General features: G+C 55.1%; 3 protein-coding genes across 3 annotated transcripts; all 3 read right to left on the minus strand.

The window, feature by feature from the left end:
• Positions 1–573: 573 nt before the first annotated feature.
• Positions 574–3,482, minus strand: DPM2 (dolichyl-phosphate mannosyltransferase subunit 2, regulatory). Its single transcript, XM_037036712.1, has 4 exons — positions 3,403–3,482; positions 3,087–3,176; positions 2,190–2,292; positions 574–1,258 (listed from the first exon to the last, which is right to left on the minus strand). The coding sequence occupies exons 1-4, from the start codon at positions 3,403–3,405 to the stop codon at positions 1,200–1,202; spliced, it is 255 nt and encodes an 84-aa protein (XP_036892607.1). The 5' UTR covers positions 3,406–3,482; the 3' UTR covers positions 574–1,199.
• A 1,960-nt stretch (positions 3,483–5,442) lies between these two features.
• EEIG1 (estrogen-induced osteoclastogenesis regulator 1) lies at positions 5,443–39,619 on the minus strand. The gene is made up of 11 exons (XM_037036386.1): positions 39,005–39,619; positions 17,357–17,477; positions 17,113–17,142; positions 14,868–14,984; positions 13,062–13,108; positions 12,806–12,963; positions 10,551–10,655; positions 10,275–10,470; positions 9,703–9,824; positions 9,544–9,613; positions 5,443–8,202 (listed from the first exon to the last, which is right to left on the minus strand). The coding sequence occupies exons 1-11, from the start codon at positions 39,148–39,150 to the stop codon at positions 8,157–8,159; spliced, it is 1,158 nt and encodes a 385-aa protein (XP_036892281.1). The 5' UTR covers positions 39,151–39,619; the 3' UTR covers positions 5,443–8,156.
• LOC118980318 (nascent polypeptide-associated complex subunit alpha, muscle-specific form-like) lies at positions 39,234–43,706 on the minus strand. Its single transcript, XM_037036889.1, has 3 exons — positions 43,651–43,706; positions 40,096–40,426; positions 39,234–39,782 (listed from the first exon to the last, which is right to left on the minus strand). The coding sequence occupies exons 1-3, from the start codon at positions 43,704–43,706 to the stop codon at positions 39,243–39,245; spliced, it is 927 nt and encodes a 308-aa protein (XP_036892784.1). The 3' UTR covers positions 39,234–39,242.
• Between the last annotated feature and the right edge of the window lie 25,484 nt (positions 43,707–69,190).

Here is a 69,190-nt window from a genome sequence, read left to right on the forward strand (position 1 = left end):
GGGGCAGTGCAGGTATGTCTGCACTCAGTCTGAGAATTGACACCTCCGCTAAACGTGGGGAGTGAACATCCCAGGTGTGATAGGATGGAGGCTTACATTAGGCACTGTGCACAGGACAGCTGGCTGCCCAGAGGAGTATGCAGGGATTGCTGCAGGGCTAGGGCCAGGCCTGTGCCAGGTCAGTCAACCTGAACACGGCAGAACCAGTCCTGCTCTGGCTCGGTAGCAGCCCTCACTGCTCAGAGACACACCAAGTCGAGCTGCTGGTGTAAAAGATGGACAGCAGGCTTAGGCTTTTAGGAGACCAGCCTGAGGACCCCTAAACACCAGTGCATGCTGGCTGGGCCAACAGAGGCAGCATGGTGAAGGCTGCCAGGGGGTCTGGCAGATTGTCAGGAGTCCCCAGCGTGTGCTGCCCCAAGTCAGTGCTGCAGTTGCCCTGGGTTCCAGCTTTGTCTTGTGTCCAGTGCAGGCATGACCCAGGAGGCACCTGAGACCAATGCAGTGACCACCTGCCAGCCCCTCTCCGGCCCCCAAAGCCTAGCACCCCTGGTCAGGGATGGCACAGAGACAAACACACCATCAAGGTTTATTGTCCAGCTCCCCAACGGGCTGGTGCTAGGGCTGAGGGGCTGGGCCTCCATGAGAAGTAGGTCTGTGACCATCTTAATGTGCCCTGAAGCCTGGTCCTGGTCCGGAGGCATGTCAGTCCCCCCGACACCACTAGGATTTCCAGGACCAGAAGTCCTATGGGGTCCCAGGCTACATCAGACCTGGGAAAGCTATCTTCAGGAAGGAAAAGGACACGGGGGAGAGGCCACATGATGTCTCAGAACCTGCCAATTCCAACATCAGCAAGTGACAGGAGGGAAACTGAGGCAAGAGGGTAGAACCCAGAGGAAAACGTGGCAGGGGGCCTGAAGGTGAGATAGGGAGGACGAGCGTCTTTCAGACCGTGAGCCCGAACAGGGAGAGGAGACTTCCAGGTTCTCCCTCCTGATCTGGAGGGGTGAGCAGGGAGGAGTGGGGTTCTGGTCAGTCAGGGGCCAGTCCTGAACGGCTCCATCCCTGGGGGCGTCTGCAGGGCAGCCATGCTTGAGGGGGCTGCAGTGTGCGGACCAGTACTGTGGGCCCCCACCCTCGGTATGCCCAAAGGGAGAGGCAGAGGAGGGGCTGGCAGCCTCATCCCTGCAGAGCCCTCACTGAGGCTTCTTGGTCACCTTCTGGTTCTTCAGCATCACGTAGGTGATGAACACTCCTGGAATATGCAGATGAAAAAGGCGGGGTGAGGTCGGGGCTTGGACTGCTGGAAGGCCAGCGCAAGGCACGGCGGGGCAGAGCCACCCATACATACATGTGGCCAAGCACCTCCCAACCCCGCTCCAGGCCACCTGGTCATCTCCCTAGTCATCATTTGCTGCATTTAGTGTTTCGGGTTCTACAGGACTCAAGATCCACTGCACTATCACGCCCACCAGCAATGCCCTATCCACCCGCCTGCCCACCCACCTGCCCACTCAACCACTCAACACCCAGCATCCACCCACCCCATCATTTGACTGTTGACTCATTCAAACCATTTTATTTATTTATTTACTTTTAATCCTCCCCTGAGAACATTTTTTTCATTGCTTTTAGAAAGAAAAGAGAGCAAAAACCAACAATGCTAGAGAGAAGCACTGATTGCTTGCCTCCCATACACCTGGATCGGTGATTCGGGTATGTGACTTGACCGGGAATCGAGCCCACAACCCTTCGGTTGTGGGATGGTGCTCCAACCAACTGAGCCCCACCAGCCAGGGCCCAAACCACTTTCTGGAGCCTTGGCCTGCATAGGTGCTGAGAACACAGTAATGACGAAGACACAGTCCAAGGGCATGCACACACTAAACCATGGGAGATGAGAAAGGTGCAGGAATCCCGAGCCAGCGTGACAAGAGGGTGAGAGGTGACTGAGGTATGAGCAGAGCAAAGGGAGACTTCCCGTTACAGCCCAGTGGGCCCCAAGCATCTGGAAGACTGATGGTGGCCCTGAAGGGTCAGCAGACAACTCCCCAGGTGAGTTCAGGGCAAGGGGCCTCAAGCAGAAGTCCAGCAAGTGCCCAGATGCAGCCACAAATTCAGGGGTGAGAGAGGGTCACCGCCCTGGCCCCCACCCTGACACCCCGCCCAGGGGCGTGGTGACTTACCCACACACAGGAGCAGCAGGAGGCCAGCAGCCAGGGGGATGGCCACAGCGTAGGCTCGAGGCAGGAAGTATTTGTGGATAACATGCTGGCTGTCGATGAATGGCTGGTATCCAGGGCAGAGCTCTGGTGAGCACTCCTGGCCTCGCTCAGCACCCCCAACCAAACCCCACCTTCCACCTCCTCCATCTCGGGGGTTGCCCCAGCTCAAACCACTGGGACAGCATTTGCTTTTCTTTAAGATCATGGCATTTTGTGTGCCTTGGTTTGTTTCCTTCCTTCACTTAAGTAGTTGTTTACAGGGCACTTGCCCTAAGTTGGTAGTGCTGGGGATCTGGCAGGGTACAGAATACAAAGGACCTGCCGCAAGGCCCTCACAGCCTAACAGGGGAAAAGGGTACATGAGGAAGCCTGGAGTGATGCCCAGCCTGGGCCCCAACCTCTTATTTTCCTCACCCTTTTCTCCAAGTTACCAAGTCCTGCAAGACTTTGCCGTCCAAACACACTGCACTTCTTAAGCAGTAACCAACCACCACCCCACATCCCAAATCCTAAAGGCTCTCACAAAATCCACTGGCACCCATCGTGCCCAGGAGCCAGCAGGATAACCAGAAGGACCTGACCTTCCTTCAGGGACAGGGCAAATCAGGAAGAGGGCTTTACAGTGTAGCAGGTAAGGGTTGGACCTCCGGCCGACCTTTCTCCCTGAGCCTCAGCTTCCTCATCTATACAATGTGGACAGCACAAACATCTTCCTCATAGTGCTGTTCTGGAGATTTCAAGAGATATTTCGGTAGAGCAACTCTCACAGTTCCAGTCACACAGCTGTTTAAATAATGTTAGGGGCTGGCTGCTAGATCCATGAATGGAGATGAGAGAGGGCGGGGTAAGTACACATACCAAGAGAATCACCCAGGTGGTGTAGTAGGTGAAGATGACCAGGCTAACGGCGACGAGGCCGAGTCCCACCACCTGGTCTGTCCCCGTGGCCTGGAGAAAAGGCAGGGCTTAGTTGACTGAGTGATTCTCCCCGTTCAGGTGTACTAATGGGGGTCGGGGGACATCGCAGCTTGATTATGCTGGCGGAGCTCCGGGTCTGGAGTTTTTATCCGTACAATGGGCCGACGGGGGGGGCCAACCCCGAGTCCCAGTGCCCAAACCCTTGCTCCTAAAGAGACCCGGGATCCCCAACCCAACCATCACAACCCACACTCACCATTTCCCCGCACTCCGCCCCGGAGCACCAAGCTACATCCGGTTCCGGATCCGGGCCCTTCCGGCCTTCGGCCTCGTGGCACGCCGGCAGTCGTAGTCCTTACGCTGGCCCGGGCCTACAAGGTCTAAGACGCGCAGGCACCGCCTCCCCGCTTTGCATGTCGGGAAATGTAGTTTCTTGAGAGCACTGTGGTACAGGTTCCCGAATCTTCGTAGGTAATGGGTCAGAGTTGAGAATCCAGACTGCGTGGTATTCGTGGCCGCAGTCGATCTCTCCCCGGAAGAAAAGCCCATTTCTAAATATCCCCAAGTCGCAAGGCCAGAGCCGGGTGGGGTGGGGGCCCAGAAGTCTCACTTTCAGATGGGGATAATGAGGCTCAGAGAGGGGCGAGGACTTGCGGGAGATCACAGTTCAAGGCTGTGGTGAAGCCAACACCAGCACCTACAGTCCTAGCCCTCATCCCGAGGCCCTAATTTGTCTGTTGCGCGGAGGATGCAGAGAACGTTTCCCGCCCGGTTAGGAGGGGGAGGAGGGGCTAATTCGAGTCCTCAGGGATGGGGAGGGTCTCAATGGGCTATCAGGGGAGGCGTCCCCTTACCGTCGCCTGTTCTCTCTTCACTTCCTGCCCCCCGCCCCGTCTGCCTCTGCGGTCTTGAGTGTCGCGGCAGCCCAGGCAGCAACCCAGACTGTGCCCGGCCTGGGTGCGTCCGCGGGCCCCTCCCCAGGCTTGGAGGCCCTTTCATCTGAGAGCATGGGGAGGCTGTGCCTCATTAGTCCGGTTTCATGGGATGCCACGCAACCCAGGGAAGTCACCTTCGCAGCTGGAAAGCGGTTTGTTCCCTCCTCTGTGCGCCACAGCCCCAAGTGTCTCCCTGATGACACTTGTCACCGTGTTTGAATTAGCCGATTGACTTGATTTGGCCCTGCGGATAGTCAGGGGTATGTGTCCCCAGTGCTGAGAATGGAGCTTCGCACAAAGTAGGAGCTTTGAATCAACCAACCGGCTTTAAGATTTGATGGCTTTTTGGATCGTGGAATGCTACAGTGTACAGCATTTGGGGGTGGGGTGGGGGTTGGGGTGGCCCGCTGAGATCAGGCCTGAACCTGGCAAGCCCCTTCTGGCAGCATCGGCCACCTTGGGTTGTCTGAGCCATCTCTGATGATGGGGACTGCCCTCCCAAAGCTCATAGGAGCATCCTTTTTTCTTTCCTACCATTTTGTGTGCTGACTTTTCACTTAGCATTACTGTGTTTCAAAGGAGCAACCCTTTCTGCTCTGTAGCCCAATTCCTTCCCTGTCTCAGGACAGACTTTGGGCTCCAGTGAGAGCCAACTTTTCTGTCTCCAGGTGTGTACTGGAAACGCGGATGGAGAATCAGCCCCCAGGGCTCACAGGGGCTGTGCCTGGGCATCAGCCCTGAAAAGGGATGGGGACAAGGCAGCACCATGGCTGGGGCAAGGCCTGGTAGTCTGGTCGCTTCCGCCTGTCCAAAGCCACAGAGGTTTCCTGCCACTCCTGAGCTCATTAAGGGTCCAGGGTGACATGTGTTTCTCAGAGCTTGGTGCAGACTCCTCTGTAACTTTAGATTGGGGCAGAGAGTGAGAGGGCCCGGCCTGGAGATTTAGAGATTGGGAACAAGCTCAGCACCTCCCTAGGTCAAGCTGTTCACGCAGGTTCTCATTTGATCTACAACTTCATTTGCTGCTGAGAAAATGGAGGCACAGAGAGCTTTGTGTCTTCAGGCACATGTATTAGTGGCACCTGGCCACCAGGGAGGTCTGCAGAACAGTTAGAACCTGGGCTTTGAGGTCAGAGCTGCCACTTACTAGGTCTGAGATTGGCAAGAAACCACACTTTTGGGCCTCGGTTTCCTCCCCAGGACTCTGGTGTAGTAAAGGTGGGAATTATTGTGACTTCAGCCAGGACTTGGAGAACCCTGGCCACCTACATCTTCCCCACGCCTGGAGCATCACCTTACATCCACCTGGTGTTTCTGACCCCAAAGTCAAGTTGGCAAAACAAATGAGGACCCCCATGCCATTAACGAACAAAAACTGCAACATTTATTTTTCCCCCAAATCAAGACACCGACACTAGGCTGACCCCCCTTTACAATGTCATTTTCTACAGTAGAAGCTGGGACAGAGGTACAAACACAGCCCACTGAATCGCGGTGTGGTGGCGGCAACATTCGGTTAGAAAGGGGGATTAAAAAAAAATAAAGACCTCCCCACCCCCACCCCACCCTCTCCCTGCTCAACCCCCTAGAGAGAGAACGTGGACATTCTCCACCCTGGCAGATCATGCCGTGTGGTCAGTTTGTGGGGTGACCAGAAAAAAATAACCTAAAAATATTGTAGACCTTTATTTATTTTCTTTAAATCTCCTAGTAAAAACGTTAAACTGTCTTCCGAGATTCCAAACTGACATTGCATAGACCAAATCCTTTCCAAAAATATCTCTAATATATTCCTCTCTAGCTCTCTGTATAGAATTTTTATGTCCAGGAGCTGTGGGCACCTCACGGGGATTCACTGAGCTTGAGTGAACCGGTGGCCCCCACAGTGGGGTGAGGCCAGGGCTCTGGGCCCCCAGCTCCGGCATTAATTTGGTTACAGCCAAATTCTCAGTTAGTCCAAGGACCCTGGCCCAGGGCCTGGCATGGGAGGATGTGGGAGGCTGTCTCCTGGGGTGACTGTCAAGTTCAGACCTCATTTACAGTGGGGTTAGGGTTCCTACTTTCAGGGGCTCTCCCCAACACCAAAGCCAGCTGTTTTATGCCTAATGCCCCAGAATCTTGAATCAGACACCAAATACACCTTGAATGTACCTTCCCACTGGGCTGAGGTCCAGCAGACACAGGAGGGAAGGGTGGTACCCCCCGACCTTCTGGGAGTCAGTGCAGCCAGCCCCCTTTTAAAGTGCCGGGTGTCTACGGGACAGGAAGGGACCCACAGAGCTGACCAGGGCCTTCTCCAGCCGGAGCAAATGCGTTACCCTGCCTCGGCAGGCACCTGCTAACATTCTTTTTCTAAAAGAGTTAGGTGATTAAAAACAACAACAAAATCCTAGAAACACTCTGGTCCCAATGCTGGAAGGTTCTAAGACCAAGACTCCAACCCTTGCCAGCTGGGGCAGAGGGGCAAGGGGCCCTCCCAGCCTGGGGAGGACACCCTCACTCCCACCCCTACCAGAGAGAGAACCAGTATCCTGGCCCCCCATCCAGATCCCCAGCCCTGCTGGGGACCTAGTCAGTGGGTGGGGCAGAGAACAGAACCACCTCCCCTCACCTGGGGGAGGAAAAAATGTCAAACTGTGAACCCTACAAAAAAATGAAAAGAAAAAAGGAGAAAAGAAAAAAAGAGAAAAATGTATAGATTAAGTAAACACCAGCCTGCTGGGTTTATACAAAAAATGAGTGAAATTAAGAGTGACAGGGAAGACTGTCCAGAGACTGGCTGACAGCCAGTACCTACCATCAAGCAAGTAATGAGGATTGGGGGGGAGGGGGTGCAGAAAGTGCTCAGAGCAGAGGCTTCAGTGAGGGGGCAGGGGCAGGGCCAGGCTGCTCCCTGCTGGAAACCCTCCTTTAAAGGACCCCACCAGCCCTGCCCAGAGAGGAGGATGCTTTCAGAGGAGGGCTGAGGCTTTTCTGGCCAGGAAGCCAGCTCCAGCTGGTCCAGTCACAGCCCACCAGCAGTGGCCCCAGCCTGGGCCAGCTGACCCTGAGGGGAGAGAAAGGGGGTGGCGCTTGCCCCGCCCGGCCAGGCCCCTGACCTCCAAGGGCTTGGGAGGCACCTTTCTGGCTTCCTACAGGAAACCAGCTGCTCAGGTCCCAGCCCTGGGCAGAGGAGAACGACCATCTAAGCTCAGACCTTTCCCAGCGCGGGCCTTGGGCCTGGGGCCTGAGCTGCAGCTAGCTGGAGGGAGGAGAGACAGGGCCCTGTGCCAGCCGGGCTGCTAGAGCTGGGCCCACAGACTGCACAGCAGGCAGTGCCCAGGAAGCCCGGGGAAGGGATCAGGGGAAGGGCAGGCGAGGACCAGTGGGGCTGTGCTGGACACAAGCGTGTGCAAAGTGCAGGCTGCCCGGGCAGCAGGAGAACATTCTCTGGGGGAGGGAGTCTCAGTCTGGAGTATGGGTAGGGTCTGAGGTCTTGGCTCCCAGGAGGCAGCTGCCGGCAGGTCTCCCAGGGCACAGGAGAGGGATAGCTGAAGCACTAAGCAGTCACAGGGCCACGGTGGCAGGATTCAGGGGGTGAAATGGCCCCCAAGGGTAAGGGGGTGATGGAACAGAGCCCTGCCAGGGCATGATTTGAGCTGGTGCTCCTAGAGAGAGCGGGGGACAGGGCAACAGGGCAACAGGGCAAGGGGTCCCTCAGCCATGAGCAGCTCCATGTGTGTGAGGATCCACTGCATGTCCTCATCAAGGGACCAGGTCAGCCACCAGCAGGGCATTCTGGCCATCATTGTCTTGCCCACCTACTTCATGGGCCCATGTGTCCTGCCCTCTAGTGGTTCAGAGAAGAATGTTCACAGTGGTGCCCAGACCCCAGCAGGCCAGGAGGGAGGGTCCCAGCGTGGATGGGAGGACAGTGGAATGAGGCTTTGGGGCAGGACTGCGGCTGGAGTGCGTGGAGGAGGCACAGATGAGATGCGGCGTGGACGGTGATCCGAAGGGGAAGGTCCCTCGTGGAATGATGCGGGTCTGGACGCCCACAAAGGCAGGGCCCTTCTCCAGCCTGGACACCCGCTCCTCAATGGCTTTCAATGACGACTGGCTCATAGACCCCAGAGGAGACCCTGCGGGGGGACAGAGGTCAGTCCGTCCTCCTCAGTGCTCCTCTGGGCCAGGCCCGTGGAAGTACTTCACGAGCAGGCACTGTTAATTGGCCTCGTTTTGCAAAGGGGGCTCAGAGAGATTGAGTCATTTGCCCAAGTGACACGGACAGTAAGTATCAGAGTGTATGGGACCACAGAGCTGGTGTGCACAGGCTGTGCCCGAGCTCTTCCTGGGCAGCAGTGGCTTCCACACTGGGGGGTGCTGAGCCCATCCTGACATCAACCCTAGCGGGGAGGGGCTGCACCCCACCCCACTGGACAGGTGAAGAAAGTGAGGCTCAGAGGGATTACAAGGCTGGCCAAGAGGGCAGTGAGGGTTGGGAGCTCCTCCCACTGAGGCCAGGCCCACCCATGAGGCTGTGGGCATTCTGGGCTCAGCAAGCTGCTCTGCTATGACCTTGCTGCCAGATTGGGTCTTCCCTCCCTGAATCCCAGTTTCACAGGGAGGAGGCATATTCACAAACCTTCAAGGGGTCACTGTTTTCTCCCTGCCCACCTTGTGGGGAGAGCCGAGGAGGCCAAAGGGCAATGGCATACACAATTTCGTGCCTTGCCAGCAGGGGTCAGCAGAGCAGCACCGGGGGCAGGCCTGGGGACCCAGGGCAGGCCCAGCCAAGTCTCCTCCAGCTCTGGCCCTAGATGTCAAATGGGCATTGTCCTGCCCTGCCCACAGGAATGGGGCGGGGAGGGGGGGTGAGGAAGCCTTCCCCACAACCCTGCATGTGGGAAGCCCCTCCACACATTCATTCATCCATTCATTCACTGAACCAGGAGCATGGTGAGCACTGTAAATAAATGACTGAGAGGGCACTGGCATTCTACAAACTGCAAGCCCAAGTGTGATCCTGCCACCGCCTTGTCTCTGAACGTCAAGAGCGCAGAAAACTGCTGCTTAGCGTTGTATGCCCAGCACCTCAGTCAGTGCCTGGTGCGTGCCTGGTGCTCAGTAAATACCTGCCCAATAAATGGGTCATCATCTTCATTTTTAAGGGGCTCCCAGATCCAGGAGGAAGGGAAAGGCGGGTCCAAAATAAGGATTGTTAAGCCCCTGCTCTGTGAGCCCTGTGCTAGGTGCTTTCCAAGGTTACCTCTGGAACACTGCCCAGGTTTCTAGGTGACATGTGGTCCACACCCTTTGAGAGAGGGGGAAACTGAGGCTCAGAGAGCAGTGACTGGCCCCAGGTACCCTGTGGTGACAGGAGCTGGCATTCCAAGGCAGGTCAGTAGGCTTCAGAGACCCTGCTCTCGGCCCCATGCCTCCCAGGGCCGCCCTAACCACCCGCCCGTGCACCTGCACCCTACCTGTTGGCCAGCTGGATGCCGCTAAGCGTGGTGGAGCCATCGCGGCTCACAAACAGCCGGAGGTTGCTGTCTGTGGGGACACAGGGGAGGGCGGAGCTGAGCAGGGCGGGGGCGGGAATCGGCAGTACGGTCCCCAGCCCACCCGGTGGGCTGGCTCACCCTCGGAGTTGCTGCCATCTGTGAAGTCCTGGCTCTGCATGATCTTCTCCACGATGTCGTCCGCGTCGATCCGCGTGTCATCCACCCAGGGTGGGTGGCTCTCCACCGAGTCCTTCTTCCGCCTGGAGTAGAGCAGGTGCAGTTGCGACAGTCAGCGTGGGGACAGGCCCCATGAGGACAACAGCAAGCACCGCCTCTCTCACTACACTGGAAGAGCCGGTGGGGACTCGCACAGGTCGCATTCGCTTGGCCCTGCCCTCACGCGGCCCTGCTTTGTGGTAGCTACCTGCTCTCAAAGGTGAGGACACGGAGGCTCCGAAGGGCCACGCAGCATTAGGCAGGGAACCCAAGGTGCCCCAAAGCACAGAGAGCAACAGCTAACTGAGCATGTGCAAGCCAGACAGGCGAGGGCTCCACCCCTGGCAAACACCAACTGGCTGAATCACCGCCATGCGGACAGGGACCTTCCTGCATCATGTTACAGGTGAAGAAGCAAAAGCTGCAGGAGCCACCGGGCGGGCGGGGGTGGGGGGGACGGTCTGCTCTCTAAAGCGCTGCACAGTGAGACTCACCGAAAGGAGCGCTCAGACAGAAGCGGGGGCCGGGGCGGCCGAGGGGGCTTCTCGGGAGGCCGGTGCTCGCGCTCGCCGGACTCGGGGCCCTCCACGGTCATGCTGAGGCCACCAGAGGCGCTGCTGCTGGTGGAGGTGTTGCGGCGGTGCGTCAAGTCCGAGAGGCTGGAGGAACGCGAGTGCTCCGTGCTGTAGCCTGGAGGGCGGGTGGGGCTGCTCATCAAGGGCAGTCGGGGGTACAGGAGGCCAAGGGCATGGGGCCAAGTGGGCACTCACCCGAGATCTTGGACTGCTGACTGGCGTAGCTGGAGTTGCGGGAGTGGCCAGAGTGGAACACCTCCTCAGGGCTGGACAGGTTCTGGTCTGTCTCCTCTGGCACCCCTGGAAGGCAGGGAGAGGGCGCGGGTTACAGGGGTGCCCATCCTCTCACTGAGTCTGGGGGGTGGGGGCACCATGTATTTCCATTTAACAGCCTGAAAGAGTGAGGTTCACAGGAGCAGCAGTTTGCTCCAAGCCACAGTTTGCCATCTGAACCCAGGTGCATTCATTCTACGAATATCTGCTAGGGACACCCCCCTGCAGGGAGCTCTACTGGTTGCTGTGGACAGGAGCCTGGGTGTCACAGACCAGCGGGGAGGGCGAAGGTTGAACAAAACGGGACCCACAAGGAACTACAACTGCAGTGAGTGGTACAGGGCAGGCAGCAGTGGGTGTGGGGATGCGGCCCAGTTTGAGGGCAGGGAAGGCTTCTCTCAGGTGGTGGCCTTAACGGGAGACCCCCAGGAGGTGTGGGAGGGAGCAGGCCAGATAAGGCGTCAGAGAAAGGGTCTTCCGAGGGCACAGCCTCGGGCAAAGGCCCTGAGGCTTGATGGAGCTTGAGTCAGTGCAGCTGGAACAAAGCAAATTAAGGGTGAGGGGACCTGGCTGACAGCCCCGCCCCAGGTCACCCATAAGCTCAGCTTTGACACTAACACACCAGCACTCGCCACGGGGAGGTACAGGGGAAGCAGGCGGACTTACCCTGGTTCCACGGGGACCCACCCACCAGTCCTCCCGCAGTAAACACAGGAAGCAAGGACTCGCCCATCCCCCATCAGAGCTGAGTACAGCCAGGCCAGCAGCTGGACCCCAGGCTGGTGTCCCCACCCAAAGTCAGGTGGCTTTTTAAGTCCCCAGCAGGTTCTCTGCAGCACCAGCTACAGGGGCACCTGGGACAGGCACCTCTGCTACTTTGCACAAAGGCATTGTCTGTGCTGGGGTGGCCTGGTCCCCAGATCTCTCTTCTGGAGAACCCCCTGCCGAAGCTAGAGAAAGCAGTGGTGCTGATAAGCCCCATTCCCTAGTGCAGCCCCCAAGCTGAGGCAGGCAAGAACCCTAGCTCTCTGCTCTGGGTCTCCCCTGGCTGGGTCTCCCGGAAAACAGGAGAGGAGGGAAGCTCCCAGCCCTTGGGGGTGGAATCACCCAGCAGACACCTGCTGAGCCTCCGGTCCTGTGCATTAATTGCTCTTGTGACACAAATTAGAGCCACCACCTGCCACCTTGCTCACTCATCAGTTGGGGCGCCGGGGCTGAGGCCCTCCTTCCCCCTGCACAGCACTGGATATGGGGTTGGGGGAGGTGGGCCAGGGCCCCCTCCCCTGGTGGCACCCCTTCCTCCTAATTGCCATGCCATCTCCTCTGGGGATGCAGGCTCATCTGAATTTTTAAAAAAGGTTTTATTTATTTTTAGAGAGAGGGGAAGGGAGGAAGGAAGAGAGGGAGAGAAACATCGATGCACGAGAGATGTCAGTAGGCTGCCTCTCACACACCCCTAACAGGGGACCTGGCCTGCAACTCAGGCATGTGCCCTGACTGGGAATTGAACTGGTGACCTTTTGCTCTGAGGGATGACTCCCAGCCCACTGCACCACACTGGTCAGGGCTGGTCTGGAGGTTTCACAGCATTGGTAATAATGATCATTTAACAGCGACACCCACAGACTGCATACACTGCGCAGGCACGGCCCACCATTTGCCCGGGTTATCCCCAGAGCAACCCTGGACCTGGTTCCTCCTGCTGGCCTGTTTTACAGGGCACTAAGGCCCAAAGAGGTGAGATGGCCAGTCAAGGACTTGTCGCAAGCGGGGCAGTAAGAGTTCACAGCACCCATCCCTCCGCCAGGAATACTGCGCCCCACACCCCAGATTCGGCTCAAATGCCACCACTGCAGGGAGACTTCCCTGGCCCCAGACACCGCTGCGTCTCTCACAGCCCTTGCCACTCCGTAGGTGGACATGCATTTGACTTATTTACTGTCTCGTTGATGCCTCTCTCCTGCTAGATCGGGAGGGCCATGAGGTCAGGGACGCCATGTCGGTCTCAGTCCGGGGCGCTGCAAGGCGCCTGGCCCTAGGGAGGGGCTTGGACAGCATCTGCCCATGGAAGCACGCACCGGGCAAGCAGCTTCCCACCACCTCGCTCTTCTCAGCGAGTGCCTCCCCTGGGACACCTCGGAGGTAAGAGGGGCCGGGCAGGCAGGTGGGGAAGGTACCTGAGCCGAGAATGGTGGGCCGGGGCTTGGGGGGCCGGGACCCCGTCAGGGAGTTGGTGCTGCTGCTGCCACCGCTGCTGGTCCCGCCACCCTTACAGGTCAGCTGCAGGGAGGAATCCTGGCCTGGGATGGAGATGGACTTGGCAGTGGACGGTGGCCTTGGGAGGACAGAGAGGTGTGACCGTGGAGCCCCAGCCTGGGAGTTAGCCAAAGACAAAGGAGCACCCCCCCACCGGCAGCCTGCACCCACACTCACGTCTTGAAGCACGGGTCTCCAGAGAGCAGAAACATCCCGATGGTGACCTGAGGGGCAAGGAGGGGTCAGCCACACCACGTCCACCCACTCAGCCCGGGCATCCGGCCTCCCCGAAGCCTCCCTGCTCGGGGTTCAGACAGGGCTCGGAGTCTGATCCCACCTCTGCGCCCTGCTGGCCCTGGAGAAGCTGCCAACACTCGCTGGGCCCCCCATGGTCAGACAGGGCTGACCCTGCCCAAGGGACCGTGGGGAGGGTGCAGCACCAGATGAGGCTTCGCTTGACCTAGCACCCGGCTCAGAGCAGCTGGGCAGCAAAAGCCGGCTACTGTTGCTTCAAAACTACAGCAAGACTGGAAGCCCTTTCGGGAGAGACCACCCAGTCACTCTCCATCCGCAGGGCCTGGGGCTCCAAGTGGGTGCAGGAGCCTGAGCTCCATGCGGCAGAAAGGAGGAAGCTGGAGGAGCTGCCTGGTGAGGAGGGGTTCACGGGAGCTGAACGCTGGGGGAGGGGAGCACTCACAGAGTCCCTCGCCGCAGAGGGTGGGGCTTAGTGAAAGTTTCTTGAATCAAGTAAAGCAAAAACCCATCAGAAGCTTAACCATTTAGCATCCACCTGGGCAGGCAAAGACTTTGGCAATGGCCCAAACAAGGCAATGTCTGGGTGCCCAAATCTGGGCTGAGATGGAGCGACAGGTAGAAGAGGTGCTGGATCCCAGCCACTACCAACAAAAGGAGACCCCTGGGCTGAGGCTTCTGTTTTTATGGTTATTTTTTTGGTCACAAGAGCACCCTGCAAAGCAGGTGATAGTCCCAGGTTGAGGACTGAGACCCACACTTAGAGGAAGTGACTGCCCAAGGCCCTGTAGACAGGAAGTAACCTTGAAGCTGAGGCCACCTGCCCCTCAGGTGCCCTTGGTCTGGCCCGAGGTGTCTGGGGCCACTGGGGCAAGGCTGAGGGGTCCCAGGTCCCACCACCATCAGCCTACACCTTTTCGGGTGCCTCTGCTTGCCTCTGCTTCCCTCTGCAATGGGCCTGGGAGACCCCAGAGCCTCTGCCCACTACTCAGGCCCAGCGTTGCCCCAGCACAACAGGGTCCCACCGCGTCAGCTGGCACAGGTGCACTTAGCACAGACTGTTTTCTCAGCCAGGTGGAAGGGTGTGGAGACAAGGAAGAGAGGTATGCAGGTGGTAGATACCCACATACCTGTCCTAAGGGGCCAAGGAGGCAGCTGCCTTGTGGGAAGGGAGCCACCCAGACACTGGAAATGTGGCTGGGCCCTCGGAGCAGCCGCCCTCAGTCTGGCTAGGTGGAGGGGCAGCAGGTTCTTCCGGTCACTGATGCTTCACTGGAACCTCAGGCTGCCTCGTCACTCGGGGCTACAATGAGGCCCTGGACTGCAGCCTCAAGGGCCAGCGCTGCTGTGGCCCCAGGTCCATGAGCTAACCCCTGGGCCTCAGCTCCCTCCTGTGCAAAACTGGGTCTAATAATAGACACCATACCCCACGGGCTGTTGTCAGACGTCACCAGGCAAGAGGTGGCAGCACTCAGTGATGCTGATCTCACCAAACTCTTAAAGAGACCGTTGGGGTCCAACTCCCAGTTACAGATGGGGAGACTGAGGCCAGTGGCGGAGCAAGGCCTTGGATGGTGGATTCCTGTCAGGGCCCACATCCACCCAGTACCCTTCACTGCCTGTCCAGGGGAGAAACCTGCATTTTTAACAACCCTCCAGGGACTCCAAAGAAGAGCAGGTCTGCCCGTCCCAAGGTGGGATGGGGCAGAAGAGGCAGCAGGGCCCCCATACCTTGAGGATGGAGTTGTCCTGGCGGGTATTCTTCGTGTCGTAGCCCTCCAGCAGGCAGCATCGCACGGTGGAGCCTGAGCCTGCAAACTCAGCCAGGTTCAAGTCGGCAAAGCCCAGCTGGGAGGAAGAGAGGAGACTGTGGGAGGCAGCAGAGCGTGTGGGTGCAGGGCTGGCAGCAAGAGAGTTAACCTGGTGAAGGGGGAGGGGTGGCAAAGCCCTGGGCCCCATTAGGGGCCCAGATGGTCCAGACTGACTGTTGCGTAACTGGCACCCAAGGACAGGGGCCGGGCTGGTGGCTTGGGTTGGAGGCTCCAATGCGGCAGAGCCAGGAGCTCACATCCCGGAGCCGCACAAAGCGCCCTTTGTGTTGTGTCCCAGAGTGCACCGGGGCAGTGCCTGAGATGAAAGGACATTGTTGTCTGTGACACAGACACATTGTTCCCCGGGAAACAAGGCTGTGCTGTGGGAGCTGCCGGGACAGTGGGCAGGGGGGAGGAGAAGCCCGTGGGAACTTGGCCTTGGGATGGGTGGGTGGGGTGCACGCTGCAGGGTACACAGGAACCCCGCGTGGAGGCTGGAGTGAGGGGGTGTTGGGCAGCCGGGGGTGATGCTCCTCAAATACAGAGAGAGAAGGGGTGGGGAAGGAAGTAGAGAAGGTGGGAGAACAAGGTCTGCGAGCTAAGAAGGTGCCTTCGATGGAAGCCAGTTGTGGCAGGCTGGGAGAGGCCACAGAGGTTGAGGTGAGGGAATGCTGGGATTAGAGACTTAGGCGACAACCAAACCAACCAGGGACATTTATTGAGCACCTGCTGTGTGCAAGTCTCTACTGCAGACTGTGGGGCATGGATGCCAGAACTGGGGATTTCCGGTTCAAATCCCAGCCCTCCCAGCAACTCAGCAACCCCCATTTTACAGACAAAGAGACTAAGGTTCAGAGAGAGGAAGTAACATGTGCAGGGCCCCAGACGGCTCAGCTGGCAGAACCAGGCCTGAACGAGGCCTGATCAGCGTTGAGTCTCCCTGCAGGCCACCCCTCTGGGCCTCAGTTTTGTCCTCTGTGTCAGTGTTGCTGGGCCAGCGTGGGCATTTGACTGGGGAATGGAAGGAAAGGGACTGGCGGGTCTGACACGTGCCAGGTGCGTGACGAACACTTGCCGGACGCAGGGAGGGTGCTCCGGCTATTTGCTGGTAGTTTCTTTCCCAGCTGGGCAGCTGTCCTCGCCCACGTGCATTGATGGGAGGGGAAATTTCCACTCTGATGGCACCCTCCACAGGCTAGTTTTGGCTACCCTGCCCTCTGCTCCAGGAGAAGGACATGAGTGACCAGCCAGGGCAGAGCTCGTGGCCCGGAGCGCTGAGCTTCCTGAGCTCTGGTCAGTGGGAAGGAACACACACCACACACAGGGTAAGGCGAGGCATTTCCCCTCCAAACTGACTAAGTGTCCCCCCTCTCCCTGGCCACTGCGCCACCTCCCTGGGGGATGCCCCATTGGGTGTGTGCAGGTTGCCCCAGAGAAGGGGGTTGAAGGGCAGAGCAGGCTTATTCAGAGCCAGAGGTAGCCCGTCTTCTCCCACTCTTCCCAGTGGCAAAGATTTTCGGGTGGAGGGCTGAACCGTGTGTGGGTGCAGGGAGACCCTGGCAACGACACAGAGGTGCAACCGCGGGGCCTGGCTGAGTCACCCGTCCCCCAGCCACACAATGGGACACCACTGCCGCTGTTAAAGCAAAAGGACATCTGTGATGACATGAAAACGTGCCCGTGACATGCTGGCGAGTGAAGCGCTGAGCTGCTCCTGTGCATTTCAAGACCACATGTCTGCATGGCCCGGGCCCTCTGGGAAGGCGCTCGCTCTCCACATCGCTAAACCGTGTGCAAACACTTTCTTCTCTGCTCTGGTGTACGATATGTTTCAGCATATTTTCCCTTAAAAGGTCTGTAAGGACCCTAGCGAACCCTGGGGCTTGGGGAGGAGGCCTGGGGAGGAAGGGGATCGAAACCTTCCACCATACAAGTGTCTGTGCCCATCTGTGACGTGATAAATGTGCTGTCTTTACGTGAGGTGCAGAGTCAATCAGTAAAGATCTTCCCCTAAAATAACATATTTTAACATAACATATCTGGGGGGGCTGAGTGTCTCCTGTTTGGGGCAGAGAGGGGGCAGAGTTCTGGGAGCTTCTCTCTTGCCTGTCCTGCTCCACCCCACCCCATCCCATCCTACCGCACCTTGGCACGGCTCCACTCACCTTGGAGTAAGTCTTCCCGCCTTTCAGCTCCTGTGCAGGGAGACAGACACAAGCAGAAGGATGACTAGGGAATCCAAGGGACATCTCCCTGATCCCCAGCCCTCCCCCCACCGAAATGTGACCACAGGGGAGGAGGTTAAGAAAAGGGTCAGAGCAACTCACCCCATTTCCCTGAGGGGGGACGAGCCCGGGGATGAGCCTGTAGCCCTGAGAGCAGAGGCCTCCACCCACCCTCTGGCCTCACCTTGCGCACCGACACCCGGAAGATGCAGGGGTCCAGCAGGCCAGTGGCTGGGCTGGCGCTCATTTTACAAACAAAGGTGAACCGTCTCCGCCACCGCACGCAGTTCTCCTGCACCTCCTCCCTGCAGGCCAGATGGGAGGTCAATGCTGGGGGCACCGATAAGGGACTGGGTTCAGCTCTGGGGAGGCAGGGGCAGGGTGGGGGTGGTGAGGGGAGGAAGGGGAGCGCTCACTTTTCACTTTGTATCACAAAGTGGCCATACTGTCCTAACAAGAATGTGCTTGAGTAAGTGTTGTAGAAACAAAAATATGCCATAAAAAGTGAAAAAATACAAGGTGGGTAAGGTCAGGCTGGGGCCAGCTGCCCCCACCCTCTGCTCTCAGTGCTGTCCTTCCCACCAACCTTGTTCTGTGGCCTCTGGCAGCTCCTTCTGTGGCTATTACCTCCTACCAGCCAGGTGGCCATGGGCCACGCCAAGTGGCCCTCCCAGCAGCCTCCCCAGGCTGGACTAACGGCCCACTGGACAGATGCAGAGACTGAGGCCAAGTGAACCCCTGGTGCCAGCCAGCCAGGGAGAGGCTGGCCCAGAGCCCTGGGCCGCCTGGCCCCACAGCCCTGCTCCTGACTGCTAGTAACAACGGCGACAGCTAACGCTCACACAGCCCTTCCCGTGTGCCCCACTCAAAGCTCCTTGCAAACCCAGCCACGCCTGGAGCCTGCTCCAAGTGCCAGCAGCTCATTGTCACGCCAAACCTTCCAGTGGGGCAGTCACCCCCATGAATCCCATCCCACATTCAAAGAAACCAAATGCTGGGCTAAGCCCCTGTCCCAAGGCCATGGATGGCAGAGCAGACCAAGGTCTTGAACCCAAGCAGCCCGGCTTCAGGGGCCTCCCCATTCCAGGGCTTAGGCACCACTCAAGGCCCTCGGCTCTCCTGACACTAACTAGGGGGCTGTCCTTCCAGCCCTCCCAGTTCCACCTGAGCCCAGGGAGCAAGACCAGCACCCCCTTAAGAGGAAAAGCGCTTTTGTGCCCTGGGAGTGAGTGGGAGTTGGTGGGGGCAGCTCATCTGAGCCTCTCCGGCTGCTGCGGGGCCCTGGCAGGAACTGGGGGTGGCAGTGGCACACGTCAGAGACGAGCTCTGCACCCCCGTGAAGCTCCCCGTCCCCCACAGCCAGTCTGGCCGAACGGGTGCGCAGGAAGGGCAGGGCCGGCATGACCCACGTTATCTCTAGCCTCATCCCACCTAACAGGAATGGCCAAGCAGACAGCTGCGGAAGTGACCACTCCCCACCCCAGCGAGGGTGGGGTGCAGGTTAATTGCCAGACTGGGGCCCAAGGGCAGAGGATCAGCACAGGGTGAGCTTCTCCTGAACCTGCCTTGTTTGCTTCTCACCACAACCTCAGGAGGGACAGGCTCTATGCCACCTGCTCCTGCAGCTGAGGGCATTGAGGCGGCCACAAGAGATCGCCCAACTCACATCCCCAGTGGCTGACAAAGCAGGGTTCAAACTGGCCCTGCTGGACTGCGAAGTCAGAGCCGTGACCCATCACCGTGGCTCACAGGCCACAGAGCCCAGAAAGCCTGGCAGGTGGAACCCTGCGGGGCTGTGGGGCCGGCAGCACCCTACTATGTACTCAAGGCTCCCACCGTGTCTCTGAGTGCCAAGCAAGGGCCAGGCACTGGGCATTGCGGGGGACTTACACACCAACAGTTGACAGTCACCCCAGTAAGGACTCAGTGTCACCAGGAGAGGGTGAGGAGGGGCGAGCTAGGGGAGGTGACAGTCAAGCTCAGACCAGAATGGAGAATGGGAGAGCCAGTGGGGCAGATGGTCCCCACAGGCCTAGGGAACAGCACGAGGGAGGGGCAAATGTGCTGCAGGTGTCCTCGGCTGCTGCAAGCCCCTGAACAGAGCCCGTGCGGAGTTCCCTCCGGCTCCACAGGCTTTGAGGATGTGACCAAGGCTTGTCCCATGTCCTGCCAGGTCTATGACAAGGGAAAACAGGACCTGGGCTCACAGCCCTGGCTCTCCGTGCAGCTGGGCTGGGGCTTGGCCACTCCACCCTCACTGGTAAAACACAGGCGCACCAGCCCCTGGCTCAGGGGAGCAATCAGTGAGGGAAACCTTGGAAGGGCCCGGCCCCTGGCAGTCCCCGAGATGTGTCTCATCTGACGAAGACACCAGCAACGCAGAGAGACTTAGTCACCAGAATGCTCCGACCTTGTAAGGAGGGCGAGCTCTAGTCACTTTGTACAGCCCGAGACGGGGACAAGCAGAGCAGGTCAGGGCCGGGGAAGGAGGGATGGACAGTTTCCAACCGCCAGCAGAAATGCGTAGGGGCCCTCAAGAAGCAGATGCCCGGGGAAAGCAGGAGCCCTGGGTCAGGGCATCTGCCATGCCAGCTCCACTTACTCATCCATCCATCCATCCACCCATCCATCCAGAACTGAGCTCCAGCTGTGTGCCCGACCCTGTGCTATGCACTGGCCCACAGCAGTGACCTGTGGGAGCAGAAAGATGAGGGTCCCACCAATCAGAACGCACGGCAGTAGAAACGAAGAACTAAAACTATGTCTACTGGCGGATGACCTGATTCTCATGTGGAAAGTGCCAAGGAATTCACGAAAAACTATTACGACACCTGAGTACAGGCTCCAGGATACAAGCTCAGTATACAAAAACCTATTACTTCTATATACTAGCAAATATCCACAACAAAATGAAGAACGGTTTATTCAAGGATTAAATATGTAGGTATAAATTTAACAAGAAAACAGAACATATACTCTGGAAAACTACAAAACATGGTTGAAAAAAGTCAAGAAGAGCTAAATACATGGAAAGATACCCTGCATTCATGGATCAAAGGATTTAATATTGTTTAGGTGATAATACTCCCAAATTGATTAAAAAATTCAGCACAATCACTATCAAAATCTCTGCTGGCTTCTTTGTAGAATTCTGACAAGTTGATCCCAAACCTTGGAACATCAAAGGGCCAGAATGGTTCAAACAACCTAGAAAAAGTAGAACAAAATCAAAGAATTCACGTCTTGATTGCAAAACTTTTACTAAGCAGCAATAATCAAGACAGTGAGTGTGTCGTGGCACAGGGACAGACGCGGGCACAGATCAAGGGGGCAGAACTGAAAGTCCAAACATAAACCGTCACTTCTATGGTCACTGATTTTTCACAGAGAGTGCCGGCGGGGGAAAGAGCAACCTTTCCAACCGAAGCTGCTGGGACAACTGCATATTCACACACAAAAGAACAAACTCGGGCCCCTTTATCATACCAGGTGAAATAATTAACTTGAAATGAATCAAAGAACTAAGTTTAAAAGCTAAATCTAAAAAGTTTGGAGAAGAAAACGCAGGGGTAACTTCCTGATAGGGGATTAGGAAGCGGTTTCTTAGCTACGACACCAAAGGGTCGCCAGTTCGATTCCCCATTGGGGCACATGCCAAGCTGTGGGCCAGGCCCCTGGTTGGGGCCAGGGGGAACCAATTAATGTTTCTCTTACACAATGACGTTTCTCTCCCCCTCTTTCTCCCTCTTTTCCCTCTCTCTGAAAATAAGTAAATGAAACTGAAAAAAAAAAAGACTGAAAAGACAACCCACAATATAAAGGAAAACATTTGCAAATCACATATATGATAAAGAACTTGTAGCTAGAATATATAAATAGCATAACTCAATAATAAAATGACAAAAACCTAATTTAAAAAATGCATAAATGATTGGAATAGACATTTTTCCAAAGAAGATATACAAATGGCCAATAAGCCCGTGGAAAGAACCCTGACTGGTGTGGCTCAGTGGATTGAGCAAAGGCCTGAGAACCAAAGGGTCACCGGTTCAATTCCCAGTCAGAGCACATGCCTGGGTTGCAGGCCAGGTTCCGAGTTGGGGGTGCATAAGAGGCAACCACGCCTCTCCTCTCTTTCTCCCTCCCTTCCCCTGTCTAAAAATAAATTTTTTAAAAAAAGCACATGAAAAGATGCTCAACATCATTAGCTACCAGGGCAACACAAATCAAAACTATAATGAGCTACCACTTCACACCCACTGGGACGGCTGTAATCAAGACAGATAATAACAAGTGAAGTGTTAGCAAGCCTGTGAGAAATCGGAGCCCTCAGCACAGGCCGGTAGGAATGTAAAGTGGTGAAGCCGCTTTGAAAGAGCCTGGCAGTCCCTCCAAAGGTTACATCCAGTTTCCTTACGATCCAGCAATTCCACTCCTAGGTATCTGCCCATGAGAAATGGAAACGTACGCCCACACAAAAACTTGTACACAACAGTATTATTCATGAGAGCCAAACGGTGAAGGCACCCCAAATGTTCATCAACCGAAGAGTGGACACACACAGTGTGGCCTGTACACACAACGGACTCTCACCCGTAATCCAAAGAAACGAAGCGCTTACACGTGCCGCGGTGTGGGCTAACCTGGAAAACATGCTAAGTTCAGGAAGCCAGTCACAGAGAACAACATATTGTACATCCATTGATATGAAATGTCCAGAGCAGGCAAATCCACAAGAGACGGGAAGTAGACTGGGGATCGCCGGGGGAAGGGGCTCTGGGGAGAAAGGGGGGACTGCATCCCAAGGGGTGCGAAGCTTCTTTTTGGGGGGATGAAATGTTCTGAAATTGGTTGTAGCGATGGTCACACATCTCTGAACGTACTAAAAACCACTAAATTGTACACTTTAAATGGGTGGACTACGTGATGTGAAGTACATATAAAAATAACTGATGACCAAAAAGAAAACTACACCACACACACGGTAAGTCAGATAAAGAGAGAAAAATGGGGAAAACAGAGCAGGGCAGGGAAGGGGCAGCGAGTGCTGGGCAGAGAGGAGAAGGTGGTCGGGGATAGTCCTGGGGGCAGTGACATCTACTCACGGCCTGGAGCGAAGCGAGGTTGAGGGCTGAGCAGAGAAGGGGGAAGAGCTGTCTAGAAGTGTGACCTTCCAGTGCAAAGGCCCTGAGGTAGAGACATGCTGGGCAAATGGAAAAGCAGCAGAGGTGAATGGACTTGGGACACAGAGGGGATGTGGTCAGCAAGGGAGCAGGGGTCAGGTTGTGCTGGACCTCGAGGGCCATGGTGAGGCCTTTGGATCTCAGTCTTGCCACTGTGAATCCTGGCTTTGGGGCTGACAGCCCTGGTGGAGGTGGGTGGAAGGGCGAAGGGTAGAAACACTTCCCAAGCAGCCAGAGGCCCGAGCTGACAAAGAGGAAAAGGCGGGGACTCAGCTCCCAAGTGAACCCTCAGATCTCCCCCTACCGGCTCTGTTGGACCCAGCTCGGAGCCTGAAGATGCCGCTGGAGACCCGAGGAGGAGGAGGAGGAGGAGGAGGAGGGGGAGGGAGCTCCCGATGCTGGGCACCCAGACACACCCAGAGGAATCAGGATTAGTGTCAGAAAACAGAAACCCGTATCAAATAGTGTGCCCTCTCCCTTCCCCTTTGTGAGTCTGCCGTGGGAACACCCAGGGAGCCCTCCCAGGCTCAGGTGATAGGTGGCAGTCTCTGGGCAGGGCTCTGCTGCTCGGAGCTGAGCCTCCCTCTTATTTCCACGGCACGCCCCCCCCGCCCCAAATGCCATGGAGGTTATGGCAAGGGTAAAATACCCACCCCAATGGTGGCCATTTCCCGAAGGCCTACTGTGTGCCACCTGGAATTCTTCAGCACTGAAAGTTGACCGTTATCCTGACTCACTTTACAGATGAGGAAAGCGAGGCTCAGAGTGGCCAGGCCCATCTGTGTCCAGAGCCCACATCCCAGGGCGCGAAACAGCGCAGCCAGGACTCTGCAGGACGGCGCATAGCAAGTGCAGGGGAGGGTGGAGGAACGGGAGATTGGGAGGGAGCCCGGGCCTGCAGTCACAACGGGCTGTCTGCAGGTGCTCTCGAGTGCAGGTGTCCACATGTGCACAAGCAGGTAGGGAAGAACAGAGAAGCCGGGAGGATATGGTGGGGGAGGGGGACTGGGTCCTTTTCCTCTCTTTCTGAACTGGAAGTAGATGAGTTGTGACTTTTTAAAAGCATGAGGGGCTGGGGGTGGGGGGAACCAACTTCTTTGAGAGCCCTGATTGCAGCGAGGTCAGAGGCCAAAAAGCCATGTTGAGCAATGACACCCAGGACAGCAGAGGCCCACGGAAGCAGTGTAACACTAAGTCCAGGTGAGGGGGGTGCAGGACCATGGTCTTCACCGCTGTCCAAGAATCATTTTGGTAAGTGAAATTTAGTTCAAAAATATTTTACTTATTTTTAGAGAGGGAGGAAAGGAGGGGGAAAGGGAAGGAAAGAAACATCAATCTGTGGTTGCCTCTTGAGCGCCACCCCCCCCTCCCTGGGGACTTGGCCTGCAACCCAGGCATGTGCCCTGACCAGGAATCAAACTGGTGACCCTTTGGTTTGCAGGCCAGTGCTCAATCCACTGAGCCACACCAGCCAGAGTGATAAGTAAAGTTTAAATTAAAAAATGAAAACAGGCTGTGAGGTTAGAAGGGTTGATCGAAAGCAAAGGAATTTGGCCCTGGCTGGCATAGCTCAGTGGATTGAGCATGGGCCTGTGAAGCAAAGGGTCGCTGGTTCGATTCCCAGTCGGGGCACATGCTTGGGTTGCAGGCCAGGTCCCCAGTGGGGGACACATGACATACAACCTCACACTGATGTTTCTCTCCCTCTTTCTCCCTCTCTTCCCCTCTCTCTAAAAATAAATAAATAAAATCTTTTTTAAAAAAGGCAAAGGAATTTGAACCTCCATCTACCTGATTCAAGGCCTGGGTCCACTCTCCTCTGGCTGGACCAACTAACTCCCTTGGGAAGAGATGAGGAAGGCCCAACCCTCCCTAGCCTGGGGCCTCAGGGCCTGGGCCTCCAGCTCCAGGCTGCCAGCCAGGTAATGACAGAGCTTGGCTTTTCAGGGCAACTTCAGGGGAGTCTCCTTTTTAGCTTCAAGATACACAATTAGACGTCCAAATCCCAGAGTGGCAGGGCGAGCCCTCCACCCTCCGACCACAGCCCACTGGGGCCAGCACAGTGGCAGAATTCGGCTATTTCTGGGTTGTCCTGAAATAGAGGACCCCCCAGTCCGCCAGAACTCCCATGGAGCTCCCGTGGCCCCAGACCAGGCCCTCTATTCCACAACCACAGACACTGTGGACAGTGTCTCCACCATGAACGTGACAAGGGGTCAGTGCAAGGGGAGCCACCTCCTGGCCACAGGCTGCCAGGACCCCCAGGGTCCTTGCAGATAGGAATCATTGAGGGCCCCTCCCAGGAGTGGATGGGGTCACAGGGGAACGAAGGCTGAGCCTTTGGTCACAGCAGTAGTCACAGCAGAGGAGTCGGGAGAAGGGAACCCAGGGTGAGTGGGGCAGCCCAGGGAATAGGCTCCGGGGAGACCACACCCCCAGTACCCCCTTTCCTGGCCGCTGGGCTACAGGTGCTCATTTGGCACGCCTGTCTTGCCCCTGGCGCTTGCCCAGCATGCAGGCCCGGCCGGGCAGGGAGCAGCCCTGCGGTGGCCACAGTGGGCAGGGCTGACTGGACTGAAGCCAGCAGTGAAAAGTCCTTGGCTTGTGGCAAATGAAGACCCCCCGGCCCTCGGAGACTGAAGGCTCCGCGGGGCGAGGCTTCTCAACCCCTGCGCTAGCGGTGCTCTGAACCAGGTAATTCCGTCTTTCCCCCAGGGCTGACCTGAGTTTTGCAGGGTGTTTGGCAGCATCCTGCCAGAAGCACCCTGCCGGGAGCACAGCCCCGGCTGTGACAACCCAAGACCCCTGCAGACGCTGCCAAATGCCCCCGCTGGGAAAGGGCGGGGGCGGGTGCACACCGCCCCCAGTGGACCACCAGTGCTGCACGACTTGGACTAAACTTTTTAGACAAGCTCCCAGGTGGTTCTGAGGCAGGGGCTGGGCACCCAGCTAAGAAAGGCCATACCCACCAGAATGGAGTGGGACCCCGGGGGCCTCCCAGCCCCAGCGCTGCTCCTGGGTTCCTGAGAGGGTTGGTCCCCCATTCCTCCCTTTTGGTGCCTATGAGAGGTAACCTGAGCAAGGCTCCATCACCAGTCCTCCCCACCGCTAGCGGAGGCTGGGGGGCTGCCGCAGCATCCAGCCTGCACCCCCAGGTACACCCACTCTGTGATCTTCCAGTCCTTGGCCAGATTCCTGGAGGAGGGAAGGGCCCTAGTGATGCAACCAAGGTTCCCAGCTGATGAAAGCCAGCCAGGGAAAGGCGAGAGTCTAATAAGGAAACAATTTAAATCGACAACATCTGCCTGTGCTTCCCCAAAGAGAAGAGAGAGCACGGCCGCCTGGGGAGGGGCCCACCCAGGGACCAGCCTAGGCGTCCATCCAGGGCTGTGGGGCGGAACCTCATCCCAACAGCAGTGACGACGTGCCAGCGTGGCAGCCCAGCAGTGCCTGGCTCCTGCCAGGAATTCAGGGCTGTGTGCAGGGGAAGCAGCTTGCTGCAGTTCTGACACAGCTCGCCACCCCCCTGCTCCCCTTCCCCGGCCCCCTCCACCCCCACCCCCCCCCCGCAACACTGTGAGGCAGCAAGAAGTTCCTAGAAACCAAACCACTCTGTGCTTGGAGACCGGAGCACTCAGGGGGGTCACCTGGTGCCCCAGGATCCTTCTCTGCTCTCCTGCCAAAAAGGAGAGCCCCAAGGGTGGCCCAAGGATTGGCAGGTGGGCTGGGAGTAAAAGGCTGGGGCAGCAGGTGACCCATGGAGGCAGAGTGGACAGCACACAGGGAGCTTCAGAAATGCCACATGAGAAAAGGCGTCAGGGTCAGCCAGGTCTCTCAGGCTTGGTGGGGAGGTATCGCGGGAAGTGGGAAGAAGCCTGGAATCACGTGCATGTGGGTTCGAACCTGATACGCACCAGCCCAGTCACCAAGACAGAGCAAGGACCCCGAGTGGGCAGGTGCCAGCCTCCTGCTGCACAGACACAGGCACAGCGCTCCCCTGCTCTGCCTTCTGCACCCGGGGTCTGGCTGGGAGGCTGCTCCCCCACCACCCAGAACACCCAGGCGCTCTTCTCAGGTGATGCCAGTGGGCACTCCCTCCCGCTCTCACAGCCCAAGAGGACAGCAGGCCCCTGAAGGGAAGCAAAGTAACCTGCTGGCTTTGACAAAGTGCTGGTTCCCCACCCTCCCCTGCTCCCCCATGCACCCAGGCAAAAGTTCCCAGCACCCAGCATGGCCCAGCCTGGCTCCTGTTTCCCGGGCACCACCCCCCCCACCCAGAGCCAGTGCTGCCCAAGCATTAACTCTCTGCAGGCACAATCACGCCCTCTTCACAGATGAGCAAACTGATACTCAGGGCGGCGGGGGGGGGTGTCCATAGATCACCCAGGAGGTGGGGGGTGATGTGCACTCCCACCCCCTCACCCTGCAGGATGGCTGGGAAAATGCGCCAAGACATCAGGGCCATTCTCAGGCTGCTATGACATCAACGTGCCTGTGCGGTGTGAGCTGACCCTTCACTGAGAGTCTCAATGCCAGGGAAGAGGCAGCCTTGAGATCCGGCTAAAGCCGAAGGAAGGGTGGTGATTGGGTCAGAGGGCATGGTCACGGATAGGCACTGGGCCAAATCCTCCAGGATCTGCTGTCGTCAGGAACCAAGCCAGGTCGATCCCGATCGGAGGGAGAAATGGGGGAATTCACAGGAGTTTGTAACATCAGCCTCCTGCCCCTTGAGCACTTTCTACGCATGAGGCACTTACCTAAGAGCTCTCCCTGCCTGACCTCCCAGAATCCAGACTGCAACCCACCCTGGAAGACAGGTTCCACACCCCTATGTCACAGGCAGGGATATCGAGGCCCAGAGCACAGAAGCCACCTGCCCGCTGAACCCACAGCTGTCTGACCCCAGAATCTCAAACCAGGCTCCCACGCCAGAGTTGGGCCAGACTAGGGGCACGAGAAATGCGAAACAAAGAGGCACAGCGGAGCTGCAGCACAATTTCTCCTCGCCTAGGACACACCAATGTAGAAAGCGCAGAGCTTGGGGCTGGCTGGGTGCGGGGAGTTGCCCTTTCCCGGGGCCTTGACCCTGTCTGGGACATCCTGGGGGGTAGACTGACAGGTGGCATGGGCACGCCTGGGCACGCCTGGGCCATTCCTGGATGACTCACACCTGGGTGGCATTTGAATCACCCCAGGAAGGGAAGCGACTGAAGGGAGGGATCCATATTCCCAGAGCCCTGTTCCTCAAATAGCTGGACTCAAGCAAGTCACGAGGATGCCCCTGTCCCCTGAGTCCCTTCCCAACCCCATCCGTAGCCTTTCCTGAAAGCACCCTCCCCCTGACTACCGTGGCTGGACAAATGACTTCCTCCTCCGGGTCTGGGTCTTAGGTGTGGGGACACCGCAGGAAGCTCCGGTGTCCCCGAGCACAAAGGTCCTAAAGGCCTTTGTCCCACTCACTGCCCAGTATGTAGCAGGCACTCGGTGAGTGTCTGATGACTCAGTGAGGGACCTTCACAGCCCTGCTTCCAGCGAGGGCTGCCCTGGACCACCAGGCACTGGCGTTTCCACCTCCGAGATAGGAGGCTCCCAGCGGAGGTCAGGCCTGTCCTCTGGCTCTGCAGAGTCCAAGGGTCAGGGGGCACTGCAAGCACTGGACCTACCCCAGGTGTTCCCACAGCTCCCAATGAGACCAGCGAATAATCAGGGACCTCTCAGCCGGAGTCCCATCTCACAGAGCCAGCAAAGACTGGGGCCTGCTTTTCTGGCCGTCATCCCAGATTCCAACCACAGGTCAGAGGGCGCGGGGTCAGGTGGGACCCTGAGGCCCCGACTTACTGATCTCTACCTCCTCCTTGAACACCCGATTCTGCTGCAGACTTACAGACTGACCCCGGGCCGATCGTGTTCCCTGAGCACTTACTACAGGCCAGGCCGGAGCGAGACACTGGGGACACATCCAGAAGCCTGGGCCTCCATCTTGCCTGCATCCAAAATGGGCCTGGCTGGTCTCACCCAGGTCCATGCAATTCCTCCCTAGCCGACACGAAACCCGGGAGAGGCACCGGAACCCAGGGCCAGGCCCTTCTCCCGGCACGCAGGGAGAGCCCCCAGTCACTCAAAGGCCCTCCCTCAAAGTGGGGTCAGGGCCAGCGCAGGCAGGACAGGCTGATGCCTCCCTCCCTGCTGTGCTCAGCACTCCTCTGAGAGCTGATGTGTCAAATGGTGTCCTGGCTCCTGGGCCCTGAGTCAGAGACCACGTCCAGGGCCCAGCACCAGGCCAGGGCAGCAGCCTGGCCCTCACCAGAAATGGTTGCCGAATGGGTGAACCGCAGGCAGAGAGAAGAGAAACAATAAAAGGGAGAGTGGGAGGAACGCGGACCTTCCCTCTCTGCTCCCCACCCTGCATCCCCTCCAGTAACTGTCCCAGATTAACACCAACCACGGCCAGCCTTTACTAACCACTTGCTCTGTGCCAGGGACTATGCCAGGTATGTAGGGTGTTGACTCCTTTAATCCAAGCACCAGGAAAGCGCTTGGCACCCCACTTCACAGACGAGGAAAGCAAGGCTCAGAGAGGTCCCGTGGTCTGGCAGCTGGAGTAGTCCGCCTCCCTTTGAACTGCCGAGGCCCACAGCCCAGCGGCCCCGTGAGGATTGCAGGAGTCAAAAGTCCCGGCCAAAGATCACTGGCAGCTGCCCCGCTGACTTATGGCCTCAGAAACAGGTCGGGATGGTTCAGGCTGCCCTGTGAACAAGACCCCGGAAAGACCCAAGGACTCCCTCCAGGCCTCTTGGCCCCCAAGAAAAGGACCCTCGCTTTCGTCTGGAGGACTGTGGCTCCCAGCCCCAGCACAGGCGAGCGCAGACAGTGTCAGCATGCAGCGTGCAGGTCTCTGCCACAGCCCCCGGGAGCCAGCCCCGAAGAGGCAGGACTTTGCAGGCCCCAGGGGCCCCTTCCAGACACGACCGCCACCCTGACAAAGATGACATCATCCTGACTTGTCCCGGGATGGGTGATTTTCATCAGACTGCTTCTGAACTCGACGTAAACGGCAGCTCCCGGCACGTTCCCACCTCCGGCTCCCCCCTCTCGGCCCCTTTGTGAGCAGCAGCAGCTTATCCGGTTCACACTGGGCATAGTGGGCTCGGGTTTTGTTTTTGACTGTCCCCTGATGACACAGATGGGAAGCCACCCTTCTCAGCTGACAGCCACCTCCCTTTCTGCCCCTTGGNGCCCCTTCCAGACACGACCGCCACCCTGACAAAGATGACGTCATCCTGACTTGTCCCGGGATGGGTGATTTTCATCAGACTGCTTCTGAACTCGACGTAAACGGCAGCTCCCGGCACGTTCCCGGCACGTTCCCACCTCCGGCTCCCCCCTCTCGGCCCCTTTGTGAGCAGCAGCAGCTTATCCGGTTCACACTGGGCATAGTGGGCTCGGGTTTTGTTTTTGACTGTCCCCTGATGACACAGATGGGAAGCCACCCTTCTCAGCTGACAGCCACCTCCCTTTCTGCCCCTTGGAGCCCCAAGGAGTCACCCAGCCTGGCTGCCCCGGTTGGTTCTAAAATAAAAATCTGACTGATTCACACCCTTCCGTGGCTGCCCTCAGACAAGGTCCCGGCCCCTCCCCAGGGCCTTCCCCGACTCCAAGCCCCCAGGCGCTGGCTCTTCCCAGCTCAGCACTCTTGCCTTTGCCTCAGTCTGCCCTGGGCCGCTCTCCTCCCACCACCAGTAACCTACTCATCCCTGAGACCAAGCCCAGAATCGCTTCCTGGGCTGGGGACCTGTGGGGGCAGTGCTGTGTCCCCAGGAAGCTGCACAGGGTCCCCCCCCACACAGAGAAGGTGCTCAGGAAACCACCCCTGAGGGACTAGGGGGACAGGGGCTGGGGGGCCTGCAGGTGTGCTGCCCCAGAGTGTGCAGAAAAGGCCTGCAGGCAGCGGCAGCGCCATCAGAGAGGAAGTGGTAGGAGGTGGGGTGCCTTGCGTGAGAACAGAACCCAGACTTCCACCCTCCCCTGCACCCTCCCCAGCACCAGGCTAAACCTCTCGGCAGGTTCAGTCTGTTTTCAGCTACCAGGTGCCTGGCCCTGTCTGAGCAAGTGCCCTGATCTCAAGTGGCCCTGGATGAGCACCCGCGCCCAACTGGTGGAGGAGGAAGCCAAGGCTGAGGACAGGGCCCTCAGCCATGGTCACGGAGTCAGGCAGAGGGCAGCTGCCAAGGTCCAACTACAGAGCCTGGGGCAGCCCCAGCCCCCTCCCCCACCTCCACAGAGGGTCCACCCAACACAACCCAGCGGTGTCCCCAGCTGCCTGGGACTCGGGCGAGGGCTGCTCCTGACACAGACTGATACCTCTGGCACCAGTGGGGAGGCGCTGGACCCCAGCAGCTGGCAGGGGCCGGCACGCAGTCCAGCACCATCAGCGCCCATACTGGTTAAATGCCAAGGAAAAGACGCCACAGCCCTGCACTAGTGCCAACCCGTGGCAGGAAGCACCAGGACTGCGATACAACGGAGGCTGCTCCGGCCCACAGTCTGAGGAAGGAGCTAAGAGGTCTGAACAGAGATTGCAGCATCCTGACATGAGGGCCCACAGTGGGTATGCAAGGCCAAGAGAAGCCAGGGAAGACTTCCTGGAGGAGGTAGCGCTTGTGCTGAGCAGTTCAGCTAGGTGAAGAAGCAGGGGGTGGGGGTAGGGAGCCTGAGGACAAGGCAACTGCAGAAGACAAAACAAGAAGAGGATAAAGTGTGGTGAAAGCAAGGGAGGGCCAGGAGGGGCAGAGGCCTCCCCTCAACTGAGCCACCCCTGTCCTTCCCACTCCCCTTCCCTCCTCACGTGGGGAGCTGTCTTCTGCCTGTCAGAGTGGGTCCCAGAGCTGAATGTGCAGAAGGCCCCTTCCCATAGGTAGAAGCCCCCCTGGCCTAGCCCGATACCCCCCCAGGGGGAGCACTGCGGCTCCCACTGGCTCGGAGCCACACACCCCAAGGCAGACAAGTTCCTGCAAACAGGCTCCACTGGGGGCCCTGAGCTCCAGTGTAAGGCCCTGCCCCCTACACACCAGGTGTGCCCCTCACCTGTCCCTACCCCTCCAGAGGGCAGGGAGACAGCCCCATTTGGGAAGTCCCCTCTGCCCACAGCACCCCACTCAGTCCCAGCTCACGGGGAAGCGTCAGGCATCGCAGAGGGGCGAGCGAGGTGCACCATCCAGCCCCCTGCCAGACATGGCCCAGGGACTCAAGGGTGAATGGCGGCGAGTGCCGTGCTCCTACCGTGTGCCAGAGCCAAGCTGGACATCTGACAGGCATTATCGCACTGTGTCCTCCCAGGGTCACTGCGAGGCGAGCACCAGCAGCCCCACTGGGTAGGGAGGGCCATACAGGCTTAGGGACTAAGTACCTTGCCCAAGGCAGGAAAGGCAGAATCAGGACAGGAACGTCCTCCCCGGGCCTCTGTGTGGGACAAGGCACCAAACAGCCTGCTTGGAGAGGCAAATGTCCCCCACCAGAGCTCCTTCCTCCGAGTGCTGGAAGAGCGTGGCAGGAGGGATACTGCCGGCTGGCATCTGGACAGATGGCGGGGGGTCCCAGGCGTGCATGTGAGAGCTGTTTCAAGTCCAGACACCAAACAGGCTCAGAGCAGAGACGAAGGGTTTGCAACAGCCCAGGCAGACAGACACCCAGGCTGGACACAGCCTGGGCAGCTTCAGGCCCCACTCAGCAAGGCCACCACTAGCACAGTGGGACCTCGTGGAGAGCCAAAAGGCCCAGGGTGACAGACCTCAGGCCACAGAGCACATTTGGAGCCCTGGGAACAGATCGGTCTCCCCACAACCCAAAGCACTTGCCAGGTAAGGTGGGTAATGCCCTCACCTTAGTTCCAGGTCACTTTCTAAGCAAATCTGATACAGCTCCAGCCTTCCTATGGCTATCTGGGTGAGATAAGGATAAATCTCCACTGGTTACCACGGGTGCTATACGGTCTGTCCCCAGCAGCAGGCAAGTGACTGCAGGGTCACCACATGGCAGTCACCGGATACCACACACTAAGTTCCCAGACTCCTGAGGCCCGAGAACAAACATGCTAGCAGTGAGCACAAGGCCCAGGCAGAGCTTCCTGAGTCAAGTCAGGCCTCCAGGTACCAACGAGCAGAGTTCAAAGGCTCTCAGGGGCGTTGGCCACCCCAGGCAGCAGGGCCCCCAGACAGTGCGGCTGCTGCTGAGAACCCCTGGCCAGAGCAACTCCCAGGACAGAGCTGGAAGCGAGGAGAGCAGCCTTGGCTCCAGAGCCAGATCAGCCCGGGTCAGGGCTCTGCTGGGGCCAGGCCAGCAGGAAAGCTACAGGGACTGCCAGGTTGGCACCTGTAAATGGTGCGGCCAGTGGCTGCAAAGGCCAGAGCCAAGGAGCAGACACGGAGGCCAGGCACAGGCTGGGTAGCTTCAGGCTTCACCAAGGGCATTAGCATGACGGCCTGACCCCAAGGGAAGCTAGCAGCTGGCCTGATGCCACTGAATGGCCACCAGGGGTGGCCTCTGTGGCCTGCCAGCATGACTTCTCTCCACAGGCGTCCGCCTCCTCAGGTTCCCGACTGCACATGGAAGGCCCTTCACAGGGCCCCAAGGACCAGGCTGGCCCGAGTAAGACGAGGGAGGCAGATCACGCTCAGGGATCTGAGGACAGGCAGTGAGGTCAGGAGAGGCCCGCAGCAGGCAACCCCCGGAGGAGGCAGCTGCAAAGCCCCTCAGGCCAAGAGCTGCCACTTGGCACTGTTGCCAGGTCTTCCAACGGAAGGCACCAAAAGGTCCCGTCTGGTGTGGTTCAGTTAGTCGGAACGTTGCCCCATAGACCAACAGGTCGTGGGTTTGATTCCTCCCATTTAGGGCGCGCACCCAGGCTGCAGGTTTGATCCCCGGTCTGGGCTCATCCCCTGGTGGGGGTGTGCATGAGAAGGCAAACAACTGATGTCTCCCTCTCTCTCCCCCCTCCCCACCCCACCCCTCTTCCCCTCTCTCTAAAAGCAATGAAAAAAAATGTCTTTGCGTGAGGGTGAAAAAATAAATACATAAAAGACACCAAAAGCCTGGGTTTTCACGTCGTCACAATTAGAGCACAGTGTGGGGCCAGAGCCCCAGCTGCGTGTGGCTTCCTCGCACCTCTGCACTCCCACCTCCCAGCGCCTCGTCGAGCGCCGGACGTGGTGCCAAGCACTTCAGGATGAGGAAAGCCACCTGCCCACTCCTCTGCCTGCCACTGCCCAGCCAACTCAACTGTCCCTTACTGGGTGCCACTCAGGCCCCCTTTCCTCCTCACCAGCAACCAAGAGCCATCGGCCTCATTGGCACGCCAGGCCACACTGCTCTCCCCTGCCTCTCGGCTAGACCCCCAAAGTGAGGAACGGTCCAACTTCGCCACTCCCCGTAACTTCCTTCACTCCCACCCCTCCCTGCCCCTCTCTGTACCCCAGCCTAGACCACTGAGCAAGTGTCTTATAGTCCGGGGCCTCTACCCAAAAGGCTCTTCCCAACCTCTCTCCTATCCACTCCCACCTGGCCTGCCGGGCTCCTGTGAAGGGCCACTTCCTCGGGGCGGCCCTTCTCCCTGCCTCAGTGATGTGCCCTATCACGTGATCACAAGCTCCACAAAGTCAAGGACTATGTCCAGCCTGAGATGGGTACCCAATCAACACTTGTCACACAAATGGAGAGATGACTGAACAGAAATGCCTTGCCCAGCTGGTCCATGGGGGTCTAATGGAATCCTGGGGAAGACCTGTTGCAGGTCTGCCTGGCTCTGATGTCTCTCTCCGTGATGCCCCATCAGGGGTTCCACGGGAGCAGGGCTGTCTGGTCCCCTTCACCTTGGAAAGCCCAAGACCCAGGGGGTGCTCAATAAATGTGGCCTCCTCCTCCCTCCCCACACTCTCAGTACCCAGAGCTCCTTCCTGCTCTGTGACGGAAAGCGGGCACGCTGCCTGCCTCGGTCCTGCCGCTGTGGGACCTCTACATCCTCATCCCCTTGGGCCCAAAGGACAAACTGCATGTCATGCCCATAGCACCCTCCCTCCACACCAAGGTGACAGCAGGCCTCTAGGGCAGCAGATGCCAGTGGCCTCTGTCAAAGAGGGAGGGAGAGAGGGAGGAGGAGGGCCTTGGGGAAGCAGAGGCCCGGCCAAGCCTGTGGTGTGCACGCAAAGACCTGCTGTGGCCAGGCCTGGGCACAGGGCCCTCCAGCTGCAGAGCTGACCTGTCCAAGGCCTTATTCATGCCCCAAAATCCCAAACATCCCTCTGAGGCCTCCCACCCCAGCTGGTTCAAGGCCTGGCCCAGAGAGGAAAGGCAGTGCCTGTACTGGGGGCAGGCATGTCCTCTTTCAACAGGTTGACCAAGTAAAAATCCCACTGAAGAAACAGTAGAGCCTTGGCTGGTGTGGTTCAGTAGATTGAGCACTGGCATGTGAACTGAAAGGTTGCCAGTTCAATTCCCAGTCAGGGCACATGCCTGGGTTGTGGGCCAGGTCCCCAGTTGCCGGCTTGCAGAGGAACCTGATTCAATGTATCTCTCACACATCAATGTTTCTCTCCCTCTCTCCCTCCCTTCTCTTCTCTCTAAAAATAAACAAAATCTTTTTTTTTAAAGCGAGACAATAGAGGGTTCAAAGTTACCAAAGAAGAAAGGAAGGGGGAGGTGTCTCCCCAAGTCACAGTCTGCTTCTTAGACAGCCTGGCATCTCAGTCCAGAGCAGCAGGAGGCTCCCCTGAAGGGGGTCCCTCCTCTCTTTCTGGTCCTGCCTGCCTACTTCATGCAAAAAGGGGTACTGAGGCACATGAGAGAAGTCAGGTCCAGACCAGAATCCCCCCAGCTGTGCCTTTACCAGCTCCCATGAAGTGACCTGAACAAGTAACTTCTTGGCCCCAGGCCTCAGTTTTCTCATCTCTGCCTGTCTCCTCCAGAGAGGACTTGTAAGGTAAATCAACACCTCCCCCTCGCTCCCTCCCCTGGCACTGCCAGCCACGTGCACGGGGCAGGCCACAGGACCAGTGCCAGCTGGATGCAGAGACCTCTCGGGATGTTTGGGATCATGCCTGAAGGACAGACGGCTGGAGGCTGGAAACGTGCCCCCAGCCCACCCCGGGGAGAGCACAGCCCAGCCCAGCCTGCGCTTCTAGACTTACCAGACTTGGCTGGGACCTCTGCATGCCCCCTGGGACCCCTGGGAAAGCCTCGCAGCTGCCATTTGGATATATCCACTTAGAAGGCCTTTGGGCAGGGTCCTTGGCACGTGCCCACTGTACCACAGTGCCAGTCCGTGCCTGACCCCAAAACCACGGCAGTGGCTTCAGCCCCACCCCCACCTATGTCCCTGGGACCCCTTATCTCTTTCTTACCTTGAGATCTCACAGGATCTAGCTCAGTGACTCGCAGTTATTCCTACGTGGAGTTTCCTGCACGCCCCCCACACAACCCACTGAAAAGGACCTATTTCGAAGGTCTGGGGACATCACACGGGGCTATAGCTGCTTCCAGCCCTCTGCCACCAAAGGGAGGCGGGACTTTGGAGCTGGACCGGTCTGAATTTGAATCACGTCGATGCGACTCCCTAGCAGAGTGGCACGGGCCTACCACTTCGGTCTCCTGGCCTCTGTTGCCTCATCAGCTCATGGGGTGGTTTGAGGATCACACATTCACGGTGCCTGGCATATGGTAAGTGCACAGTCAAAGGCAGTTTAAACCCCAATGATAAAAGGGTTATTTTCCCAATTAAATGACCAGCCAGGTGACCTATGGCACATGGCTTCACCTTCCTGGCCTTGATGCTTCTCCCGATGGCCAAGAGGATTAACGGACACACGATCTGCAAGACTCTCAGCATGGTGCCTGGCACATAGCGTGGGCATCGGAACACTGCAGCTGTGAGGATGACAGTTCGTACGGAGGCCTCAGAGAGATGACGATGGGAACAGGGTGACAAACCGCCACCTGTTCTACCTGCTCAAAGTGGGTCAGGCTGGAACCATGCACCGTGCTGTTGCCATGGCACCCAACACACAGGGAAACACTCCAACTAGGAAGGAGGGTGTTGCATGGGTGGGGCCTGGAGCCTCCTTCCCTCAGACACCACCCATGCCACCACCGCCACCTGTCTCTGGGCCATCTCAGGGGCCCCTGGCGCTGAGGCGAATAAGCCACTGGCTCTGGGGCCAGGATCTAGGCAGGTCCGGTCCCGTCTAACCCCACCCCAACTCCACAACCTTGGGGCCTGTCTGTCTGGAGTGGTGGGCTGTGAGGTGGGGCTCCCGAGCTGCAGATCCAGATGGGTGGGATGGAAGTGGAAGATTTAAAAACACAGAAGCACATAAAACAGAACCCCCCGTCTTCTGAGCAAAATCCAAAGCAGCTCTAAAGCTGCCTTGGATCTCGCTGTTGATATCTGCTCCCCGTCAGCCACACCCGTACAGCAGCAAACAGGCACCCAGCACCCCCCAGCTTTGGGGGGCTCACTGTCAGCTCCTCCCTCCTCAGCCCCACTCAGGTTTCAGCCAGGATGAGGGCTGGGCAAGGCTGTTCGGGCTCGTCGGGTTCAGGGAATCCATGGGCCCTTGCCAGGAGGGAAGAAGGGGAGGCAAAGGTGAAATCCAGCAGCTGTGGGCTGAGACCTGGAACTTTCCAGACTCTCCCAGGCTCGGGGGCAGGTTTAGGGCAATGGAAAGGCTGACAGGGAGGGTGGCAGTGGTCCCAGGGCCTGGGAGGCAGGTAGAGACATCAGCCTGGGGCTGAGTACCAATTCCTTGGCATGATCCAAGACCCTGGCCCCACTGCCAGCTCACATGTAGGCCCCCTGCTGACTGTAGCTGGTCCCCCTGAGACCTGGGAGGGGTTGGGGGCTGGGGCCCTCTACCATAGAAACCAGAACTACAGCAACAATCTGCAGAGCCAACATGGTGCAGTACTATCCGTCCCCCTCACAACTCTAGCGATGAGGAAACTAAGGCTCAAAGGCAGAACAGGACAGGGGTTGAAAGCACATGCTGAGTTTGAACCTGGGCCCTGCTGCACTGACATAGGCAAACCACTCCCTCTCGGAGCCTCAGTCTCCACCTCTATAAAATGGGGATAATGATCCTGCAGGCCCCCCCAAGCCAACCTCCACCCTGCTCCCTGGCAGAGTCAAAGAGCTAAGTGAAAGGTGCTAGTAAAATGGGGAGCACTGCACCAGTAATTGCTGGTTGCTGGGATCACAGGTTCGGTAACTTGCACAAAGCCACCAGCCAGTGAGTAAGTGATCAACCCCAGGCCCTAGCTGTGAGCACAGCCCTTTCCCTGAACCCTTGGGCTGCTGTGTGTGGTGGCCCCGAACCACAGGCTTCCTAAGCAACCATATATTCCCACTATCCCTACTCCCCACCCTTCAGCAAAGGGCAGCCCTTTTCTGAATCCCTCAGGAAAGCACCTCCCAGGAGATTGGAGACCCTCCAGGCCTGAGTGGGCCCAAATGCACGAAAAGGCTCCCCACCTTGTCCACACCAGAGAGCCCCAAATCTGGGTTAGGCTGTACAGCTCTCCTCCCCTCCTCCCAACTGAACATCTGACCGCCAGACACACACAACAAGTCTCCAAACAAACCAAGTTCAGTTGACAACTGCTTCCTGAGAGGTCTCTGGCAAGCCACGTACTTCCTCTTTCTGGGCCTCAGTTTCTCCCTCTCTTAACAGGCACCCCCCCCCCCCACATGAAGGCCTAGGGAGCAGAGGGACAGTCCAGGGAAGGGAACCAGCTTGTCCTAGGCGCTGGGCCAGGCCCTGCACCGCCTTCTGTCTACTGAAACATCTCCTGACTTTCTGAAAGAGACCCGTATTGGACCCAGAAGTGACAGAGCCAGGACCCCAACCCCATCTGTCAAACTCCAAGGAACTCTCCCAAGCAGGCCAGGACTATGTGACCCCAGGTGGGCCCAGTCAGGGGGTGCAGCCTGGGAACTCGGCTGCCCTCACCCATGAGCTGGGCAGCTGGACCTGCAGGATGGGGATCACAAAACCAAGGTTGATCAAGCCTCTTTCAGAGCAGGCTGCAGCCTCCTTGACAAGGGCATTTGCAATGCAAAGCAGCCCTGCTCCAGCTAGAAGAGGGCACTCAGAGGGGGCTGGGCAGACCAAAATCCAGACACCTCCCTCCAGACAGACCAGAAGTGCCTGGGGTCCGGCCTTCCCAGAGCCGGGAGTACCTGGGCACCTGTGGCAGGCCCAGGCTCTAAATCATGTGACAGCCCAAAGGGCCAGCTGGGACCAAGGTAGCCTAGAAGACTCCTCCCCATTTCAGCCCCCTCCATGCGCAAACCCGCCGGGCTCTTTGTGCAAGTCTGCAGAATGGACTTACAGCAGGCTGCATGTAGGGCCCCAAGAGGGGGCTGAAAGAAGAGACCCCCAGGTGTGTGGCAGGTCACCTGCAGACGGGGTGTGGACACTCTGTCAGATTCCTCAGGCCCGGACCTCCCACAGATCGCTCAAGCCTTGCCTTGTGGAAACCCGACCCAGACACACATAACCCTCAGGACCCTCGGCCCCAAGGGGCTCTTCCACACTCGCCAATTGGCTAGACCCCGTCCTTCACCCCTCCTCCCCTGCAGACGAGACCGTCCCAGCTCCTACCTGGACGATAAGCTGACAAAATCCCCGCCATCCAGCAGTCGCACTTTGCAGAAGAGGACCCCGTTGACAAAGGGGACAGCGGTCAACTCCTCCAGGGTGAAAGTGGTTTGGAATTTGAATTTCTTCTTCTTCATCAAGAAAGCCATGAGCGAGTTCCCTGAGTCTAAAGCCTCGAAGGCCAAAAAAGGGGGAGAGCCAGAAATCCCCAAGATTCCTTTCCCTTCACCACACCCCCTCCTCAATACACCAGAGCCCGATCCCGCCCAGATGGTGGCGGAGGCGGCAGAGCGGGCGGGGATCTGAGTCCGGAGGGCCCAGGTCTGAACGACCAGTCCAATTCGCGGGGTCGGCTGGTTTCACCCTCAGGGAGCTGGAGCTCGGAGGGGCTCGGAGTGGCCAGGGGCTTCACCGGCATGTAAACAGCGGGCCATGGCCCAAGAAGCAAGGGCAGGAGTGGCGGGCTGCACGCGAGCGGCCGCACTGGCAGGCAGCATCCCGACCCGCGGTCCCCGGGTAGCTCACGCCCCGCGGCCGAGCGTGGCGGACGGACCGGTGAGACCGAGGGCGGCAGGCGGACCGGTGAGGTCGAGGGCAGCCCCGCCCCCGCCCCGCTGGCGGCCGGGGGACTTGCCCTCGCCACGCACACGCCCCCGCACCTGGGTGCCAGGCGGCCTGCGCAGGTGAATCTCGGGAGGCGGAGGGCACCCCTAGGGGGCGGCCGGGAAGTCTGGGGGCCTCTCCGGGAGGCGCGCCGGGGCCGAAGACGTCCGGCCGCGACCCCTCCGGGCCGGCACTGGGCCGGGCCCGGGACAGCGAGGGCGCTGNGGTAGCTCACGCCCCGCGGCCGAGCGTGGCGGACGAACCGGTGAGACCGAGGGCGGCAGGCGGACCGGTGAGGCCGAGGGCAGCCCCGCCCCCGCCCCGCTGGCGGCCGGGGGACTTGCCCTCGCCACGCACACGCCCCCGCACCTGGGTGCCAGGCGGCCTGCGCAGGTGAATCCCGGGAGGCGGAGGGCACCCCTAGGGGGCGGCCGGGAACTCTGGGGGCCTCTCCGGGAGGCGCGCCGGGGCCGAAGACGTCCGGCCGCGACCCCTCCGGGCCGGCACTGGGCCGGGCCCGGGACAGCGAGGGCGCTGCCTCCTTCTCGGTCCTGGGTCCCGCACCGCGGGCTCCGGCGGAGCTGAAGCGCCTTTCCGGCCGGCCGGTGGCGCCCGCTGCCTCTGCCCAGCACCTCACGAGCAGCAGCACCGCCGCTTGCGCTCCCGATTTCGCGACCCAAGCCTAATGCCGCGCGGCGCCGCTGCGAGAATGCCGAGGCCCAGCACTGCAGCCGGTGGAGCTGCGGCCCGGCGCGGGAGGGGTGGGGCGCCAGCAGCTCGGCCCGCCAGCGATTGGGCGGACCGGCGGAGCGGGCGCGGAACCTGATTGGTGAGTGGAGGGGTGAGGCGGGACTTGGGGGGGCAGAGGCGGCTCGGGTAGCTTGCATTGGTGTGCCGCGTGGCTGAGCTCGCCTCCTCGGTCCGGGTGGAGCGGAGGGAAAGAGAGAGGGGCCCCGCGAAGGCAGTGGGAGGTCGCGGGGCGGGAAGCCGGGGCTGGCGAAGCAAGGAGGAGGGCGCGAGCAGAAGAAAAGAAGAAACAATGAAGATAAGAAACAAGGTGAAAACTGTGGCTGGAATGGCCTTCCAAATGTCCACCCCATCCCGACCTGGGCCCTCTCACCCCTTAATTAGGCCTGGGAGGTAGCAAGTCCCTTTTTTTCTCCAGAGAACACACCCAGAGAAGTGGTGGGGACTAGACCAAGCAGGTCTTAACAGCCTCTGAAACGATAGTTCTCAGCTCTGATGAGAGACGTGTCTGCAAATGCTTCGCAGAGGAGGTGATTTAGAGCAATTCATCACCAACCTGTGATAGACTCAGCTTCTCCCAACCCAAAATGCTATCTACGCCTTTGTTGTCGGTTAGTTTCTTACCTAGTTATGGCTGGTCTCTCTGACTAGATTAACTGCCGTGGGCGCAGAGGTTGCTTCTGGAGCCTTGTACCTTTCAGACCTTCGGCATACTGTAGTTCATTCATATAGCACCCCAATGTTTAGGGGCAATCCTCTCTGAGCCAGGCTCGGACCTAGCAGTGAGCCTGGTGGTCCTGAGCTCTCCAAACCCTCCAAGTTCAAGAACAGGTGAAGCAGACAGAGACAAATCTAGTGGATGACAACTGTAATAGGGAACTGGGGAAGCTGGGTGGAGTGAGGATGGTGGCGATGAGGACCCAGAATCCTTCTGGCACAAAATATTCCAAGCCACCCACAGGACGCAGGCCCTGGTTTAGACAAGGTCCAGGCAGAGGGAGTCTCCAGAGGCCTACTGGCCAGGGAGAGCAGTGCCCACAGAAAGCTCCGAGTCCCTCCATCTGTATGCATTTTGGCAATTGTGGGGGGATGGGCGATTTGGCAGGAGATGGGGGGTGGAATCTTGCAGAGTCTTGTAGACCAGGGTAAGGAAAGGAGCCACTTTCACATTTTGAGGAGGAGAGAGTGACCCAGACAAATTTGCTCTTTGTTGTAAGAAGCTTGCTCTGGCTGTAGGTCGAATGGAGGGGAGAAGATGGGAAACGGGTAAAGGGCCTCTTGTGGGGATCCGAGACCAAGACAGTGGAACCTGAGCACTGGGGGAAATGAGAGGATGGGTCTGAGAGGCATTCACGAATCAGCTAGACTGGGATCCAGACATGTAACCGGAGAACTCAGATTTCTGATTTCCTCCTCCTTCCCAGTCATGAAGTGGGTGGCCACCTGTACAGGGCTGGGCAAAAGTAGATTTCCAGTTGTTTGTATAGAAAATAATATAACAATTAAATAATGATACAAGAATAAACTGTGTTCGGTGTATTCACAACTAGAAACCTACTTTTGCCCTACCCTGTATTTATCTCCACTTTATCCCATAATTGAGAACACACAGTTAGCCAGATAGAAACATAATGATAATAGCAGCTCCCATTTATGTACCCTCATTTATAGCCAAGAAGTTGAGGCCTGGAGAATTTACAACACTTGACTAGGTCTTGACCCTGGAGCACGGACTCTAGTGTGTGGCCCTGCTGGTCCCACTGTGGGATGTGTTCTCCTCCCCCACAGGGTGAGAGTCTGTGGCTACCTGACCCCAGGAGGGGATTTCAGAGGAAGGAGCCAGCCAATGATGTCCCAAGACCTGGCTGGCTCCTCAGCTGTGGCTGTGAGTAACGGGAGGGTGGGGGCCCGTCTGCCAGACTGAGCTCAGTGGGGCATCCAACTTCCTGCAATCTCAGAGCAGGGCACCCAGGAAGTTTTCCTTCCCAGATGTCCCTGAGGAAGGGAGAGAATGTGGCGCCAGGACAGGAGGCTCCATTTGGGGTGACACAACCCTAGGTTAGAATCCTGGTTCTGCTGCGCATGGGCAGTGTGACCTCGGTTCAGGACACAGAGCTCGGGGGCTGCCAAAGGAGTTCAGTGAGATATGAATAGAGCCACTTGCCCGGAGCCAACAGAGTTGGGTTCAAATCCCAAAGATGCAACATTGACCACCTGTGTCACACAGACTCTGCATGGCATTTGCATTGTATGGGAAGGAATCTTGAAGGACACGCCCTAAACTTTTCCATCTCTGAGCCACAGTTTCTTCACCTGTAAAATGGGAATGAGAATAGCAACCTTTCCAGAACATTCCAAAGGTGGTGCCTGTGAAAGGCTTAGGCCTGGAGGGATGTGGGGATCTGAAAGAGTGGGCAGCAGGGACTCCAGGCCAGCACTTCATACTTCTCCAGCCCCAGAATATTCCCAAGGATAGCTTGTCCTATCTCCTTGAGACCCTGATCAGACATATGAGGAAACCAGTATTTCACAAGATAATTCAGACAAGTGGTCTAGAGAAGGAACCCCAGGGAAATGTTAGGGTGATTGGGTTGGGGGTCCTGACTTAGATGGGGTAGTCTAGGAAGGCCTCTGTGAGCTGCTGTCTCAACCCAGACCTGACTAGTAGAGGGGGACTCAAGCGAAGGAAGGTCTCGGGGCAGAGGCAGGTTTGGGGGACTCAGTGTGACTGGGGGAGAGCCAGTAGAGGGAGGAGAGAGAGAGGCATGGGGTCTGGCAGGAGCCTGCTCACACGGGCTTATGGTCCTAGGAGTTCAGACTTTATTCTAACCCCAAAGGGACAACATTGGAGGATGTAAGCAAGCCAGTGACAAGAGCCGAAATACCACGTTTGAAGTCCCTTCTGGCTGCTCTTTGGGAAATGAGTTGATTGTCAGGGGCACGAACAGAAGCAGGCAGCCAGGCGAAGAGGCTCTTACAGGCATCCCAATGGGAGACTGGTAGTCAGACCAGAGCGGAGCCAGGGCAGGGCGATGGGAAGAGAAAGGGGACACATTTCAGAGGAAGAGCTTAGCACATGCTGCGTGGTGATAACAGTTACCAATGAGCACTTTTTGAATGTTCCCAGGGTTGTGAATTTGACTGAAGGTCATCGGGTTCTTGAAGTCGGGAGGTGAGTGAGTGTAAATGCAGCAAGAGGTGTGGGGCAGGAGTAGCGGGGGCAGGGACTGAGTGGGACTGTGGCCTCTAGGAGCACAGTGGGAGAAAGTGGGACGGCCTCGGAGAATCCTTACCCTTACCTGGACCCGGACCAACTCTCGTGGGGCTGTTTACTTATCTCAGACACCACACCCATGGTGTACCCATGCTCAGTTCAGGGCCAGCCGCATGACAGGCACTCCATAAATAGTTGCCAGATGAGTACATGGATAGATAGATGCATGGATGGATTGGTAAATGGATGGGTGGATGGCTGTAATGTAACTATGTCACCCCCTACTTTAACCCTCCTCAGGCTTGCCAATACCTATCAAAATTCAATGCATAGGCCCTGGCCGGGTAGCTCTGTTGGTTAGAGCATTATCCTGATACGCCAAGGTTGCTGGTTCAGCCCCAGGTCAGGATACATATAAGAATCAACCAATGAAAGCATAAATAAGTAGAAAAACAAAAACCTATGTTTCTCTCTCCCTGAAATCAACAAAAAATGTTTTTATAAATTTCAATGTACACAATTCCTTTTAAAGTTAATAGTAGTCAATAGTAAGTCACCTAATAGCAATACTCACACATGCATAAAAGATGAACATGCAAGATGGTCCCTGCTCCGTGGTACACTAGATGTCAATGTCAGAAGCAGCCTGATGTCTGGCCACAGGAAGAGCAAGGCCTTGTGGGTAAAGACCGTGTTCTAATTCCTGCTCCATCCTCGGTGCCTGGCACACAACAGGGTTCAGTAGGTGCTTGTGGAACCCGGGGGACTGTCGTCAGTGAGATGCTGCACTGCTGCCGTTGAGAAGAATGGAGGAGGTGGTGTTTCCAAGGCGGGAGCATCCACACTGCTCTGGCAGATAAGTCAGGACAGTGCACAGAGGACGAGCTTGATGTGAACAAAACTGTATCATTTATGGATTTGTAGAAAAGAATCTTGAAGGATATACCCGGAACTGTTAACAAAGGCTTGCACCTAGGGAAAGGGTTGAGAGGGCAATTTTTACTCTATTTTAATGAATATTCTTGGGTATCGTTTGATCTTTGTAGTACAGTCGAATTATTTTTTTAATGGAAAATTAGGTCTCTCCGGAAAAAGTCCAGCCATTGTTAATATAACGAGAACAGTTTGTGCCACATTGGTGTAACCTGGCAGCCAAGGAGAGTGGACTGGAATGCGCATGCGTGAATGATGACTTCACTGTACTAATCAGTGGGGGTGGTAGATGCTATTGAGTGAGCATGTGTACTGTGTGGCCGTCACATTCAAAATGACTGAGCCAGTAGAACAACAAATCTGCATCAAATTTTGCATTAAGCTTGAACCTCTGCAGAAACTATTCAGATGATTCAGAGGCTGCAGCTATGGGCAGCCGGTGATTGGCAGCTTCATCACGACAACATGCCCACACATACATCATGTCTTGTGCAGAGTTTTTTGGCAAAATATTGAGTCACCCAAGTGACTCAGCCCTGCTACAGCCCAGATTTGTCATCCTGTGACTTCTGGCTTTTCCCAAAACTAAAATCACCTTTGAAAGAGAAGAGATTTCAGACCATCAATGAGATTCAGGAAAATACGACAAGGCAGCTGATGGTGATTGGGAGAACTGTGTGAGGTCCCAAGGTGCCTACTTTGAAGGGGACTGAGGCATCATTGTCCTGTGTACAATGTTTCTTGTATCTTCTTCAATAAATGTCCCTATTTCTCATATTATGTGGCTGCATACCTTCTCAACAGACTATTTATATAAGATAAACAAAAGCCTATGCTTCTCTGTCAACCTCTAGATAAAATCCAAGCTTTTTAGCCCAGCATTCAGGCCCCTCTGGAAGCAGCAGCTCCGCCTCATCCTATTTGCCTCCCTCAGGCCCCTGCAGCCCTGCCCCTGGCCTTGTCCCCTGCTTGCCTGGTGACACCTACTAAGCCTACTAAGTGTCAATCTTCAGCTACAGCGCCCTCTGCCACCCCATTTCCCACTGCATCGGGCACAACGCCCACCCCCTTCTCCGTGCCCCCAAGTCACCAACGATTTGCATGCAGAAAAAACCGGGCGCTCCTGGCCTCTTGTCTTCTGTCACGATGCCTGGTGCACATTTGGCACTCTCTGGAAGAGAGGGAGGAGAGAAGGGAAAGAGAAACGAATAGAAGGAAAAGGGAAAGAAACAGAGAAATAGAGGGGAAACTGAGGTAGGGGTGGGGAATCTCATTTGCCCAAATCATCCTGAGGGCAGCTGCCCAGCTGCACCACTCCCTGGGTCACCTGACACCCAGCACAGAGTGCCACGCCACACTGCCTTCCCAGCCCTGCTTGTCAAGGACGGTCAGTGCTGATTCACCAGTGACTGGGCTCCAATTATTTGCAGAACTGGAATGGCAGCCGAACCACCCCAGCAGCTGACCAAGGGTGTATTGATTTTTTCTGGGCTCTTCACTAGTATCTGAGCCAGTCACACAAGAAGATAAAGTCTCCAAAGAACTCTCCCTCGGGGAGCTGTCCTGCTGAAACCTCTCCCGGCCAAATCCACAAGTCTCCCTGTTGATGGGTCAGCTCTGCCCTTTCTAACCCAAGCCTGACCATCACTCACAGAGGGGAGTCATGGTTCAGAACACAGGATCTGGAGTCAGGTGGCCCTGGGTTTCTGCCCAGGGATTACTGAGTCAAAGGGCATTTGCATATTTACAGCTGAGCCGCTGCCAAACTGCCTTCCAAAGAGGTTGGGCCCATTTGAACGCCCACCCAGTACAAGACAGTGCCTGTTCCCATGCTTTCTCCATCTTTTTCCAACTGTTTGACAAACGAACAAAAAACTAGACTGCAGTGCTTGCAGTTCTCTCACTAGGAACTTCCTATATATATATATATATATTTTTTTTTTTGCAGTTTGAATTTATTCTGTAAACTACCTGACCCTATCCTTTGTCCACACTTTAAATTGGAGCAGTCATCTTTTGTTATGTATTTGTAGTAGCTTATTACATACATATTGTGGTTGTCAACCTCTGTTACCTATATTATATATTCCACTGAATTGTCTTTGGACTTTGTTTATGGTGCCTTTTTGCCTCGAAGACTCCCCTTACCAAGCCCCAGCTAAGAGATAGGACTCCACCTACTTCGGTGAAGTGAGTACTGGATTGAGAGTCAGGAGTCCAGGCTTTGAGTGCCACCCCTGCCGCTGACTCACTGTGTGACTTTGAACCAGCCCTGCAGACCTCTCTTTCTCTGTCTGTTAAAGAGGAGCATGGAATTAAATGGTCTCTGGGGGCCTGTCTGCCTCCATGGTCTAGACCACCACTACTCATAGAACTCTCTGCAGGGACGGAAATGTCTCATATCTGCACGATAGCTGCTACCTGCATGTGGCTATTGGACACTTAAAATGTGGCTAGTGTGACTGAGCAACTGAGTTTTTAATTCCACTTATTTTAAATTTAAAATGTAAATAGCTACTCATGGCTAATGACTCCCGTACTGGACAGCGCAGGTCCAGCTTTTAGGTCCCTCCCACTTCTGGGCGAGCTGCAATACCAAGTTCAGTTAAGGCAGGGCTGGAGAGTTCCTGTGTGACTTGGGGCAGATGACACCACCTCTCTGACCTGTTTCCCCATCTGACCTGTTTCCCCACGGCGATCCCTGCCTCCTGGGGCATTTGGCCAGATTTGGTCAGTGGGAGTGTGAAGGCTGCGGCTCGGTGCCTGATGTGACGTTGTGCGGAATCGGATGACTCCAGGCTGAACATTTGAGTGTGTTCACCCCATTTCCATCATGTCCAGAGACCCCCAGGTGGCTTTCTCCAGAGCAGCCTGTCTCCCCCTCCGGCCCTGTGGCCAGCTTTCCCCTCTTAGACCCAGGCTTCGGCTCTCACACACCTTCAGCCCAGAACTCCAAACTGCTGACTGGACAAAGTCCCAACTTCAGCCTGTGTTCCGGCTCCCTGCGCCGACCCTGCCCCTGGCGAACTGTCACTAGTACCACCCGCAGGTCAGCCCAGCAGCCTCGAGGTCCTTGCCCTGGGTCTACCTCCCACCCCGGCCTTGCACGCCACTGTTCACGTCACTCACTCCTTTTTTTACTGACAGGTGTTTTTCAGGCCATGTGCTCTGGGACTGGGGCTGTGGCCCAAGTGATGAGCACTGTGACACCCATGGAGTCGGGATGGTTTGGAGAGCCGGGAAACACAGAGGGGGCCCGACCTGGTGGGTGTGGTCCGGGCAGGCTGGCCCGGCGTGGGGGTGGGGGGGCGGGAGGCGGGGATGTGAGCCCGAGGCTGATGAAGGGGTAGAAGTCAGCCAGGAGCCAGGAGAGCTAGTGGAGGGGAGAGTCTGAGCTGAGAGGACACGGGAGCCTGGGATCTGCAAGAGGCAAGGGCAAGGCTGGAGGCAGGCAGGCCCCATCCGACAGGAGGGCCTGGCAGGCCACGTTCATGGTGTTGTGCTTTATCCTAAAGGGAACGGGGAGCCACGGAAGGGACTGAGACAGGGTGGTGTAATTACTCCAGGCCAGCTCCCTGCATGACCGCTGGTCTCCTGGGGAGATTCAGGAATTTACCTGCTTCCACTTTCCCTTCTCCACCTGCCCCCAGGTCTCAAGATACTGTATGAATACACAGGTCTCAGGCTCTTCCTTCTGCCTGAGTGACGGGGGGTCAAAGCCCAGCCCTGCTGTTCCTTGGCCCTATTGCCATCACCAGGTGACTCGTTCACCCTCAGTGTCCTCAGCCATAAAATGGAGGCAATGACTACCTTGCACAGTAACACCAGTTACGAGGGAAAAGGACATGGCACAGAGCCACTCAGGAAATGGAGTCCCGTTAAATTCCTTCCGTGCAAAGTCAAACCGAAGCTGTGGAGGGGGCTTCCTGAAGGACGCCTTCCTGCGGGGGTCATCCCATTTCCGGGAGGGGTCCCTGTGGCCCACTAGCTCCAACTGGGGTGGAGGGAAGGGTTGGCTGAGGCCTTTCCCAGGCAGCCTGACTGTGTGCTAGGAGGCCTTCTGAGCTAGACTCGGTCTTCCCAGCCTTCTCAGACCCCCACCCCCACCCCACCCACACCCAAGGGGCCGGGAGTCGGCCAGTGGACACAGAGCTTACACAACCAGGCAGGAGTCCGGTGCCTTTCACCCAGTGATCAGAGCCATGTTTACAAAGGTGTTCCCAGGTCACCCTCCTGTCCTCTCTGGTACTGGCGCACATACAGCCCTTTAGCCCTTGCAGAGCTCTGCTTATTTTCTGAATTCTTAGTTGCAGTTGCTCATGTCACTGTCAGCAAAGGCTATGACTTTCAAATGTGAAAATCATCCATGATGCCATTTAGTGGTGAGACATCTGGTAGACAGTGGGGACGGGGAGCGGCTGGGACAGGGCAGTGGGACCACGGCATGGGCCTCAGCCTCCTTCACCTACCTGTTGGCTCTGTGGCCTGGAGCCACGTGCTTGGAATCTCTGAGCCTCAGTTTTGACAGCTGTGAGATGGGTTTGGTGGTCTTGCATTTTTTTTTTGAGGACTTGACGTGGTAATATACAGGGTCTGGCACAAATAATGCCCTTTTAAAAAATTATACGATCTTTTATTACAAAATCATAAGCATGTGATTCTGTAACATAACAATATCACACTCCAGCACACCATATGACATTTTAGGTGGAATGGTCAAACTCAAACTATCAGTTATTACGCCCATATTACTACCCTACCCACCACACTCAGGCAGGCCTTGCGTCTGCCAGACCCTGTATTTAAAGGACTCTGTAAATTACCTGGCACGTGGGAGGTGCTTATCAAATGCTGATTATTAGCTTCACTCTCTGTGTTGTAATCTGTCCTTTCTACTCAACTCATTATGAACCTCTTCTCAGTGACAGTGTGAAGCTTGGGGCTTCCTGACGCATCCCGTACTCTTGACTGCCCGGGATCACAGGGCTGTGAGCTGGTAACCCTGACTTCTAACATCCTATCTGGCCTTGGGGTCCTACCCTGCTAGTCCCCAGTCTCCACTTGTTACTTGTGGAACCAGGAGGGAGTGAGGGCAGAGGTCGCTGAGGACCCTGCTGTCTGATTCTGCACATCAGACCTAGAGACCCCAGATCCCTCCCTCCCTCCCTTCCTTCGTTCCACAAATGTTACCCAGGGCTCAAATCCCAACTCTGCCATGTCTTGACTGTGTGACCTGGTTCCTGATCTCTGAAATGTGAGTGTGTCACTTACTTCCCAGTGACGTTATGCGTACTGAATGAATAGATGTTTGTGAAGTGCTTAGAACAGGGCCCACCAGGCTGCAACAAACACTGACCGCCCACCGTGTGTGAGGCACCGTTGTAAGCCCTGGGGATTCGGGTGCCGCAGCCCAAAGCAGGGTGGCATTGGCCATTCTCCTGCAGGACAGTGGCTCTTGAGAAGGCCTTGATGCTGTTGCTTCTCTTTCTCTAAACAACAACAGAACCCTGGCCGGTGTGGCTCAGTGGATTGAGCGCCGGCCTAAGAACCAAAAAGTCACCAGTTCGATTCCCTGTCAGGATACATGCCCGGGTTGCGGGCCAGGTCCCCAGTTGGGGGTGTGCGAGAAGCAACTGATGAGTGTTTCTCTTGCACATCGATGTTTCTCTCCCTCTCATTCCCTCTCCCTTCCCTCTGTCTAAAAATAAATAAATAAAATCTTTAAAAAATATAACAATAGCTATTCTATGTGGGTCTCCCCCTGAGGGGCCCATGCTCCTTCCTAAGCAATGTGTTCCAGGGATCTCTTCAAATGCTATAGATGTTTCTGTCCCCTCAAAATTCCTATGTCAAAATCCTGACCGTCCCCCCCCAATATGATGATGGCATTTGGAGGCAGGGCCTTTGGGGAGGGTGAAGCCCACCTGAATGGGGTTAGTGCCCTTTTGCAGGAGACCCCAGAGAGCTCTGTCCCTGCTCTCGCCGTATGAGGACACAGCAAGAAAACAACCCTCTACCAACCAGGAAGCCAGCTCTCACCAGATACCAAATCTGCTGAGAGCCAGAGCAAATCTGGCTCTCTGACCTTGGACTTCCAGCCTTGAGAACTCCAAGAAATAGATTTCTGTGGTTTATACACCACCCAGTCTGTGGTATTTTGTTATAGCAGCTGGGACAGACTAAGGATCATCATCCCCACTTCTCAGAACAGTTTATGTGCGTCCCCCCATCCCCACCCAGGGCAAGCACATTATAGGGATCCAGTGAGTGAGTACAGACAGGACGGAAGGAAGAAATGAACAACAGAATGCCGCTAACACTAAATCTCCCACAGGGCAAGGGTCACACCCACAGGGTGAGGGTCACACCCACAGGCTGAGGGTCACACCCTCAGGCTGAGGGTCACACAGGGACTCCAGGGGCCCTTATGCTCATTGAGGACAGGGAACTCGATCGAATGGAGAGGGATGTCAGGGACAGCACGGCCAGGGTTCCATGGGTGATCAGTGATGGAGCTGACTTCAAATCTCATGACTGGAGCCAGAGCTCTTAACCACTGTGGGGTTTTTTGGGGTTTTTTTTTTGAGAGAGAGAGGGTAGGGAGGTAGAAAGAGAGGAAGAGAAATATCAATGTGGGAGAGAAACAGATCGGTTGTCTCTTGTACACACCCCAACCCGGGACCGAACCCGCAACCTAGGTATGTGCCCTTACTGGGAATCAAACTGGCGACCCTTTTATTTGCAGGACAACGCCCAACCCACAGAGCCACACCGGTCAGGGCTCTCCTTCTGCCTTAATCACTGCTTGTCTGATTTCAAATGCAACACACCCTCCACAGTGGAATGAAACTAGAAGTCAATAGCAGAAGGAAAGCTGGAATATTCACAAATATGTGGAATCTAAACAGCACACTCTTAAGCAACCAATGTGTCAGCAAAGAAATCACAAGGGAAATTGAAAATATCTAGAGAACAAATGAAAATGAAGACAAAATTTATGGGATGCACGAAAGCAGGACAGGGAGGGAAGTTCATAGCGGTCAGTGCTTACACTAAACAAGACAGTTCTGCAAGCAAAAGTAACACGCGCTCATCATTTAAAAATTCAAGCATTGCACAATTTTATTCCATAACAAGCAAAAGTTTAAAACATGAAAGTCCCCCATGACACCCCTCCCTAAACATAACCTCTGTTAACAGTGAGGTTTAGATGCTTTGGACAATGTTTTCAAACCTTGTAGAATCGTATTTTTTTTTTTAAAGAAACAATCCAGTGCACATTATTTTGTCCTTTCTATGCTGTTTTGTTTGAGCCAACAGAGACTCTTGGAGGCTGCTCCTCGCTGGGGCATTTTGTACGGGGCACGGTGAGTTGTCTGCGGCGAGCACGCCCACACTGGGTTTAGCCAGTTCCATCAGGATATGCTTGGGGCGTTTGCAGCTTTTAACCATTTCAACCCACTTCTCAGTGAGCATCCTTGTAAATGCGCCCTGTGCACTTGCGGAGCATCTGTGGGGGGAGGTAATTTGCAGAAGTTGAACCTCTGGGCCACAGGTCAAGAACATTTTTAAGGTTCCCTCTAGAAAGGCGAAATCAGCTCTGCCTAGAGAGTGGGAGAGGTCAGCTCCCTTAACCTCACCTCCTTTGCTACTGTGTTGGCCCCACTGGCTGGTATGCGCCCCAGCTGTTGTCTTGCCTTGCTGAGTGGTACCTGACCCTCGAGAGTGACCCAGCCTCTTGTGGCAGCCCTGCTGCTGCCATTGGGATCCAGAAATTGACCATTCTTGTCAAGAACACTCATCAGACACCTGAGGCCAAAGCACGTCTCAAAGTCCTAGCGTTTGCTTTTTAACTCAGTGTCCAAATAAGCCCTTGGAGAGAAGCCAGGGCTGGTCCGTGCAAACAACCAGCCCCCTCTCTCAAGGCAAGCAGTGCCCAGGCTGGCCTCTGATTAGCATCTCCACGCATGGGTAGCTGGGCCGGCTGAATTCCCTTCCAGAATCCAGCAAGTGGCTTTTCCCCGAATCATCATGACATCAGCAAACTGGGCACTAAAGTGATTAGTGTCCTTCTGGGCCGCTTAGTAGCAAACATCTCCTGCAACCACAGCTTTGTCCTGCTGATATCTCACAGAGCTGCAGGCATTCAGCCGTCATTGCAGGTGGGGAGTCAGGGCAGGGGGACAGGGAGCTGCTGGTCCCCTGAGGGCCAGGGCAGGGTCCTTATCATGCATTCCCTGTCACCTTTACCTGGAGTGACTTTCAGCCTAGTGCTTGCTTGCCTTATCTGGGGTGCACTGCACAGGCTGTTTCCTCTCACCTGGACGTCTTTCCTCACACCCTCGCAGCCTTGCCAGCTCACCCCTTGTCACTCTGGAGACCTCAGCACCTGTCACTTCTGCTGGGAAGTCCTCCCTGACCCCTCCGGGCTGGATGATCCCTTTGTAGATAATCTTAGAGCACCAAGCTTACAGCACTTCAAACAACAGTGACCATTAATGGTATGGGTTACTGCTCTTTACGGCCCCTTCCCCTCCCAAGGCAGTGAGGCCTGCAAAGTGGGGCATGTATCTCAGTCTGCATCCCAGTGCCTGAAATACACACCTGTGACTAGGGGGCACCGGTTATGGGCTGCACAGCAGAGCCAGGCTGCCCGGATTTGAATCCTGCCTCTGTGAACTAGGGGACCTTCCGGAGCCTCTTTGTGCCTTAGTTTTCTCACCTGTAAAATGGAGATAGTAGTACCTACTTCTTGGAGTTGCTGGAGAGTTGCAGGAGTGAATATATGCGAGGTGCTTGGGCAGGTGCCTGGCCTGTAGAAGGTGCCGGGGCGGCATTTGTGTTAGCGTTACACGCTGGTGGTCAGACAAGGTTCTCCGGCTTTCCGCCTGGGGCAGGCACTGGCGTCTGCTTACTCAGCATCCTCCTGCCTGGAAATTGCTCAGCATGTCTTTCTATGGTGACTTGTTGTGGCAGTTGTGGCAGTGTTTCAGCTATGGGACTGGAGTTCTGGTGAGGGCAATGACAAGTCTCTCGGAATCACCTGCGTTCGGACCCTGCTGCTTGCTCTGTGTGTGTGTCTTCGCTCCCGGCTCCTACTGACAAGGGCCGACCTTCCCCCACACAACCCAGGTCAGACTCCTCAGAGGGCTTTGGCCGCCTCTGTCAGGCAGAGCTTTGCGTCCCTGACGCAGGTGTCTACGCAGCTGTGGCACAGACCTGGGTGGGGAACTACTCCATGGGAGGTGGCCTGGACCCAGCTGGTTTGCTGTCTTGGGCCCCTCCGACAGCTGCCACACAGGGACACACCATGTTGTCTGCGGTCTGAACCTCACAGTCAGATTTGCTCTGCAGAGTGTAGCAGCCAGCTCTTAGGGAGAGGACCAGCCCATGCCAGCCCCTGCTCTGAAAACTCCTTGAAAACTCCATAGAAGTCTTCCTCATATTCGAGGTCTGTCCAGAAGGAATCCAGCCGTGCAATGTGAAAAATGGAGACATTTATTGAAGAAGATACAAGAAACATTGTACATAGGACAATGATGCCTCAGTCCCCTTCAAAGTAGGCACCTTGGGACCTCACACAGTTCTCCCCATCGCCATCAGCTACCCTGTCGTATTTTCCTGAATCTCATTGACTTGTCTGAAATTGCTTCCCTTTCACAGGTGATTTTAGTTTTGGGAAAAGCCAGAAGTCACAGGGTGTCAAATCTGGGCTGTAGAGGGGCTGAGTCACCTGGCTGATTTTGTATTTTGCCAAAAAACTCTACACGAGACGTGATGTGTGAGCAGGCGTGTTGTGATGAAGCTGCCAATCACCAGTTGCCCATAGCTTCGGCCTCCTGAATCATCCAAATAGTTTCCGCAGAGGAATGTTGAAGCTTAACACAAAATTTGATGCAGATCTGTTGCTCTACTGGCTGTCATTTTGAATGTGACGGCCACACAGTACATAGGCTCACTCAACGGTGTCTACTGCCCCCACTGACTAGTACAGTGAAGGCCTCGTTGTTCACGCATGCGCATCCAGTCCACTCTCCTTGGCTGCCAGGTTACAGCGATGTGGCACAAACTGTTCTTGTTATATTAACAATGGCTGGATTTTTTCCAGGCAGACCTCATGCCCCATTGGCTGACTAGGTACCACATGACCCAAGATGGGTCAATCAGATTCTACCTTGGGAATCTGGCTCAGAACTAGTATTCGTTGGCACATGAACTACCCACCAGTGGCAGCTATATGCCCCAAAAGTGGGCAGTGCAGTAGGTAGCCCTAGGAACTAAGAACTCGGGAGGATCCTGTTTTTCTGGGCCTTCGTTTCGGTCCCTTTGGAGCTGGGCTGCTCTGCCCCCTCCTTCTAAACTTCCCAGCCCCGTGATTGGGTGCCCCTTACTCGTTCGAACCCTGCGCACATTCCCCGCCCACACCCACCACTGGCTCCCGCTGCTGCAGAGGAAATGCTTGGGCCGCTTCCGCGGGCAATGTACTGGTCTAGCCCACGCTGACCTCCCCTCCTTCCCGGGGCTTTCCGGGAAGCATCTGCAGGGCTGCTCTCGTCACTGCGCTGGGGCCGCTGTGCCTGGGGACCAGCTCACAGGAAGCCCTAGAGCCTGGGTCACCTTCCGCCTCCGGCTGGAGAGGATGGGCAGGGAGGAGGGAAGCTTAGGCCCTCTTAGGGTGCTCGTTTGGTTGTCCTTTTGCAAAGTGGAAACTGCTTTATATATTATAAACATAAATGCAGACATGTGCTTGTTGAAAAAGTATTACACAAATGCAGGAAATTTTAAAGAAAAAAAAGTCTCCTTTACCTCTGATTCCATCCCCCAGAAAATACACACACATAAATGCCTTTTTTTCCCCCAGAAAGAAAATTAGATTGTAGGTAGCACTGGAAACTGCCTTTTAAAAAAATTGGCATGTAGCAAGAGGGCATCTTTTCATGAAAACCATAGCTTTATTGAGTTATGATTGACATGTCATACACTGCACGTATTTAAAGTGAACAGTGTGTTTCAACATAGGTATGTGGCCGTGAGTCCATCGCGACATTTAATATGTCAGACATATCTGCACCCCTGAAAGTGTCCTTGTGCCACTCTGTAACCCTTCCTGCCCCACCCCAGCAACACACACACACACACACACACACACACGTGCTCCAGGAACCACTCACCCTGCTTTTCATCCCTATAGATTAGCTTGTGTTTCCTTGAATTTTTTATAGGTGGAAACAAACAGGACACATTCTTTTCACTCTGGCTTCCCTTACTTAGCATAATGATTTTGAGACTCATTCAGGTAGTGTGGATTGATCGTTTATTTCTTTTTATTACTGAGTAGAGTCCATTGGGTGGAATCTACGGTTGTTTGCCCATTCACCTGTTGATGGACATTTGAGTCATTTCCAGGTGGGGGCTGTTACAAATGAAGCTGCTGAGAATGTTTATGTACTGTGGCCGCTGTTTCTCTTGGATGAGAACCTCAGTGGAATGGCTGAATCATATGATACGTATATGTTCAACTATCCAAGGAACAACCATACTGCTTTTTAAGATGATTACACCATTTCACACCCCCACTAGCAACCGGTATTACAATTCTAGTGACTCTTCGTTATTGCCAATATTTGATATAGTGAGTCTTTTTTCCCAAAGATTTTATTTACTTATTTTCGAGAGAGCAGACAGGAGGGAGAAAGAAAGGGAGAGAAACATTGATTAGTTGCCTCTTGCAGGCCCCCAACCTGGAATGTAACCCATAACCCAGGCATGTGCCCGGACTGAGAATCGAACCAGTGACCTTTCAGTTTGCAGGATGATGCCCAACCCACCGAGCCACACCAGCCAAGGTGATATGGTCGGTCTTTTTAATATTAGCTGTTCTAATAAATGTGTAGTGGTATCTCACTGCGGCCTTCATGCTTCCCTGGTGACTATGGAGTGGAACATCTTTTCATGTGCTCATTTAAGGCCTAGGTACACTACCAAATAGTTCTGCGTCATTTTTAACAACTGCACTACCACGACATCGGACCCATCCTCTTACCTCACCAGCACCCTACTGATGGACGTCTTGGCTGGCTTTGATTGCTAGTCTACATAATACTGTGACATACAACTTTGTATGTGCATTTTTGCCTATTTGTCTGTTTTCTTTATGCAGCATCGATGAGTGAAAGTGACACATGTTTTTAAGGCCTTTGAAACACATTGCCAAGAAACTCCCCTGGAAAACTGCGCCCGTCGAAGCCTCAGCGGAGGTAGTTGGAAATAGCCCGTGCCTCTAATGCAGGCAGAAGTTGCCGGAGTGACGGCCTGCAGGGTTTGAGGAAGTCTTTCAAGTGTGACCCCATGGCTTCTGGCCAGAGGCCAGAAAGAAGGGTGAATCGGCCATGTGACTCCCTCAGAATGGCCTTGAAAAGTCATCAAGATGTTCAGGGGTGGGTGGGAAACAGGGTGGAGCTAGGGTCAGGCCTGGGAGTGAGCCCAGCAATGTTCACTTCTGCCCCCCACCCCCCACCCTGTGACCTTGCACCGGCACTTGACCTTTCTCACCCAGTTTCTCAGATGCGGAATAGAACAAACAGCGCTAACCCCCCAAGAATGTGAATGTCCTTTTCAAACTCGAAAACATTCCACAAAGGTGCGTTGTGAGGAGCCTTTGTTTCTTCTCTAGAAATGTGGGTGGTGCCCACTTCCTCCTGGGCACACACCTGCCTGGTAGGGTGGTAAGGAAGGGCAGGCCCGGGCAGAAAGGGGCAGAAGGGGAGAGGAGGTGTGGTTATGACCCCCCTCCCCCAAAGGTGTCCACATCCTCATACGGGAATTAGTGTGGATAGGGTAGGTTACATGGCAACGAGAATTAAAGTTACAGATGGAATTAAGGTTGCTAACCACCTGACCTTAAAATAGGAGGATGAACCTGGATAATCTGAGTAGCCCCGAGTACCCACAAAGGCACTAACCAGACTGAAAACTTTGTATGATGTTACCTCATTTAATCTCACCATCCTGTCAATGGCTCCCCAGTGCTCTTGGTTCAAAAGTCAAGAATGTAGCCCTGCCCGGGCTGGCTCAATGGTTGGAGCATCGTCCATATACCAAGAGGTCGTGGGTTTGATTCCCGGTCAGGGTACATGCCCAGGTGGCAGGTTCGATCCGCTGTCCAGGTACGTACAGAAGGCAACTGATAGATGTTTCTCTCTCACAGTTGTATTTCTCTGTCTGTCTGTCTGTCTCTCCCTTCCACTCTCTTTATAATCAATGAATATATTCTCGGGTGAGAAGTAAAAATAAGAAATGTCACCACCGTGGCCTACAAAGCCTGAATGGTGGCCTCCTGCCAATCCCTCGGGCCTCACCTCGACTGTTCTCCCTTTCGCTGTCTGCATTCAGTTTCTTTCAGTCCCAGCAAAGAATGGGACATGCCGCTCCACCTCGGGGCCCTTGCAGGAGCCATTCCGCCCACCTGCGATGCAGTTAACCTGCTCTCCGCCCACATGGCTCCTCCACACTCAGGTGGCAGTTCGATGGCCATCTAACCCTCCTCCCTAAATTAGGGTCTCGTGTACTTCTACTGTCTGTCAGATGGCATATGCCCAAATGTCAGTACACAAAAATGCACAGCTCTGTGGTTACCTGCTCACTCTCTGCCTCCCACTAGACCATGGGGGCCCAGCGGCCAGAAAGCCTCTCCAGGATGTTTGCTGAAGAGATAGAGAGATAGGCAGACAAACAGAGAGAAACTGTTGAGCCCTGGCTGGTGCGGTTCAGTGTATTGAGCACTAGCCTGCAGACTGAAAGGCTGCTAGTTCAATTCCCGGTCCCCGAGTTGGGGGCGTGCAAGAGGCAACCAACTGATGTTTATCTCCCTCTCTTTCTCCTTCCTTCCCCACTCTGTCCCTAAAAATAAATAAAATCTTCTTAAAACAAGGAATGACATAATGAAAACAAACCTATTTGCTGGAGGAATAAACGACAGAGCCCACAGGTTGATATTGGTATCACCTGCATCTTGTCAAAAGCAGGTGCCGGCCCAGAGAAGCTACGAGGTCCGTGCAAAGCCGCACTGCACACCTGGAAGGCTCCTCCCTGCCAGAGTCAGGGCCTGGGGCCGCAGCCCATCTGAGCCCGAGGGTCACTGTGAGTGGGGGTCAAGGCTGGAGAAACTTGGGCCTGTCCATGAGGCAGGTCTGCTTGGGAAGCGCCTTCAAGGGCAGCACTGAAAGAGGATGTGCTGAGCACAGCTACCCAGGGAGAAGAGGAAGGAACCGAGGCGGGGTGGGGGTGAGGGCGGGGGTAGGGGGCAGAGCTGGGGCCCCTGGACCCCTCCCTGCAGCCAGAGCAGGTCTTCCCTACAGTCCGGGCCCTCCCCCCGCCTGGGCACTTCTGTAACATTTTCACATGCTCACTCTGGCTGATGCTGCTTAATGTAACTGGGCCACCCCAGACTGGGCCACGCCAGACGTGGACAAAGCTTGGGAGCTTGCCTCCTTTAGCCGTTGTGGTAGGAGAGAAAATGGGTAAGACCATTCTGGAGGGTGATTCGGCAATATCTGTGGAAACTTTTGGAGTGTGAACCCTTTGACTCAGCAATTTTGCTTCTGGAAATTTATCCTAAAGACACTGTAGTGTCAAATGGCAATGCTATTCACACAAGGAAGTAGCACTGTTTGTTCTGGCAAACAGTCGGGGACCACCTAATGTCCATCCGTAGGAGACGGACAAGGAAGTTATGCTTCATTGGCCCCATGGAAAACCGTGCAGTCCTTAGAATAAATGAACTGATCAATACGAACTGACGTGAGAGGATGTTCATGACATGTAGGTNCCTAAAGACACTGTAGTGTCAAATGGCAATGCTATTCACACAAGGAAGTAGCACTGTTTGTTCTGGCAAACAGTCGGGGACCACCTAATGCCCATCCGTAGGAGACGGACAAGGAAGTTATGCTTCATTGGCCCCATGGAAAACCGTGCAGTCCTTAGAATAAATGAACTGATCAATACGAACTGACGTGAGAGGATGTTCATGACATGTAGGTATTGATATTAACATTTGTCGATGTTGCAGAACAATCTATGTTTCTATGACCTGCTGCTGCTTAACAAACCACCCCCAAACCGGCCCGTGGAGTCCTTTGGCTCCACGAGGCATCACTCAGTGGACGGGCTCACTGAGTGATGGGCTCACTCAGGTGGTAACATTCAGCTGGGAGTTTGGCTGGGCTGGAACTTTCAAGGCGGGCTCTCGGTCTCCAGGGCCGCTCTCCTCTGACCTCTAATCGTTCTGCAGCCTACCCAAGCTTCCTTACAGCATGGCTCCTGGATTTCCAGAATGGGTACTTTGGCCTGGCCGGGTAGCTCCGTTGGCTGGAGCGTCATCCCCGTGAGCCGGGCTTGCAGGTCCAATCCTGAGTTGGGGCAGGAATCAACCAATGAATGCATGAGTGAGTGAAACAACCAATCGATGTTTCTCTCTCCCTCTCCCTTTCTCTCTCTCTCCAAAATCAATCAATAAAAAAATTTTAAAAAGAAATTACGCATATCCTCTACTTCCTAAGTGGTGTAAGCACGACAACACATGGCACTTAGTAAAATCAAAACAGAAAAAGAAACCAGGCATGTTGTTTTTTAAAAATCATCTTCCATATAGTAGTACCTGTATGGACGTGTGTGTTTGTGTTTGCACTGATATATTCAGTCTGAAAGGTCACTTAAACTGCTGACTGGCTAACTTTCAGGAGGAGAGATGGGTGGGTAGTGGGGGACCTTTCAGTTTTTACTTTATGCTTTTCTTTAGGGTTTAAACACTGTTTAAAGTGAGATGGGTTCGTTTTACAATAAAATTTTTAATGGACTGTGACACCTTCGCGTGTCAGTAGATCAAAACTCTCAGTGCAGCTTTTAGCAGCGCAGCATCCCGCTGCTGCGGACGCGGGCTGTCTCCGCGGTTCTGCTGCGGCAGGCTGCTTCCTGATGAACATCCTCCCGGCCAAATCTGTTCACAAGATTTGTATCTCGGGGCAAGTTCTTGGAAAAGGAATCGCCGAGTTGAAGGTTGCGAGCATTTTGAGAATGTAATACAGATGCCAGACTAGCCTGGCAGCCAGCAGATAGACCAGGGGCGTGCACACTGTGGTCAGGTCCAGTGTCCACCCTCGTGAGGACCTGGTGCCCATTTCACAGATGAAAGAACTAAGACCCAAAAAGAAAAGGCAACTTGCCCAAAGCCAACACAGCAACATGCAGCCCAGGGGGCTCCAGCTCAACCGGGGGCTGTCTCCACCCCCATCTAGCCTCAGATGTTGCATCCCAGGCTGTCTCCCCTCCTGCTCAGGGCAGAGTCTGACCTCCTCCTGATGGTGAGTGGTCTGGGCCCTGCTCAACTGCCCCACTTCACCTCTGCTCACAAACCGTGACTTCCACTCTGATTAACCTACTTTCACATCCCCCAAGGAATAGAATGCTGCCTGGTCTCCAAATCTTTGTACACTCTGTCCCCTCTGCCTAGAACACCCCCTCACCACAACCCCCACCCCACTTCCTCCTGGAAGCCTTCCGTGATCACCAGACAGGAGGATGCACAACACGGTCATATGCACACACTGCTGGATTTTCCGTTTATTCATGCCTGCTTGCACTCATGTGGCCGCCAGATTCTTGTTTGTGCCAGGCTCCAGGCTGGGCAGCAGGAATGCCATAACGAACGGACCCCCTCCGCCCTGCAGAGCTCACGGCTCTGTCCGTGTTGGGGACGATGAGGAGGGCAGTGCCAGTTCCCATGTGAACAGGTGGGCTGGGCAGGAGCAGTGTGCATGTGCAAGCCCAGCGTTCCTACAGCGTGAATAACACACGTGACCATTTAAAAGTGGCAAATCTCACAGAGTTCCAGAGGGGACATAGCTGGTTTCAGTGATTCTGTTCCCTAAATATGTGTACGCTTGAGGGCCATACTAAGCTTTGTTCATTGATCCCCTGCTCTCTGCACCTGGCATGTATTAACTCACCAAATACTTATCACCACCACCACCACCACCACCACCTATGAGGTAGGGACTATTATTGCCTCCATTTTACAGAAGGGGAGACTGAGGCTCAGAGACCCGAGTCGTTTGCCCAGGGTCACCCAGCTGCGAAGGGACGGATCCAGGATTTGGACACACGCAGTCGGGCTCCTGAGCCCTGTGTTCCTGGCCACGGCACCACACGGCTCCAAACTAAGCACCAGCCAAACCATAAGAGCAGCAGCCTTCCAACTACCACACAGACCGAAGGTGCCAGGTGCTGAGGTTTTGAGGGAATGAGGTTGCCCCTTCACCACAAAGAGTTCAGCCCGGTTTGCTCCCCAGAGTCCTGGCCTGCCTGCTACATCTCTTCTTCCAAATCACAGGGAAATCACCAGATTTTGTCCTTTGCTTGCCATCACAGGGCCTTTTTAAAGTTTTTTTTTTAATTTAATGTTTAGAACAGATAATATTTTCACAGTGTTCCAAAAATATGTGAGGTGTATATAAGGAGATAGGTAAATATCAATACAGCTATACAATTCCCACTGAGAACTCAGCATCATGAGCTCCTTGTGTGTCTCTCTGGGAATAGTTCACACACATACAAATATATATTCTGTTTTTTTCTCTTGTTATGAAAAGAAAAGTCTGATACCACAGCGTGGCCCCACTCCAGAGGGTCTTGCAGATCATTGCCTGTCAGCGAGGAAAGGCCTTCCTCGTGCCGGCTCACATTGCTGGTGTCCCTGCCTGTCCCCTGTGGATGCACACGGGCAGGGTCCCCACCTTTGGTTTAAGTCGCTGTGGGAGACAGTCTTCAAGACAGCCCCCAGGGACCCCACCTCCTGGTATTCATGCCTCTGTGTGCTCCCTGGCCCGTGACAGTGGGCTGGACCTCAGGACCAGCGCTGAATGAATCAGTACAACGAAGGTCATGGGCCCTGACTGATGTGGCTCAGTGGGTTGGGCATCATCCTGAAAACCAAAAGGGTGCCAGTTGGATTCCAGGTCAGGGCACATGCCTGGGTTACGGGCCAGGTCGCCAGTAGGGGGCGTGCAAGAGGCAACCAATTGATGTTTCTCTGGCACATGGATGCTTCTCTCCCTCTTTCTCCCTCCCTTCCCCTCTTTCTAAAAATTAATTAACTAAAAAAAAAAAGAAGAAGAAAGAAAACAAAACAAAAATAATGAAAGTCACGGGATGGCTGAGAAGGCCTGTGGGACTCCATAGTAGCAGCAGACAGCTAAGACCCAGGCTCAGATGCCGGTTTCCAAATTTCATTCTCTGGTAAAGGCGGTCAAGGCTCTGAGCTGATTCTAAGACTAAGACAGGGACCGTATCAGACAAGCCCGGAGCGCCTTTCAGGGCCAGAAACCAAGGAAATGCTCACAGAACAGATGGCCTGGGTGTGTCAAGGGGACACCACAGCCCACCTGAAAGAGCGCCCAGTGGCCAGAGCCAGGACAATTTGAGCATCAACACAAATAACATAGTATTGAATCACAACTCAAAGTGTAAAAAACATACATGATCCAGACTGATATGAGTAAATGGTTGAATAAGAAATAATAAATGGGAGATTAGTGACAAGTTGTCCTTACAGAAGAATATTAAACAATTATGATAGCCTCCCAGGAGCTGAAGTTTAATGCACCTGTTAAGTACAGGCTGGACTTAGTAATCTGCTTCCAAAGAATAGAGTATGTAAAAGGGAAAAAATATATAATCTTACAGCCCTGGCTGAGTAGCTCAGCTGGTTAGAGCATTATCTTGCTACACCAAGGTTGCAGGTTTGATCCCTAGGCAGGGCGCATACAAGAATCCACTGGTAAATGCATGAATGAGTAGAAAACCAAATCAATATTTCTCTCTCAAATCAATAAACAAAAGCACCCATATTTTTCTTTAGAAAAGAAAATTTTATAAAATATATATATGAATATATATATATTTTTTAAAAATAGGTTTTATTTATTTTTAGAGGACAGGAAGGAGAAAGAGAGGGAGAGAAACATCAACATGTGGTTGCCTCTCATGTGTCCCCTACTGGGGACCTGGCCTGCAACCCAGGCATGTGCCCTGACTGGGAATCGAACCCTTTTGCTTCACAGGCCTGTGCTCAATCCACTGAGCTATACCAGCCAGGGATATATATATATATATCCCAGGGCTATATATATATATTTTTTTAAACAAAAGAAAGGATTTTAGCCCTGGCCAGTGTGGCTCAGTTGGTTGGAGCATCATCGCATAAACCAAAAGGTCACAGTTTTGATTCCCGGTCAGGGCACAAGCTGAGGTTGTGGGTTCAGTTCTGGTTGGAGCACCTACGAGAGGCAACCAATTGATGTTTCTCTCTCACATCAATGTTTCTCTCCCTCCCTTCCCTTTCTCTAAAATCAATAACCATGTCCTCAAGTGAGGGAAAATAATAAAATAAAATAAGAAAGAATTAAAAAATTGTTAAAGATTTCATTTATTTATTTTTAGAGAAAGGAAAATAGACGGAGAAAGAAAGGGAGAGAAACTCCAATGTGTGGTTGCCTCTTGCACACCCCCTACTGGGGACCTGGCCTGCAACCCAGGCATGTGCCCTGACTGGGAATCGAACCAGCGACCCTGTGGTTTGTAGGCCGGCACTCAATCCACTGAGCCACACCAGCCAGGGCAAGAAAGGATTTTTAAAAATACAAGTCATGACAGTGAAGAAACCTGTTAGACACTGTCTTAACCAAGAGAAGGTTAACTTCACAGGTGACGTCCTGTGGGTGTCATGTACCCACTAACATAGTGAGGAGGGCACTTCACCCACTTCCATCGTAGCCTACACCCAAATCTATGACCCCAACTCAGTTGTGAGAAGACAAGCCCAAACTGAGGGACATTTTACAGAATACTTGGCCAGGACTCCTCAAAACTCAAGGTTACGAAAAGCAAAGAAAGACTGAGAAACTGTCACAGGCCAGAGAAAAACAAGGAGGCATGGCAAAACATCACGGGGCATCCGGATTGGGTCCTGGGACAGAGGAAGGACATTAGTGTAAAAATGAGTGAAATCTGAATAAAGGTTGCAGTTTAGATCATGAACTACGTTGATAACACTGTGTCAAAGTTGGTTTCTCTTGACAAACGTCCATGGTAAATTAAGACAATAACATTAGGGGAACTGGGTGAGGGGTATATAGAAACTATGTTGTCTACAGCCATACCACCCTGAACGCGCCCGATCTCATCTGATCTCAGAAGCTTAGCAGGGTCGGGCCTGGTTAGTACTTGGATGGGAAACTATGTATTATCTTTGCAGCTTTCTGTAAATCTAACATTATTCCAAAATACCTTTGGAATAAAAATAACTTTTTCCTTAAGTTCATTAAGGAAAAAGCGATGGGGCACTCATGCACTCTTGGTGGGAATGTAACCTGGTACAGCCACTGTGGAAAACAGTGTGGAGGGTCCTCAAAAAATTAAGAACTACTATATGATCCAGCAATCCCACTTCTGGGTATCTATCTGAAGAAATGGAAAACATTAATTTGAAAAGATATAGCCCTGGCTGGGTGTGGCTCAGTGGATTGAGCATGAAGCCTGAGAACCAAAGGGTCACAGGTTCAATTCCCAGTCAGGGCACATGCCTGGGTTGCAGGCCAGGTACCCCGTAGAGGGTGTGCAAAAGGCAACCACACATGGATGTTTCCCTCTCTTTCTCCCTCACTTCCCCTCACTCTAAATCTAAAATAAATTTTTAAAAGAAAAATAAATTAATTAAAAAAAAAGAACCTTGGACTCTGATTTGAATTTTGTCTATGCCACACACTAGCTCTGCCCTTGGACAAGCTATCTAGTCCCTCTAGGTCTCAACTGAATCTTAGGGCTGTTGGGAGAACTTAAAGAACATATAAAGAACCTGGCCTATGCCTGGCACATCGTAAGTACCCTGGGTCTGTCTGGAAAAAGGCCCATCACTGTTAATATAAGGAGAATAGTTTCCGAGACATTGTTGTAACGTAGGAGCCAAGGAGAGCGGGCTAGAATGCACCTGCGTGAACAAGGACGACTTCACTTACTAGTCAGTGGGGGCGGTAGACACCGCTGAGTGAGCCTGTGCACTGAGTGGCCGTCACGTTCAGAATGACTGAGCAAGAAGAGCAACAGATCTGCAGCAAGTTCTCTGTGAAGCTTAAATATTCCTCCGCAGAAACTATTCGGATGATTCGGCTTTGGGGGACCATGCAATGAGTGCAGAGCCAATAAAAGTCCGGCACAGATGCATCAAAGGTGGCCGAGAATCTGTTGAGAGTGATCCATGTTCGGGAAGGCCTGCGACGAGCAGAGCACCCGAGGGTGCTGAACGTGTGCGGGCTGCAATCGACACAGATCAGCAACTGACAGGTGAGAACTAGGAGCTGATCTGTGGATTCCAGAAACTGCTGTGTCCGAGATTTTGACACAGGATCTTGGCATGAAACGTGTTGTGGCAAAATTCATTCTGTGGCTTCTGCCACCAGAGCAGAAGGAACCTGTGCTGCAGTTGCTAATGACCTGATTCAAGCCGCTACCATTGAACCAGGTTTCCTCGAGAAGGTCATAACTTTGAAGGGGACCGAGGTGTCACTGTCTTGTGCACAATGTTTCTTGTATCTTTTTCAATAAATGTCTTTATTGGTCATAGCACATGGCTGGATACTTTCTGAACAGACCTCATGTGTTTGCTGCTGTTGTTATTGTTATTATTATTTTCCATTTCCCACTCCCTAAACATAAGCTCTTTGAGGGAAAGGACCTGGTCAGTTTGGGGTTTTTCCCACTATCCTCAGGACAGAGTCTGGCCCAGAGTAGGTGGTCGGCAAACATGCTCAATGAATGAATGAATGAATGAATGAATGACATGGAGTAGGGTTAGGAACACTGGCTTTGCATTCTTCCTGGGGCTCTGTGACTTCTGGTTCACCCTCAAACGACCCCACCCCAGGCGATGGGCTCTGTCCCAGCAGAGGGGAGGCAGCAGGTCTGAAGGCTGTGTTCCTGAATGACAGACCACACTGGACAGGCTGGAGCCCTTCAGGGGAGAGTTAACCCTTCTAGAATGTGCTGCATGAGTGCTTCCTTCCTCCCACTGGCAGCAGCATCTGGGGACAGCAGGGGGGCCTCGTCCTCATGTCCCTTTGGCTGAGAGCGCACTGCAAGTGGGCAGGCAGCCTCGGGGCTCAGGGGCAGATGGTCCTGAGGTCATCGAGCAGGAGCCACTGGCCAGAGATGGTCACTGAGTTCTGGCCAAGTGGACTGTGGGCAGAAGTGACCAGGCATCGTTTCCGGACCTGACCCATGAAAAATCTTTTACTTCATCCTCACCCTTCTCATGTTCCCAGCTGCCGGCTGATATCTACGCCCAGGGCCACTGGGAAGCCACATGTGGCAAATAGCAGAGCCTCAGCCAGCCAGATCCCCAGGACTCCATGGAGCATGGTCCTTCCCCCCCAAATTGAACTTGACAAGACTGAGAAATTAACGCCTAATCTGTTAAACACCAAGGTTTTAAGGGTTATCAGTTTTGAATCCAATTTATTGTTTTGTTTTTTCCAGCAGACTCATCTTGGGCAAGTCTTTTAAAAATCAGCCCTGGCTGGCGTAGCTCAGTGGGTTGAGCGCGGGCCTGCGAACCACACGATCGCGGTTCGATTCGCAGTCAGGGCACATGCCTGGGTTGCAGGCCGGTTCCTTGCAGGCTAACTACCAGCAGGGGACGCACAAAAGGCAACCATACATTGATGTTTCTCTCCCTCTCTCCTTCCCCTCTAAAGATAAATAAATAAATAAAATCAAGTTTAAAAAAAAAGTTGTTTGTTTGAGAAAGCTGTCTGTGAAAAGCAAGCCCTCTGTCGGGGCTGTAGTAGTAAAAAAAAATTAATTAAAAAAAATCATTGTATTTTTCTACCATTTTACCAAACTAAGACAGCTACATTCGCAAAATGTTCGAACATCACAGAAATGGGCGAAAGCCCCCCATGCTCCCTGCCTGCTTCTGCAGGAGAGATAACCAGCATCATAACCCAGATGGATTCTTCCAGATTTTTTTCTTGCTCTGCAGGGCCAGCATAGTTTCATACAAAAAGCATCACACAATACATCTCTTTCTGCAGTTTCCTCTGACTTAGCACCATACCTTGGATATCGCTCCAGTTTGGACACGTGCCCTTCAACACTGAGCTGGCATTTTGAAACACATGTACGCTAAATGGATTTCTTGGGGTCCCGTGTTCATTATTCACCGCTCTATAACAAATAACCCCCCGACACACAGCACTTTAGAACAGCAAACATCTGTCATCTCGGAGACTCTGCGGGTCTGGAATCCGGGAGTGGCCCAGCTGGGTGGGCCTGGCTCCCACGGCTCACAAGGACGCAGCAGCGCTCTCAGCAGAGGCTGCCGTCTCCCAAAGGGCTGGAGACTTGGCTCCTGGGCTCGCGCCTGTGCCCGTTACAGGCCTCGGTCGGTCCCTGCTGGCTGCGGCTGCAGACTTCGGTTCCTCAGGCGAAGTCGCAGCGTCCCCATGATCTGACAGCTGCTTCCCCAGGGCGAGCAATGTGAGAGCCCAGGTTGGAAGCCGCAATCTTCCGTAGCCTCATCTCAGAAGTGACTCGTGATGCCAGGCCGCCCGGCCACTGGTCAGTCAGATCAGCTCTGGGACGTGTGGGAGGGGCTTGCCTCTCAGGGCTGCAGAGCAGGCTCCGAAGAGCACTGGGGCTGTCTCCAGGCCGTCACCGCAGGTGCCCACTGATGAAACAGCGAGATTTCCCTGACTCCTTTCCAAACCTGCGGCAGCGAACCTCCTTGCTCACTTCCCATTGCACACCTGTGGGTGGGAGGTTTTCCGCTGGATGAACCCCCGCACCGCGCCCCGGGGAAGTGTACACACATCGATTCACTGAGCTCTCATCACCCCAGAGTGAGGCCGAGACGGCCCTTGTGCCCATTTTGCAGATGACCGAGGCAGTGACCGCAGGGCTCCCTGGACTCGAGGATTCTTAGCACTTTCAGGAATGGGGGAGACTTGGTATGAGTTTTCTAGATGGCTTCTTTCTTTCATTTTTTAAAAAATATACAATCTTTATTATATTTTTTCCATTACCATTTAGTCTGCTTAACTGCCCTCCCCCCAGCAGTCACCGCACTGTTGGCCGGGTCCATGAATCCTTTTTCCTTTTTGCTCAATCCTTCCACCCTCTGTGCCCCGCCCACTAGCTGTCATCTGTTCTCCATCCATGAGTCTGTCCCCGTTTTGCCTGTTAGTTCAGTTTGCTCAGTAGATTCCACATATTCGATGGCTTTTTTTCCCCGATGGGAGAAGAGGCTCAACGAGGCTGAGCAGCGCTGATGACCACGAACTGAAACAACGTCCATCCCAGTCCCGGACTTGCTTTAGGTAAATGGACAGTGGGGCAGGGCCACCACCCCCATCATACAGATGAGGAAACTGAGGCACAGAGAGGTAGAGAGTCACGGTGACAGAACCATGAGTCACAACCGTGTCCCCGGACTCCTCTCAGAGTCCCAGGAGTGCGGCGCTGTACACAGAACACACGGCAGCTCATCCAGTCTCCAAAGAACCTGATACGCTCAGCCCTATTCTTCCTCCCATTTGCCAGAAGAGGAAAGTGAGGCTCAAAGGCGCGAGGTGTGAAAACGC

The sequence above is a fragment of the Sturnira hondurensis genome, unplaced genomic scaffold (assembly GCF_014824575.4).
Source record: "Sturnira hondurensis isolate 20B ecotype Veracruz unplaced genomic scaffold, ASM1482457v3 Scaffold0022908, whole genome shotgun sequence".
Classification (NCBI taxonomy): Eukaryota; Metazoa; Chordata; class Mammalia; order Chiroptera; family Phyllostomidae; genus Sturnira; species Sturnira hondurensis.

What these genes read in the sequence shown, in the direction of transcription:
- DPM2 (XM_037036712.1), bottom strand. An exon ending in CCACCTGGGTGATTCTCTTG is followed by an intron (nt 2,293 to 3,086) that starts GTATGTGTACTT and finishes CCTGGATACCAG; the next exon opens with CCATTCATCGACAGCCAGCA. An exon ending in CCTGCTGCTCCTGTGTGTGG is followed by an intron (nt 1,259 to 2,189) that starts GTAAGTCACCAC and finishes TGCATATTCCAG; the next exon opens with GAGTGTTCATCACCTACGTG.
- EEIG1 (XM_037036386.1), bottom strand. Translation starts at nt 39,150, where the DNA reads ATGGCTTTCTTGATGAAGAAGAAGAAATTCAAATTCCAAACCACTTTC. An exon ending in TTTGTCAGCTTATCGTCCAG is followed by an intron (nt 17,478 to 39,004) that starts GTAGGAGCTGGG and finishes TCTGGCCTGCAG; the next exon opens with GGAGGAGGTGCAGGAGAACT. An exon ending in TCCGGGTGTCGGTGCGCAAG is followed by an intron (nt 17,143 to 17,356) that starts GTGAGGCCAGAG and finishes CTCCCTGCACAG; the next exon opens with GAGCTGAAAGGCGGGAAGAC.
- LOC118980318 (XM_037036889.1), bottom strand. Translation starts at nt 43,706, where the DNA reads ATGGGTGTGGTGTCTGAGATAAGTAAACAGCCCCACGAGAGTTGGTCC. An exon ending in GAGAGTTGGTCCGGGTCCAG is followed by an intron (nt 40,427 to 43,650) that starts GTAAGGGTAAGG and finishes CTCACCAATCAG; the next exon opens with GTTCCGCGCCCGCTCCGCCG. An exon ending in CCCAGTGCCGGCCCGGAGGG is followed by an intron (nt 39,783 to 40,095) that starts GTCGCGGCCGGA and finishes CGGCCCGGAGGG; the next exon opens with GTCGCGGCCGGACGTCTTCG.